The sequence below is a fragment of the Triturus cristatus genome, chromosome 12 (genome assembly GCF_964204655.1).
Source record: "Triturus cristatus chromosome 12, aTriCri1.1, whole genome shotgun sequence".
NCBI classification, from domain to species: domain Eukaryota; kingdom Metazoa; phylum Chordata; class Amphibia; order Caudata; family Salamandridae; genus Triturus; species Triturus cristatus.
The window spans coordinates 479,744,770-479,816,858 of record NC_140595.1 but is presented as its reverse complement, the minus strand read 5'-3'; positions in this window follow the sequence as shown (position 1 = coordinate 479,816,858).

The window sequence follows — 72,089 nt, the reverse complement described above, 5'->3', positions numbered from 1 at the left end:
CATCTTTTTGTATCCCAGTACAGGAAAGAGACACTTCAATCACTATGACCGAAGCGTTGGAGGTCAGCTCATGCATGACATCATCTTATATAGACCTGCCCTGTAGTCAATTGCCTGCAGAAAATAGCAAAGATCCTTATAGTAGAACCACTACTTTGACTCCTCCCGCTGTTACAGAGAAAAAGTTGGATGCACGTAAATTCTGTTCCAGAAATAAGAAAAAAAATATATTAACCAAATCGAGTAAAAATAACCATGCAAACCATGATTTGGTGACCCCATTTAAAATTTACCCGAACTTATGCCAGGGATACCTTGTTGGGTTGCTAACATGGTTTCGGACTTGCAAACGTCCTTAGAGAGGATAATAACCACACAACTCAAGCCCCTGGTGTCAAAACTCGATAAACTCATCTCGGCGGTGAATACTAGAAGTGGAGGAAAAACTGAGGTAGCTAACCCCCAAAGAAGTACGGGGTCCCTCGTTATGGAAGTTCAATCATGTAATGCCCCCTGTAACTTAATAGTTGGAAGTAATAATTTCCCAACACAGAATGCTGATATGGGATTAATCGCAGACATCCAAAGATCAACTTCCACTTCACTCCAAGCCTTACCTAATACAGGTTCCCAGAGTAAGAGTAGCCATCCTACAGTAAATTTACCGAGCACAGCCGATAAAGTTCCAACCAAGACGAAGGAAGGCGGCCAGGGGCCTAAAATCAATTCACCTACAAAAAGTAACATGATGCTAAGAACTAGCTCCCAACAGTTGCCAACAATAAACGTACCCCCCGAAGCCCAACCATTTGTTGTTGCACTTGTGGGTGTACCTCCCCTAAGTGAGGGGAAAAGAGAAAGGGAGGACGAGCTGAAAAATAAGTGTATTCAATGGCTCACGGTAAATAGACCCTTACCAGGAAATATTTCAGGTGAAATCCTTTTGGCTAGAAGAGTGGGTTGGATCGGGAGGAATCCAAAGACTGTAGCTGGGGATGTGATAATTCTAAATTTTAGGGATGTCAGTGCCGTGCAACATATATGTAGCACCGATACTTATAGGCAAAACACCCAAATATCTACATTACACCTCTCATATTTTTATCCCACTCCTAGCCTGGAACCATACCAGCCTAGAGTTAGGCCTGCAAATAGGGGGCACAACCCTTTACCTTACACCCCAGAAAATAGAGGGTTATATAGGGAAAGTAGGCATATTCGCCCTTTCTTCTTCCCGTTACAACCACACTGGAACAGATTCAGTGTATTGGAGGAGGTAGATTGACTCAGTACAGATGAAGAGCTAAACCAGCATACCAATAATGAGGCCCCTAGCGGGGCAAGGCCCCTAGTGGGGGAAACCCCACCAATAGACCCTATAGCCAACTTACCATCTGACCATATGCCTAAGGGAAGGACAAACAATGTAATTACTTGGGCCTCTGAGGGATCTGATGATTCGTCACAATGCTGTATAAAACTGGTCTCATGGAACATAGCCGGCCTAAAAAATAAACTGTCTACCCCAGAATGGGCTACATTTATGGCAAAATTCGATATCTGCCTAATGCAAGAGACCTGGGCACTGGAAAATACTGCCAGCCCGACCTTTGCCACCTATGACATCTTGGCATCATCCATAGGCAAAGGCCGTCCTTCTGGTGGACTTTCAATATGGACAGCCACGCACTTGGGAATCCAGGCCATACAAATACCAACAAAATCCCTGGATTTCCAGTGTGTTTTACTAAAACCTCCAAGTAATCCCCCAGTGGCATTAATAAATGTTTACTCGAGACCAATCAAAAACGGCAAAGAATCAACTGTAATCAGTGATCTGGCCTTATTTATTACAGGGCTTGACCCTTCTATTGCTATAGTTATTGGTGGGGACTTTAACTGCCAGTTTGAACCGTTGGGTGAAGTTGAACTGGGTGACCAGGACGAAGTAGATGAGCTATGGCACATCCCAGCCCCTGATACTGTCCCTGTAAGAGCCTGGACACCTCTGGCGTTACAAATAAAATCCTTCTCCCTTGCAATGTCCCTTCGGGCATGCAACGGGAGAATGGATTCTGACCGCCCAGCAATTGGAACATTTAATCGGACTAACAGGCTGTCCATTATCGATTATGTAATGGTAGAGGTTAAAAACTGGGACAAGCTGAAAGACTTTAGAATAGAGAAAAGACAGGACAGTGACCATAACGCACTGATCCTAACTCTGACGCCAGGGTCTTTTGGGTTAAAAAACAGCGAGACCAAGTTAATTTTGGCAACACCCCCCCTTATACTAACTAATAATAGATGGAGGGTGAAATGGCCCTACCTGGCAAAGTCACCCTTACAGCTCGCAAATATCTATCAAATAGTCATACCCTTTATAGCCCAAATGGCTGACGGAAATGGGTACACACAAGTATTGAACACGCACAAACAGTTAGTCACGGCACTGGGCGATGTTTTTCACCCTGTATCTAGAGCCAAGATGCACGTACTAAAAAATTACCCCTGGTATACCAGTGCTTGCAGGAAATTAAAAAAGGACCTCCTAATAGCAATTAAGCTAAAAAATAAACTGAATATTAGAGCTCTCAGGAAGGCATATAAGGAGAAATTATATAGGTGCAGGATGGAATGGGAAGAGGAGATGTGGGAAAAACTGAGGGAAGCCCTAATGCTAAAGGACGCTAAACTTTTCTGGGCACTAGTGAATTGCACTAAGAGAGATAGCGGGGAATCCTTTTTGCCAAATATTGCTCCCTCAGTGTGGGAAGCACATTTCGCCACACTGTATAGTCTTCCCCCGGAGGCAACTCAATTAGATGGCCGTCTCCGTGCCACATTGGACCTGGAACCCCTGTGTGAGTCCAGAATAAGGGGTTCTATGGACTGTGGGGACCAGATAGACCACCCAGGCACTAGGGTACGGCTGGCTTCCGAAAGTGTTGATAGGATCACAATTAAGGAAGTAGAGTATGCCATTGCCAGGCAGCCCCCCAATAAAGCACCTGGTTTAGATAAAGTGCCAGGTGATCTTTTTCGCTCCCAACCCAAAATCTGGGCACCCTACCTAGCTGTACTGTTTAATGCAGTTTTGCTGGGAACTAATATCCCAGATACCTGGGCCGGGGCCGAAATTGTTCCGATTTTTAAAAAAGGTTGCCCCTTAGCTCCCTCAAACTATAGGCCGATAAGCCTCCTGGATACTACACAGAAACTTATGGGCCGGATCATTCTGGACAGAATACTAGGGTGGGCAGAAGAGAATAAAATAATAACTACCCTCCAGGCTGGGTTTAGAGCTGGGATCTCGACTCTAGACCAGCTCTTTAGGTTACAGGTCCTGTTTTGGAAAACTGTAAGCTTGGAGGGCGGTAGCCTATACCTGGTTTTCGTAGATTTACGGGCCGCTTTCGACCTTGTGCCCAGGGAAAATCTATGGAGGGTCCTGGAAGATCTAAAACTCCCACCATACTTACTTGAAGTTCTGAAGTGTTTCCACAAAGGGAACTACGCCCAGGTATGGTGCGGGAAGAACGGAGAACTATCGGGCCGCTTCCCAGTCACCAGAGGAGTACGCCAGGGTTGTGCCCTGGCTCCCACGCTTTTTAGCCTCTACATAAATGGCTTGGTGGGCGAGCTGGATGCTGTCAAAAATAGCGATGTCCCTCGGTTGTCATCTGGACGGGTGCCTGCTTTGATGTTCGCGGATGACACTTTACTGCTGTCGCGAACATCCACAGGTATCCAGAGGGTACTGGACGTTTTGTAACATTCTGAGCCTCGAGGGGACTCGAGATCAACTTAGAGAAGACGAAGTATATGCCGAAGCGCACCCGTCCCTGTCCACTTTTGAATGGCATCCCGCTTGAAAGGGTCAGAACCTTTGTATATCTGGGTGTTACCCTGACTGAAGATTTCAGCTGGGGCCCCCAGGTAGTCAAATCTGCCCTGAGGCTCGCACAGATAACGGGTGGTATTAACAAGTTCCATAGGAAAACACAATTTAAACCAGTTTCCCCAGGCCTTGAAATGTATAGGGCTCAAGCTAGACCTGCCGCTATATATGGCGCAGAACTTTGGGGTCATACTCGTGTATCGACCCTCTCTAAGGTCGAACACACATTTACTAGAAACCTGCTAGGGCTTCCCCAGAGTACGCTGCTTACACCTTTGAGACTAGACCTAGATTTAGAGCCTATCTCTGAACTCTTATCGAGCCAACCTCTCCTGTATTGGAGAAGGTTATGGACAGTGCCCGAGCTCGATGACTATAGAGCTGAATTTTCAGCAATCTGGGATCAACTGAAGAGTAAAAATATACCTTGGCTATCTCACATCAAAGCTGTAGTATATCAGATAGGCCTGCCCCAATTATGGGAGACCCCTGGGGAAAGTTGCATAGCGGTTCAGAGAACGGAATTGCTAGCCCTATTTAGACAGCATAACCTAGCTCTGCTATATCGCTCACAGTCCATGGGCAGGTTGACTATGGAATTCTTACAAGTAAAATTGACACCCAGCAGGGAGGAGTTTTTGGATTTGATTCAGCCCCCTATGGCAAAAAAACTATATATCCAGCTAAGGTATGGCTGCCTCCCAATTGGGGAATTGACCTGCAAATGGGTGGGGAGAGGTGAGGGGGTTTGTCCTGGTTGTAATGAAGCTAAAGAAGATTTAGCCCATATCTTATTTTTTTGTCCCGCCTACAAGGAAATGCGTAGATCTTGGCTTGCGCCATTGTGCAGAAATCTGGGTCTAAAGCAATGTGCCCAAGCCTGTAGGATTTTACGTTATGACACTTCACCCCCTATTGTGTTCTCTGTTTCTCGTTTTTTATATGGTATGTGGCGAAGAAGGTCTGCCTTGACTAATTAACTAAATATCTGATTGTTTTTAATAATGATGTGCCAAAATTCTACATCACCTCATCTTGGATAACTTTTATTTAATACTTTTTATTCTGCGTTCATAATTATTTATGTTTTATCTTGTATGTATATATTTTATCTGTGCTTTTATGGTCACCGACCGAAATAAAGCTATCAAAGAAAGAAAGTAAAGACATATGTGTGATACTAACGTATAGATTTTAAAATGAACAAAATGCATATTTTAAAAGTGCAATATAGTAACTAGAAGGACAGAAAGGTAGTTCTACTCATGAGAAAGAAAGTTCAAAGTAAAGAAAGCTCATGTGTATTTACATTTCTAAACAACAAAGTTGCACACTCGAAGGTTACTGTCTGAAATGCTGTGGTATCTTGCATGAGAAAATTAGGAGTGAACCTGTTCCCAGGAAGAACGCTGAAACGTGATTGGACTAGAGGGGGAGAAAATGCAACATGGACTGCAACATTTCTTTTTGACCGTTTATAATAGAATGTGTTCCTAAAGCAGGTTAACAAATGCCATTGTACATCATTCTACCACATTCAATTTCAGCAGTTGCTGCTGCGCATTTTCTCTTACTTATTCTTATTTTTTTTTAGACTGTAATGAGTTTCGTGAACATCTCTTTATGGGAAGCTCTTCTCTGATTTATTATTGACTTTGGATATTCAGAGCTTTATGCTTGATCTCACTGTCTTTCGAACTTGAACGCTTTTTGGGTTCTACCGACACCTTTTTCATCCCAGTCTCAGATTAGGGATTTTCGGCAACTATGGAACACGCTAATGCATTATATTTTGATTGACTTAACCATTATTTTCTTTATCAATTCTGTAAAAGATTGGTTTTTTGAACTAATATGATTAAAAATGAATCGCATTATTGACAGAACTTAGGTAGAGATTGTTTTTAATATTTATATGATGATTAGTTCTGATTCTCAGATTCGGCGTCCAAGGTCCATTGGCCTTTTTGGATGAAATACAGCGGGGATCAGCCCTGTGTGTGATGGTAAACCGTGTTTTATTTAAACTGGTTCCCGCTGCAGCTAACGTAATTAATGCAATGGCTGGCAGATACCACCTGAGTCCCCTATATCAATTTACCTTTCTGTCTGGCTGCTGTTTTACAACCGCTCATCGTTATTATGTTCTCTGAAACCAGTGCTCTTCTTGAAGAGTCCAATTAGTATGTGTGATTGGATGTTCTGTCACATTTATAGCCCTCAGATGCCATTTTCAAATGTTAACGACATTTGAATTGTTAGTGGTGGATTTGTTTCGATGAGACATGTCTCCAGGGCTTTTCTGAACTTTAGTACTTTTCCACATCACTAGTGGAAAGTTCTCCCCTAGGACTGCTTCAATGCTAACATGCATTTTTTCCTTGCTATCTGAGATGAATGCTAAGTTTTAGTAATAAGTTGAATGCAGACTGAAAGACATGCGAATGCTTAGAATGATAGCAGCTCTCTGGCAACATAATTTGCCACCAATCTCATTTGCCACATGTGGTTTTTTCTCTTGTAATTAATTATTATGCACTATATTCGTAATATTCAGGACATAATATTTATGTTGGAAATAAATCTGACAGCAATATGCTGGTACCTAAACCACATTTCCCCATAAGCAACTCTCTCAGTTGGCCTCCTGGTGTGGTGCTACTTCCTTCTCTCCCAGAAAATTCAATAAAGATAAGAAAATGCCTCAATTAATTCCATATAATTTCCATTTGTCTGAATTCCACTGTTCCTTGTCGTAGTTCTGAGAAATTCTGGTCTGTAATGAGAAAGACAAGGGAAGAGAGAGCACCTCAATTACTTACTGGTAACCTTCATTACTCTGAACTTGAGTATTGCAGAACTTATTTTTAGGTCGAGCATTCGAGACCTCTTGTATATACTTTAGTATATACCTATATGTGTATGTACTTTGTGGGCTCTGGAGATCCGCCATAGGACTTGTCTGCTTCCGCTTAGGGACTTTTTTTCTGTTCAACTGCCTCTATTTAACTGTCTTGATATAAAATGACCAGTAGAGGTCAGTAAAATACCAGAATTGCTTTCTGCTGATGGACTTTCTTTATTTAATTTTTCTGACAACTACCTCTATTTAACTTCCTTGATAGAAAACGACCAGCAGAGGTCAGTAAAATACCAGAATCACTACAGCATTCTCTAGATTCCAATCCATAGAAATTGTCTTTCACGGGCACCCATAGACAATCAAATCTTGTATTTTCAGTGATATGACCACATAAGGCCCGGTTTTTATATGAAAACAGAGCTTTGGACTATACCATTTCCCGCTGAAAGGCAATATTTCTCTCCATGTGTTCCGATACCTTGCGTGTCACGCAGTTTGGTGCTTATTTTTCCTCCATGTTAAAGAACAGTAGATGTTTTAGCACCAAGGCTAATGTGCTGCATAGCTAAATACATAGAATGTCCCAAAGGCGAGACCGATTGCATTGCAAATGCTTGTTTACTCTGTGACTATTTTAAGGTAGTTAGACAAGAAAGACAGATGTGAAAGAAACGGTGAAGGGTAACCCTGAATAGCAAATAAACTGACTAGCAAGAAGAAATAGGACGGAGGCCCCTAAAAGAAGTAAACGCTGGTGGGCACCAAGACTGGAACAGAAAGTGGAAAGAGAATACAAAGTGTTCATGGATATTCTCTAGTAGAAGGGAGCACAGATTTGGAAGTCCTCTTCTCCTGCCTACATTCTGCCCCAAAAAGAAAAATATACTAATATGAGATAACATTGATGTTTAGTGACAATGATGTATTTATTAAACATAGACCGACTGAGACCTGGTCAGCGGGCACAGAAGTAGTGCATATTTACAGGAAGCCCCTCCCATGCCACTTCAAGACGCTATTGGCAAACTCTTGACAGACTCACCCTTCAGGAGAGGTGAGGTCTTCTGACGACATGTTTCTCATATTATGAAAGCAATGTTTCTAGACGTTATTCAAGCTCTAATGGAAAGAGAGCGTTGGAAATGTTTGTTTGCAAATAACACTGTGGCGCTGGTCTTCTGGCACAGATTGTAGGGGGCTCTGCCGTGCTCTGAGTCCTGAACCATCATCATTCGCTTCCTCGTGCCCAGACAGCCATTTGTAGTTGGCCAGGCAACCTAGTAACAGACCTTTAAAGACCATGTCATCATCAACCCACACAGGTCAATTGCAGAACATTTTAGGACAAAAAGCAGTACAACTTAAGGCAATGATTACGCACGAGTGACTCTATGTCAGTAACAGTGTGGTACTCATGTCAGCTGATAATAGCAACAATGGAAAACATAGCCATTTATAGAGCGCATAGCTGCTTCGAAAGAGACATCTGGGCGCTAGCGGTAGTGGTCCGAGAACAACACAGCATATCATACCAGACTTAAATGGCCACCAGGGAGGAGTTCAAGAGCAAGAATGAAGCTAACTTCGTTGTAATTGATTAGTTTGTACACGCTCGGAGGGAGGCACAATACTCCATATGTGCTTTAAATGCAGGACACACATTCCTGCTGTAGACTGATTAAGCAAATTTACAGATAAATCCTGCAGCCCCTGTCAAGACACAATTCCTCAGATCATCGGTGCCTTTTGCTGTGTAAGAGCACTTCCAAGTACTCGTTTCTATATTCAACTTCTAATTTCGAGAATAAATCATGCCGGGGAGTAGTTGACTCACATATTCTCTTGATTCCTATACATCATAGTCATGCAGTCGCCAAAATTCAACAAGCATTTGTCAAAGCCAAAAGGTCTGTCCATTTTTATGTCAAAGATTTTCATTGTTTAGGGAATTTATATGTACCTGTGTGGTGATGAGTAAGCGAATGTGAGAATGGTTGGAGGGATGAGTGAGGGCTTGAATGCATGAATGAATGAGTGAATGGTTAGGTAAGCGTATGTGTGAATGGTTGGATAATGGTTCAGGTTCAGAAACAAGTTTATTTAGATATTTGTCCATAAATCCTTCTAAAGAACAAAGCACACTTAACAATTAAAACATTTAAAACAGTTAAAAACATTTAAAAGGACCACCCTCCTGATTACCCTACCCCCCCAACTCACTATGTTTCATGATTAAAATTTTGTTTTGCAGATCGTAAAAACCGAGCAATTCCAATTCCATGCCACATCGAGTTGCCGCATTTCGGACAATAACTCCACAGCTTTATTCCTATGGAGAGCATCATATTTAAAAAAAACAGAGGTCTGAAAAACTTGATTCTATTTGCAAAATAAAAGGCACAGTCCATAAGAATATGCATAAGGGTACATTTAACTTTCAGAGGGCAGGGGCAGAGACCACTATTATTCTGTACCCTGATCCTGTGTGGGTGGGATGAGTAGATTGGATTGCATCCCACCCTAGCCCTTCAAATTTAATTCCTCAATCCTGGGTCTGGTAGCCGTGATAGAAAGGGAAAAACAGTATCCTGGCCCAATGTAGCAATCGAGAAGCTAATGGATAATCTCTTCTTAAGATACAACGGGTCGTTAGATTCTGACGCCATAGAAGCTGATTCCCTCAGTGCTCGTTTGCTTGGAAATGGGTGCCAAGATGTAACTGTACTACTATTTATATGAAGGTTCCTTTGTGCAATTAATCTGGATAATGAGTGCATCGGATGTATGTATTGAAGAATGTGTAAGTGAGTGAATACATGAGTTCATGCACACAGGTTAAAGCAGTTTTAAAGGCTAAAGCCTCAGACGGGTGACAATAACAAAGACCAGTAACAAAAACATAATGTTTATTGAAGTATTATACCAAGACGGAGCACTATCTAGTTGCCCAGTCAAGTATAACAATACAGGAATGTGTTTCTAAGTTGTGAGTAGGAAGCCACAGAAAATTGGAAATTATCAAATAAACACTAGCAATTCATGACTACATCCAAAATTGTTCCCACTCACTCATCAGTGAGTTCGCAGATGTTCACATGCTGGTGAAAGGAAGTGAATAGAATGCCTGGTATTCGGCCAATAACCCACAAAACACAAAATAAATTACTTTTATGTTCTTTGAATATGTGCAAAGTGCCACAATATTTTTTTATTTTTAAAATACAACATTTTAATTTTTTTTAAATGAAGCAAAAGGCAACTAAAAGACAGCAAACCGCAAATAAAATGTTCATTTAGGCACTGTAGGAATTCCGCCTTTTCTGCACGGTTACCCCAGCTTTTTCATCCTTTGCAACATTTCTGCTGGCTTTGTAACTGTACACTTTACCCCTTCTAACCAGGAGTACAGTGCCTATGCTTCTCCTTTAAACATTTGTAAACATGTTCTACGTATTCCAGATTGGCACATTGAACTTGCCTGTGTAGAAAGTGCACCCTGGGCCTGGAAGTTAAATCCCACTGGTGGCTTGCAGCATCTAGTGTTCTGTCCACTACAGTGGCAGTTCAAACATGGCTACAGGCCTACTCTGTGTAGCCTGACTACTGTAATGCAAAACCTATGGATTAATTTGTTAAAATAATAATTATTGACAGGTGAAAATCTCTTTTTTAAAATTAATAACTCATCCCTTTATAGGCCTTATAATCCATAAGTTAGGGTGCACAGTATTTGAAAGTTCGACATGTAGAAAACTAATATTATCATGTCCCTACAGTGAAAAAGCCTAAAAAACTATTTTTATTGTGACAGGCCCAGCTGCCCTAAGTAGAAAACCATAGTGCAGATTAAAATACTACTACTGCTAACTCTAAAAATGAAGCATCTAGAAAAATAATGAAAACAATATTATTAATAGTTATTAAAAACTCAATTCATTAATGAAGGCTGATTTTTAATTAAGAAATAAATACAAAGTTACCTTTTTGCTGCCTGAAGTTTCTGTGAGCTAATTTGCAATAACTCTTCACTTGCTCCCAGCTTGTACTTAGCCAGAGAATAGGTGTGAAATCATTGTGAAATGCCTCCCAGGAGCAAACATAAGACTGACCTCAATGGGCAGAGATGAGTCTTCTTAACTTGACACAATATTCAGAGTGGGGGCTGTGGGAATCCTATGACATCACACTGTCAAATCCTGCTTGACAGGTCTGTTTAGCCAAATATAACACATGGTGCACATTTTAACGGGAGAGAACATGATGCCAAAGCAGGTCTTGTGTATTACCTGTCTGGCTGAGGCCTGGTCGCTGCAAGGCTTCTGTCTTTGGATTTGATGTGGGTACAGTACCTGCTTCAAGCTGGATTTTAGTGTTAGATGTGGGAGGACACTGGTGATTCCCCCAAGACACCCCAGCCATAGGGGCCCAAATGCAGTACTGTCATCTTGAAAATGCCCTGCCACATGACATTACAGGCTTGTTTGCAGTAAGACAAACAGGCCCTACTGAAAACTTGGGTAAGATTGGCCCAGGAACTTTTACTCCACTGGTTCGGCAATGTCCAGGAGTCACTCCCACCCACTACTTGTGCCAGAAGTAAAAGTGGCACCTCTAGGCACCCAAATCAGAATACTTACTGTACCTGTGGAGGACAAAAGAGGACCCAACCTACTATCTGTGATCTGAGAGGAGCCCTAAAGGACTCGAACTGCTCGCTCATGTACCCAGGACATAGATGTGGACTACAGGAGCCATAAAGGTGACCTTCTGTTCAAGCTACAAGGATACAACAAGCTACAAGAGGCTTTTTCTTAAAAGTATCCAGTTTGCCATTGGTAAATGGACCTTGACTGGACCCTGCTGTTGGCCTCTGCCTGCCACCCTGTGAGTCTCTAAGTGCCTCCCTGGGGCCATGTGGGCTTTAGAAGTGTACTCATGCGGTTGTTTGGGATTTAAAGCACAAAGTCAGAGGGTAAAATCTTTGACCAGGACAAACCTGGTTAGTGTATCTGACTCACACTCCATTGTGGTAAACCTCAAATTGCGCCTAGGTCCCAGTCTACTGTGGCCACTTGGTGCTTGGTGCTTTTTGGCTCTATTTCTATTTAATAGCTTAAACATTATTCTCTCTGGTTCCTCTTATAGAATTTGTGTCATTTTGGTTTTATTTTGTAACTTTATATTTTTTAATTCTGTTTGGTACTTTTATTATTTTGCATTTTGACTTTCTTACTGTTTGGTACTGCATAAATAATTTACACATTACCCTGAGTTAAGCCTGTTTGTTCTGTGCCATTGCTTCCAGGGGGATGAGATCAGGCTAATTTAGCGACTTAATGATTTCCCCCTGACAAGGGTTATGATTACTCCTTGAAGTGGTAGTCGTCCATCTCAAATAATAAACACATTTCTTATAGATACAAATACATGAATTATTTACTGAATGCAGTTTGTTTTCACAGAACACCATCTGATTTTCGGTGCCTTATTATATCAAGAATTCTTGCAAAACAGAAGCAATCGGAACCAAGGCTTCTCAAACAACCACATGCCCATCTTCCAATGACATCAGAATGGGATGCCATTCAGCAAACACTAGTTCATTAACAACAAATATACTATAAAAAAAGAGAAGACTGATTCTAGAGGAAGTTTGGAAACCTAAGTTCTCCCTATGCCAAACAGAAAGACTTCAAATAAGAGTGAGAAGAGGAGACACCAGTCACCACTAAAAAGAGAAAAAACGAAAATCATATGATGCAAGTGTATCTTTCTCAAGTAAAGTAAAAGCAAGCTTTATTCGACCAAAGGCCATAAAAGCACACATGAAATAGTAATAGATAGGTTAAAAAAATTCATCTAATACAAAGTCATATACAATATCCAATTTTAATGTAACAATTCTATAATAAAATGTTTAAAAGATTCAAATCAGATACACTAAATCATATCTAAAACTTCAGAAAATAGCCCTTAAAATTCATAACTCCTCCTGATGTGAGACACTGATTTAAAAAAATGTAAAACTGCAAAACAGATTTCAGGTGAGCCTTAAGAGTGCAAAATAAATAGACCATCCTTGTGCTATCACACATTGGCCTTGTGTAGCAATAGCACCAGAACGTGATGTCTTGGCTCTTGTTACAAAGGGCAAAACAGAAATAGATGGCTGCTACTTTGGGTTGAGAGGTTATCACACCTGCAATTATATATATCCTGATGCCATGACCCCGGAAAAGGGAAAGGAAATTTAAAGTACAGAGTCTAAACAAGGTCAGCCAGTGACGATATGTATGAGATATGAACCACCTCAGGTAAGGCTCTAGACCCCAAGTTGTTGAGACTAGGGCATAATTAGCAATTGATTGCTTAGCCTGGGCAATGACCAGACGTTTGTGCACACAATGCTCCAAAAACAGTTCTTAAACATGTGCCCATCTCTAAAGAGTAAGGGCTGTTGCTCAGAATGTTTGAAGGTTCCATTATTGTCTCCTACTTGCATGGACATACCAGTAGTATTCCTGCAAAGGAAATGAAAATGAAAAACAAACCTTTGCCACTTCATTAAAAACATCTGCACCGGCGACTATATATCACAAGCATCCTGCAAATGAGCATGGCTATATACCCAAAGTGCGAAATGAAACCTGAAATCAAGTGGTCGCAAACAGTCTTTGAAAGATAATTTTGCCAGAAAGTAATATTAAAGTATTAACGTGCTTTGAACGTCCAAAGTATGATGTGTGTCCCAGTCTTGTTTACATTGGAATTGAGGAAGCAGATAAACTGCTGCATCCTTCTAGCTGACAAATACAACTGACTTCGACACCTTTGGGAGAAAAATCACAAACGTGCACAAATTGTACTAAATATATGTTGGAGAATTATGAGAAACAGATCATGAAAAGATTTAGGGGCAGATTTACAAGCCCCTTGCGACACTTTTATGCCGCCGTAGCGTTACTTTTGTGATGCAGCAGCAGCGTAAACAATGCGCCACAATGTGACGCATTAACAACCTGACGCATCTAGTTAGATGCGTCACGTTGTAAAGCCCTGCGCTACATTATACCTGCTTCAGGTATAATGTATGCAGGGTTGGCGTTCCGTCGCAAGGGAGCCCGTAAAAGTGACGCAGTGAAATCTACAAGATTTCACTGAGTCACTCTTACGTCCCACTTCGTCAAATCCTTACGCCTGCCAGAAAGCAGGCATAAGGAGTGACACAGCATATTAGGTATAGGGCACCCCAGGGCAGTGCTGGAGCTGCATCACACTTGCGACAACTCCAGAACTGCGTCACCCTTACGGCGCCTGATGCATCACAAAACTGTCTCTCCTTGCGCCATGGGGCGCCGCATTGTAAATGCAGCGCATCCATGGTGGCGCAAGGGGTTGTTTGAGTCATGCAAAATGACTGGTGCATCCCTGCTGATATGCAGGGATGCGCCAGTTATTGTAAATCTGCCCCTTAGTTACTGCATCGTAAAAGGATGCAGAAGAATGTAGATTAGATAAAACTAGGGCGGCTAGGGCGGTTGACCTCGAGGCTGGGGAACTGGGTTTGAGTCTCGGCAACGACACTCAACATCCTGCGATTCTGGACAAATCACTTCATCTTCCCGTGCCTATCAAAAATGAACGTGCCCATCTGTAACGAAACTGGTGCTCATGTAAAGTGCTCTGATACCCTATGTCTCGGGTCTAGTTCGCACTGTATAAACTCTGAAAAAAACATTTTTTACAAACTATAACAACACGAGACCAAACAATACATAACCCTCAAAGGCAAGAAAACCCACCCATGTCCAAACAAACACAAATGGACTCTACACATTGAATTAAAATCGTATTAAAGCCATTTAGCCACCTGCATCAAGGGGTAATCGGCACACCAGATACTCTTATGATGTCATGTGCAGTATGAGTTACAAAAGCACTAGGCATTTCATTAAGCATTCCTCACTGTATTAGTTATAAAGCTTCAAAAGATGTATAACTCATGTCATCAGAAGGGAGAAAAAACAAAAGATCTCAAATCAAAGACTGAAAAAAGCCAGTAGACAATCGTTTAAAGTGTATTTCCATCTTTTCCATAATACAGTTCATGTCATAATGCAAATAAATCAAGAAGGGGAAAAACAGGTATTGAATCAATGTTCTAAGGCATCACACAGATTACACTGGATGCCCAAACAAGCATCCTATAAATTAATATATTTGGTACATTAATAATGATGAGTACATACTATTTTTATTATACATAATCACCATATCATAGGCAAATTCCTTAACTTTATGTTCCACCATGAGCAATTTCTCATATATATGTGCGGTCCTCATTTTATTTCAATCCTGCGCCCTTTATGGTTCAGCCAAGCCTGCCCCCATAGCTGACACCAGGAGGAATTATATAAATCCTATGTGAAATGTAGGGTAAGTGAAGTGCTTCTACACTATTAACACAAGTTAGCAAAGAAATGTGAAATACACAAGGAAAAGTAAAGGAGAAAAAAAGTAATTGAAACACGCATAAAAAGGGGCTCCAATACTCAAGCTATGCCCTAAATGGCAATATGAATCACATCAAAACGGACCACAGACGTATGCAGGTTACTATGCCACTCATGATCCAGCAATTATCAAGTATACTCATGTTCGGAAGCCAATAAAAGAACCGGAAACAGTGGACAAAACCTGTGAGCATCGGCTTAATCTATCTATTTTACAAGCACTAGCTCCAAGCTTCAATCATAAACTGCGTTACAATGTGTCCAAAGAGAAGACTAAAAACAGAAGCCATAATTTGCATATGCACTTTAGTGAGAGCGTGCAATGCCGTCATCTGCTAGCGTGACAATGTGTCTAAAGAAAAAATACTGAAAAGAGGAACAAACAAATGCATGCTTATCCTAGTGAGGGCGTAAAGTGCCGTCATCTGCAAGTATCACAACAATGTATCCAAAAGTATCTAAGAAGAGAAACATCGAGTGCTCGCCCACCTTGGTGAGAACATACCAAACCGCCATTGACTATCATCCCAACAATGTGTCAAAGGGTATCTGATTGTCATGAAGGGGGAGGGATGTTTCAGTGTATCGCATCAACCGCTGCCACGTATTTCAAAATACATCGGGCATATTAACAAGGAGATGCGATAATTATCGGAAATCGCGCTTAGCGCGATTTACTCTATCACTGGATTACATCGCCGTGTTAGCGACATATTAACAACGTTTTGCTAACAGGCGATGTAATTCCAGCGATAGAGGGCGATTCCCAGGAATAGCGCGTGAAATCGAGCAATGATTTCACAGCGCTATTGTACAGCTTGCTAATAGGCAGGTGTGGACTCAGCCTGACAATCCACCTCCCATTGTCAAGATGGCTAACTCAGGTTTTATTCAGGCGTTAAATACCAGCGATAATCGTGGTTAGCGCGACTTTAACTAACTCGTCGCGGGTCTGCTGCATGGCTTGCTAATATCACGAAGCCGTGTTAGCGAGCATTCCCATGTTGTTTAGCTCAGGAACGCCTACTTTGCATGTCATTAGCGATATTGATCGCTGACATGCAAAGTCGCAAGGAAACACACGCTAACGATTGTTAGCGTGTCCTTGATGATATTGAGATAAAAAAAATCCGCTTTTTCGGCGCAATGTGCCAAAAAAGCGGCAATATATCTCTTGATAATATGCCCCATCGTGTCTCCTAACAACTGTAAATTTCAGGAAACACATGCTAGATAAATATAATATTAAGATTTGAAAATAATTATATTTTCACAAAAAACACAGCATAACCGGCAGTAAACAGGCACTGGGTTAAGGTTAAGAATACATACATATAAACCCAAACTGAGCTGTAAAAATTGCCCACACTGCTCCCAAAAGGCATGTTTGGACCTACTAACACTTCCAAGCCCCGTAATGAACTGCCATTAAGAAACTGGCAGCAGCATACACTGCGTCCGTACCATTACCCACAGTTGTAAAAACTTTGCACAATCATTATGCGCTCATGGTGCATATTTCATAAATTTAAGTCCAACATATGAGTTGGCCATGGTTTTAGAAGGCACATTCAATGCTGACTCATTCCTATTGTAGTCTATGTCCAATGCCGCACACTGTCCGCAACTCACACCAGTAAAATCCAAACAGGAAAGAAGTCAACCCACCAGACTAGCGCCCTTTCAATGGATCTTAATCAACAAAAAAAACATTCACACCTGTTATACCTAAAAATTGTATCCACCTACAACCCGGCAATTAGACAGGCCATTTTAACGCGGTACCTTAACACCTGCCAGGACCTGTTGAGACTCATTAAGCGAGGAGAGAAAGAAAAGGAAAAAATGCACCAATATCTACTCTTAAGGAGTCAGACTCACCTTACTTCCCTCAACCCCATTTCTAGGTAAATTGATTCAAGTTTTCCGAAGATTATATAAAATAATTATTAATACAAATCACACTCCTCTCAGTATTAGCCTGAGGTGCAAATCACACACTCCAGTGGCCAGGCCTGGCACCGGCCGTGCAGTGTGCCGGGACTATGCAAGCCTCACTAGAAAGAGATATTTCAAACCCAGTCGGTGATGTTTTTATAGATCCCAAAAATGCACAGACGAAGTGTGTATCAAACATATATATATATTCTAAGGGCATGATTAGGATACCGGGTGGTCGGACCACAGGCTGCTATTGCGACAGTCAGTAAACCGCCCCATGAGCATACGGTGGTACGACTGGCGGATTTGGATTTGACCACTGGGCTGGCGGTCAGAAAGTCATTGGAACCTTGATGGGGGCATGCTGCGGCCATGTAAAAGGGCTGCAGCACATGATGCCTCTGTGCAGCACCTCCTGCATGTCTGTGCACCATGTGCCATGCACCATATTGTGCATGGCACATGGTGCACAAAGGTAAGTGGGCACTACATGTGTCCCTAGGAAAACTTTACATTGGCCGACAGCTGTGGGTCCCACTGCCAGGGTCATAATAAGGTGGTCAGACCGAAGGGCTGTCGGTGGTCAGACCACCACCGACAGGCCACCGACATCCTAATCAGGCCCATGGTGACAGTACATCAGTCATGCTCCTCTAGTAGTAAGGCCTAGTCCCGATCATACATTGCAATGGTACTATAAAAAATCTGCTAAACAAAGATGTCCAGACTAAATTTCCGATTTCATGTCCATATCAAAGTGTCCATGGCTGTTCAGAGTGCATAAATTCATAGGCCAAACCATCATGAGCAATCACTAAATACAAAAGAGAAAAAATAAAGAAAACAACAAGGGAGAAAATAAATCATGTGGAAATCCCGGTTTGCTTTCCGCAAACATATTTAAAAGAGTATATGCACACCAAACCTTTCAAGGCTCCTCGCGACAAATCAAGTTGCATTGACCGCTAAGCTGGGCTATTTGAAAATATTACTATTTTCAAAACTTATTGTTATATTTTTCTTCTGTGTGTTTACTGAAATTGAACATTGTTGGGAGACACAGTGCATTTTGAAAATGCAGCTGTGGTTGCTTTGATACATTGTTGCGATTTGTACAGAAGACAGGCATTTTACGCTCTCACTAAGGTATGTATGCATTTGTTGGTTCCTGTTTCCAATATTTTTCTTTAACACTTTGCATGCTAGCAGATGACTGCATTCCACGCTGTCATGTAGTTCCTACAAATCTATATAGGATCTGCGCATTTAGATAACATAAACTAAGGGATTGGTGTCCAGACTGATTCCAGATACCCCCAAAAGATATGCTAGTCTATAGACCAACCTGCTCACAGTGCCATTATAAGCTCCACAACCTTACTAGGGAGCGAATAGTTTCTGGCAACTATCGAACATGACAACCCTGACCCCTGAGGGATTGTGTAAACAGTACAGTACATTTTGCTCAGTCACTCGTATTCACTCGGTCTCAGAATGATATGCAGAATACATGGTGGGGACGTTTGCAAGAAGCATTTATTGAACCAGCGTCATTCTTGTATAAAATGCATGTGCTGCAACAACCATCAGACAGAAACAGATGTATACGGTTATAAGCGCCAACAGAGTAAAGAAAAGGTAGAATTCTAACATGGTGCTAAAACAATGAACATAGGCAGGCATATGGATACATGCTAATAATCGTGAGTACTCCTAAGATGCAAACCCTAACTAGATGAACCTAAGTGTACCTAGCATGTATGTAGGTGTAAAAGGCAAGAATCCACATCGGAAAGAGCCAACCCCATTACCTGATGGGAGAGAATGAAGGACCCAGTCTTGCTCTCAAAATGGACACCCGGCAAGGGATGTCAGACCACTGCATGCTAGAATGTTTGCAGGCAGGGACTTAAGTGTCTTGCATCAGTTTGTCAGCATGAAAGCTTGTTCTCCTCTGGTTTGCCCAGTGAAGATGTGGGACTTATATAACTGAAAGGTACTCTCAGGGGTTCTACCTAGATGCGTCATGATACAGTGTGTTTTTCAGCCAAGTATGATGATAATGGTGACTTTTGTATAGAGTTATTATGCAGAAGATGGTAATCCTGCTGTGATACTAGGAATCCTCATGCATAATAAATGAGGCTAGTTTTCAACGAAACCCATATGACATTTATTCGGCACCTGACTAGGTAAAAGGTCAGCACCAGAGCCGTTAAGTAGAGCAAGGTAGGACAAATGTAGGACAAAGGTTGTGCAACTACCTAGGCCTACATTGGGGCTCATAACACCCATTCCTCATTTGACTGGATGACAAAATTAACAAGTGCTAAAATATGCCTGTTTAAAAATCAGAAATCACAAGCCAAAATATGAGTTTAAAACATGATATGTGTTAAAAAAAATATGCAAATATTAAAGAGGCTCTACAAGTCCTCTAAATCGTCAATCTACTGTTAGACCAACTGAGCATGATGAAAGCCATCGTGCTCAGTGAGAGCAAGAAAGAAAAATTAAACAAAAATTCCAATTTGGGTTGTTTAGAAAAAGGCTGAATTCTTCCCATCACAAGGAGAGCCAAATGTTTATGTGTCCTGTGTGGGAGACGCAACATCAGTGCTGCTTGCATTCGCAGAGGACGGTCCCTGTAACACCTCTTCGATCAGGTCAGTAGAGCAAAGGTGATCTTCTCCAATTCCCACAGCCGTGGCTGAGGAAGTACTCGAAGCCTGTGATAGAGCCAGTGCCCATCCCAACAGGAGCTAAAGCATCCCGTGGTGGCTCTAAGAATGCCGACATCAACATTGGAATATGCTGAGGACACTGCAATATGTGGGCCCTTTAAGGGTTCCAGTAGTACATCTACGTCCACGTTGCAAAAGATGGATGTGTTAGACATATGTCCAATATGCATTCATATCTGCAGAATAGACAGCGAAGCACAAGCAAGACACAGTCAACTCAGACCGATCTGAACAATAGGAACCAATGCTCGCTTAGTTCCTGAAGCCGAGGTGTGCCCAGGAGGAGTACCATGTGTTCATGACACCATCACACAAGGAGTGCTTTTTCAATCTCTTTGGAAACTGGGACATCCAGTGTGTAGCAGAAAAATTAAAACTAGGATACCCACTACAAGTAGTAGGACCAGAGGAAGCCCTCCAAAAATGCTTCCAAATACAGAGTGTATTAATGTTGGAATAACTCCGAAGATCGCCTGAAAAGTACTTAATAGTCCAGAACCTATGCTCTTCAATAGATGTACCATCCCACATGTTAAAGATACGATGTACCATTTCTCCGAAATGGAGCAGGAAGTTCGTTCGGACTAAAGCCTGTGTCTCAGCCGAAGACCTTGCAACCTGGATATCAAAAGTCTCTTGGTCTGAGGTTAAGGCCACATCATTCTGTAAAAGTATGGCTTTTAGTCTGCTCAGAGAATCAAACTGTATAAGGGAAACATTCAATGAAGGCCACAGTGGCGCCTCCCTGACTACGTGGATCGGTGGAAACAATACTTGCATACAACAAGTAACCCTGGAACTTACTGTGACAAGATATGTGACGCCTGGAAGCATCCCACAAGTACCTTGATCATTCAGCATTAAATAACTCCCATTCGAAATTGGAATGTCGTGACTAGCATCCCACAAGAACCTTGATCATTCAGCATCAAATAACTCCCATTCGAAATTGGAATGTTGTGACTAGCATCCCACAAGAACCTTGATCATTCAGCATCAAATAACTCCCTTTCGAAATTGGAATGTCGTGACTGGCAGTGTGATATGGTCATAGATTAAACATTCTGTGGAGGGTGACTCAGCCATGGTGAAAGGTAATTGGTCCAATTTTTGAAATTGCAGCATTGTATATATCGCATCTCTCCGTGCCATTGTTGTCTTTCTTTGTGTTAGATTATATGCCGAAAGCAGTGACGTACTGTTGATATACCACCAGGGCACGTGACCAGAGCACAACGAGTGTAGCGTTCAGCTATATAATAGAATGGACCGCAATTGCGATTGCCCATGCTGAAGAATAGACAAATGCTGTTCTGTTATATCTAATGCAGAAGACACAATGTTGACCACTGAATAAATCCTGGTTGTCAGTGTGGTTATACCATTGTCGACCACTGCCAAAGCCTTTTCTAGATTAATCCTGTCAATCTCACGCAGTCTCTCTGCAGCTTCCTGTTGAGAGATTTTCCATACCTCATGTTACCACCCCGTGTATTCTCGTTGTACATAACACTGGTCAGGCCTAGGGATACTAAACCCTTCGGTGGTACCCTTAAATCTTGACTGACACCTATTTGTGTCGATAGGCCAAACCAACCATCCCTTCCAATTGCGGTCTGAGGAATTGTATGAACCATCATGTATAATGTCATCTAGTGTATCCTTACTATGTTGTATATACTTGTGCCACCCCTCAAAGTGTGTTGGTGAGGGAATCCGAGATGTGTTCAAGTCCTTAATCTTGGCTAGTCCAAGACAAGAAGTCTGTTGCACTGTGTTGTTCAGGAAAATAATTTCCTGAGGTATGAGCCATGCTCTAAATATAGCCTCAGTTCCCTGAACTTATTTATTTATTAATTTTATTTATAAATATTTTTATAGCACGAACAAGACCTGTGAGGGTATCAGACCACTTTAAAAAGGGGGGGGGGGGGTGCATAGTTACATCAGTACAAGACAAAAGTACAGTGCATTTACAGAAATATAAACATAGGCGAGTATTAAATGTAGGAGCGCGATTTCGATAGGAGCTCAGACGGAGGTAGTCGAGATGTTATGTTATGTTATGTTATGTTATGTTATGTTAGGAACATTTGTAGTGCGCACAGCTGCCCCAGCTAAGGGGCGTCCTGGCGCATGACAAGGTAAAACACAACTAACACTGAGCATGGAAACAAAGAAAAGGGCGCAGCTAGTAAGAGGGATAAAATTAAAACAGGAAGGTTTTTATGGCTTTACGGAACAAAAGAAGGTCTTCCATCGAGCGAATCTCAATCGGAAGAGAGTTCCAAAGCACTGCTGCTTTTACCCGGAAGGACCGGCCACCAGCTCGGCTGAGCTTAAACCTCGAGACCACAGCGAGCGCTTGGCCCAGTGATCTCAAAGAGCGGGTCGGAACATAGCAAGACAAGAGATTCGAGAGGATCTGGGGGGCTGATCCCTTCAAGATCTTAAAAGCCAGACATAAAACTTTAAAATGAATTCTTGTCTTAACCAGCAGCCAATGCAAAGATCGAAGGGTACTAGAGACAGAGCAGGACCTGGGCAAGCCAACTATGGCTCTAGCTGCGGCATTTTGGACACGTTGAAGGCGGGTGATTTCTGCCTGGTTTGCCCCTACCAGGAGAGAGCTGGCATAATCCAGACAAGATATTACTGTTGCCTGAACCACCAGCTGCCTGGTAGGGGGGTAAAAAAACTTCAGGACAGGTCTTAAGCCCCGAAGGACCCCAAAACAGCAGGCCGCGGTTTTCTTAGTGTGCCCGACAAAGCTAAGAGTGGGATCCAACCACACTCCCAAATTTCTCAACTCCGTTACCGGAATTGGAGACGGCCCAAGCTCCGGAGGCCACCATCTGTCCCCCGAGAGTTCCTTCCCCTTCCCGACAACCATGACCTCGGTCTTCTTGGCGTTGAGCTGGAGACAGTTGGCATTCATCCAGCTCGCCACCGCCCTCAGTCCGCTCTGGAACCTAGGGGCATCCTGCTCAGCATCCCCGCTGATAATAACCGCTAGCTGAGTGTCGCCGGCATATGAGACCATAATTATGCCCCACTGCTTGACGACATCAGCCAGCGGTCTCACGTAAAGGTTGAATAACGTGGGACTCAGCGAGGATCCCTGCGGCACCCCCAGGCCCAGAGGATGGAATTTGGACTGGTACGGTGGTATGGCAACGCAGAAGGAACGGTCGTCGAGAAAGGAACGGAACCACTGTAGGGCGAGCCCAACAATGCCTATCTCCTCCAGGCGATGCAGAAGGATGCATTGTGAAACAGTATCGAAGGCGGCGCTCAGGTCTAATAATACTAGCGCCGCCGTCTGTCCCACATCCAGCACCATATGCAGGTGTTCGGCCATGGCGAGAAGGGCTGTCTCCGTGCTGTGCCCAGCACGGAACCCGTTCTGGGTAGCATCCAGAATGTTGGCTCGGGTAAGATGGTCAGAAAGAACCTGGTTGACGTGGGCCTCCACAACTTTTGTCGGCCAAGGGAGCAAGGAAATGGGCCGGTAGCTCTCCGGTTTTAAAGGTTCCAATGAGGGTTTCTTCAGGATAGGAGAGACCACTGCCCGCTTCCATTTAGCTGGAACCGTGCCCGTAGCCAGCGAGATGTTGATCAGGGAGCATACCATGGAGCGTCCCACAAAAGACTGGTCCCTGAAGAGGGCAGGTCTTAACGGATCCAAAGGTGATCCAGATTTGATCAATAAAATAGTAGTTTAACAGGTAAGTTCGATTGATATATAGTATAGTGACGACTTTCAGTCTAACCATTTAGACATTAGGAATGATTTCACCTCTGATTTGAAGGAGGCAGTAGAGTGAATCAGACAAATTTCCTTTGGGAGAGAATTCCCGATTTCCGTTGCGATGCCTGAGAAAGCTCTGTTGCATGTTTTCTTCTTGTAGAAAATCTGTGGTTTCAGTAGCATGAAGCAGCTGCTACACGATGTCCTGCATCCGCATTCCACCTTATGTGCTACGTTTCTTGGGGTGTTGAAATTTATGGCTTTATCAGTCATGCACGCAATTTTTAGATGAACTCATGTTTCGTATGGGAGCTAGTTTAGGGATTTCAGGTCAGAGGAGATGTGATAGTTTCTTTTTGATCCAGTGATGAGTCTGGCCGCAGCGTTAAGGGAAGGCCCGTAAAGGAGCCAGTCTGTATCTGGGAAGGCCACTGAGCATGGCGCTTCCGTATTCAAGCCTCAGGATGACTATGACTTGAACCACTGATTTCAGATCATCCTGGGGGAGGAAGGGTTTTAGTTTCCTTAAAATGCTCATTTGGTAATTAGCTCCTTTGGTGGCATTGCTGAGGGAGTGCTGCATGTTCAGATGTTTGTCTAGAATAATTCCCAGTGATCTCGCAGTCTACAAGGTGTGGAGAACAATTGAGAGCGGTTACATATTTCATCCACTGGTCGATCTTAAGATTGTGTTTGGGTGGAATAATGAGGTGGAATTCCGTTTTGATGGAATTAAGTGGATGGTTGAGCATGAGCCAGTTTTGAGTATTCAGTAGAATAATGTTGAGGGTATTGAGGTCATCAGGAGAGGAGATTTTCAGGTACAGTTGTGTGTCATCTGCATACATGTGGTAGTAATTGTTGGAAGATGACAGGGAGTCTGCTAAAGGTTCCATGAATAACTTAAAAGGAATGGGGGAGAGGGCGGATCCCTGTGGGACTCCCTAGGTGACTGTCGAGGGTTTTGACAGAGAGTGGTTGACCTTGATTCTTTGGTTCTGTTAAGGAGGAATGATGTAAACCATTGGAGGAGAGATCCAGATAGACCCATCCTACTTTCAAGTAGTCTTAGAAGGTTGATGTATTTCACAGTGTCAAATGCTGAGGAAAAGTCAAGGAGGATGAGAAGACACGCTTCATTCTGATCCAACATTTATAGGACATCATCCACTACATGAGTGAGTGCTGTTTCTGTGCTGAGATCTTGGCAGAAACCAGACTGGTGTTGGTCTAGGAGCTGGTACTGATCTATGTGATTGCAGAGTTGGATCTGTACACATGTCTCGATAAGCTTCACCACAGTAGGAATGTTGATGATTGGACAGAAATTGTTTAAATCTGTGCAGTCTGCCATTGTTGTTTTTATGATGGGGGTTATCTGATTTACTTTTAGACAATCAGGGATGATGCCTTGGAGGAGAGAGGCATTTACTTTCTTAGTCCATAGCGGGAGGATACACATTTTGATCTCTTTAAAGATGGATGGAGGTGATGGGTCGATGAAGTAATTTGATGGTTTCAGCAGTGTGAGCAAGCATTAGAAGTCATTTTCATTGAGGGGGTAAAAGTGAGCCAGGAGGCATTATTTTTATGGGAGAGCTCAGGGTAACCGATCGGGATAGCGGACTGTGATGGATGGTTAATGGTGGGGAAGTTAGAAGGTATCACATCCCTCATTGTCTGTAATTCTTTTCACTAACGGTAGTTTTATCCCTGAAGAAGGAAGCAAATTCTTCGCAATTAGGAGGTTTATTGGAACCGGTATTGGGAGGGAAGGGATGGTTGTTGGATTGTTGCTTGACAATTTCAAAAAGTTTTTGGGGTCAGTTTCTGGGTGGTCTAGTTGTGATCTAAAGAAAATGACTTTGGAGTTTCTGATTCTTTGGTTGTAAATGTTTCTCCTTGATCTTTGCCTTTCCAAGTTATCAATAGAAGGTGATGATATCCAGGCTTTTTCTGCTATTCTCAGATTTTGTCTTTCGTTGTTGAGATTTTCGTTGAACTATGGTTTAGAGATTTTGGTGGATACATTTTTTAGTTTTAGTGGAGCAATCAAGACAAGGATGTTCAGGATGGAGTAATTATAATGTTCTGTTAAGTCATGGACGTCCACCATGTCAACCTGGCGGGGCAGGTAGTTGTGGGTAAGGGTCAATAGGTCATCCAGGTTGACATTCTGTAGATTTCGCTTCCAGTGTTTTTATTTTCACAATGGTATTGATGAGGAAGGTAATACGGTAATGGTGTGTCCAATTGCAAGGTAGAATGGACTCCAGTGTAGTGGCGCCCTGTTTTGTGATGATTAGGTCTAGGGTCTCACCTTTTTTGTGGGTAGGGCGATCGCAGATTTGGGTCAACTTGAGGTCTGATAGGAAGACTTTGAAGGGGATGGCTAATTGGTCATTCAGGTCATTCCAGTGAAGATTGACGTCTCCAAGGAAGATCTCAGTAGTTTGTTGGTCAGCGTTGTTTGAGATTACTTCCATGATTTGTTCTATGAACACTAGGTTGTTTCCAGGGGGATGGTAAATTAGATTTGGTTCCTAGTAAATGGGTCTCCTGCAGCAACAGATCAGCAAGCTGAAAGTATTTGGCATAGCTCAGAACGGCGGTGCACTTGATGCGGTCCAGCATGCCATTCACATTCCAAGACATCAGTTTGAAAGAATGCATCGCAGTCATGGTTGTGGTTGCATATTGGAGACAGACTCTAACCAGGCAGGAGGTGGGAGGGGCATCAGCCACACTGGGACTAAGGACGGGCTCCTTGTGGGATGCGGTGCAAGTGCAGAAATTCATATAGGTGAACCTAACACGACAAATCAAAGCACAGTCCAATCAACCATTCCCCAGGACCACCCAAATCCTCCACCCTATACTTTTCCCTACAAAGCATCTGTCACCCAAACGTGGCCTCAATAGAGGGAATTGTAAAGAACAGAAAGAAAAGGAACAGGTAAGATTCATAGACAATCTACTGCGACCTCCTCCAAGAAGGATATAATGCCGGAGATAGACAACGCAAGCATGTTATAGAGTGACAGTGACTATCAGGATCTGGCTCTGGGCACAATCACTGCCCCCACTCCCCCATCAGCAGCAAGCATTCAAGTAGGTTTGACTGTGGGATTTACCCGTCTCCGGTCAGGACCCCTCAGAGCATCGGGTAGCTGTCCATCACCCTCCACCACTCCCGAAACAGGGGGTTCTGACTCCTGAGCCAGAGGAACCCAGCCAGCTGGCTGCCTCCTTGGGTCCGAGGACTGTAGGAACGGGTACACTTCTTTCTGTGTGGCTCCAGGAACTGCCCTGCAGCACTTCTGTGCGTACCGCCACCAGAGTTTACATGGTCCAGTGGCAGCTGCAAATCTCTTTCCGTAATCTACTCTCAGGCCTGATCACGGGTTTCAAAGAAATAGGACATAGAGTTGAAGAGGACCTTCAGTTTCACAGGGAAGAGGAGCATATATTTGAGATTGAATGCTCAGAGCTTTTGCTTAAATTCAGTGAAGGAGCAATGGAGTTGTTGAACTGAACTGGTATCGTCGGGGAAGAGCATTATAAATGTGCTATGCTACCGAAGGTCAGGGTGTCCACGGGCCTCTCTGAGGATAGCATACCTGTCTCAGAGGTTTAGTATTTTGGTGAACAATGAACACTCTGTCGGCCCAGGAGGAGGAAGCTTGTCCAAGGACCTGTGGGCTCGCTCTACCACAAACCATGGTGAGAGCTCAGACTCTGGAACCCATGAGCGAAAGCAAGTCTTCAGGAACTTTGTGACATCCAGGAACTTTGTGACATCTTGCATCTTGGACCCCTCTGGGATGCCCACCACTCGCAAGTTACTGTGGCAGGAGAGATTTTCTGCATCCTCAGTCCTCTCCTCTAGGGCCGCCACTGAAAATAGCAGACCAGCAACCTGTAGCTGCAGGACTTTCACCTCACCCTCCAACATGGAGACCCAGTGGTCAGTTTCAGTGACTCAAGTGGCAACGTTCCTAAGATCTTGGCAGAGGAGCGCAACATCCATCTGAACTTCACTTTAAGTATTAAAATTTGACTCACTCCCAGTCACCCCCAATCTTTCTAGTACAGCCTCAATCTACTTGTCATACCCCAGTACACAGACACTTGAGTGCATAATATCAGTACAACAAATCCCTTCTTCCTCAGCACATAGATATCGGACATTCACAGCTACCCAGAATTGTAATAATAATAAGCGTAGATGGGCATCCAGGATGCTGATATGTACAGGAACACCCTCCGATTTTCTGATGATTCCAACATATAATTTGCTATCACCCAGTCTTGACTCCCTTCTGCTGGCCATATTTAATTCACCTTTCGAAAGGTGGGAGGCCTCAGCCATCTTAAATTTCTCCATTTGTAGGGCCCCTGTGATGTTACCTAATCTATTTGTGGCCTGCACCACCCACCTTAACTCACTCCTTCCAATTTCAGAAGCACAGAAAACTGATACCTTCTGTACTTCTGATGACCAGAGTTTATCCTTAAATTGCAGGGTTGCTTCATAGGCAAGGAAACTTCAGGCCTGCAGATTCCCTTCCAGTCTTATTGCTGGGCCCATCGCACATTTTGGGAGACCTAACAGTTTTATCAACACTTGTACATACACTTCTCGCAACTTCCCTCCATACTTAGGACAATACCTCAGTCCCGTAGAGACATTGTGTGAAGACCATTGCATTGTAGGCTGTTAGAAGTGGACACTAAGAGGACCACCAAAGGTATTCTTAAAATGAATTAGGCCCCCTATAGTTGCAGCTGCCCACGTCTCAACCAATTCTTTATGAAGGGCCCAGTTCAGCTTTTTTGTAAATGTCATACCGAAATATTTGTAAGAGCCTACCACCTGCACTGTCCTTTTACCCAGGGTCCACTTAAACGATTTGGAGTTTTTCCCAAAATTGATTATTTTTGGTTTTTCCAAGTTCTCCTTTAGAGTTCGTAGTAACTGTTACATCTATTCAGTTTCCTCTGTATGCCTACTTGGGCCAAGTCTAAAATTGTGAAATCGTCTGCATAAAAGAGGCATGGCACATGTCTGTCTTCAATTTTTCCACAAAAATGACTGGGTAGCAGCCAGCACACCCAGAAGATTGGCTAATAAAAAGGAGAACAACATAAGGGCCAATACGCAGTCATGCCTTAACCCATTTCCTAAGGATATTCTTTCGGACAGGGCTCCGTCCAAATCAAGCTCCACTTGAGAACAATTCTGAGAGTGTAGCTCCTGCAAGGTTGACAATACATTTAGAGGAATATACAGCTGTTGTAATTTAGCCCAAAGCATTCTGCGATCTACCAAATCAAAAGCGGAGCAAAAATCAACAAAACAACAGATCGCACTCCCTGTTTCCTTTGCCTTTTGCCCCAGGGCCCACAAGCTGAAGCATTGATCAGTTGTTGAATGTCCACGCTTGAAACCCCCTTGTTCCATTAAGACAATTTCATTGCACTCAATCCAATTCTTTAATGAGTCCAATTCTTTAATGATGAATCCAATTCTTTAATGTTCAATCCATTTATTTAATGCCTGAAATAGTTGGCCTGAGACATATTTAGAGGGATACTTAAGTGGGTGGTACAATCAGTGCTGCATGCCAACTAGTAGCACTTAATTAACAGGCCCTGGGTACATGTAGTGCACTTTACTAGGGGCTTATAAGTAAATTAAATATGCCAATTGTGGATAAGCCAATGTTACCATGTTTTAAGTCAAGAGCATTTGTACTTTAGCATTGGTTAGCAGTGGTAAAGTGCCCAGAGTCCTAAAGACAACAAAAACAAATTCAGTAAAACAGGGAGGAGGAAGGCAAAAGGTTTGGGGTTATCCTGCAGAAAGGGCCATTTCCAACTCAATCCCCATCCAGCCTAAAGCCAGGGTAGACTAATCAATACCTTGATGGACTTCCCTGCTTAGGCGATAGAACGTGGCCAATTGTCCACTACTGCAGGGGCACTTGTCAGTTCTATGCCTCACTGAACTCAGTTAGATACCATTGTCTATACTCTCCTGTGCCACTGAACTGTACTCGCCCAATAAGTAGGCTTCAAGTTAAATCCTCAAACTCCCATGCACAAATACAAAGTTCCTGCTAGGAGGCCTTGCTACTTATGACCTCCCTGTTTAGAGATAGAAACAGGACATGCCTCATGTGTCTGATGTATCAAAAAGCGTTGGCCATATTCGAATGGGGTGTCTAGGAGAGGAATACCTTCCTCAGCATCGGAGTGTCCTCTGTGCTTGCCCAACAAGTCGGCTTATATCTTCTCAAACTCATGTGTCCAATTACAAACTCTCTGCTAGGAGACCTTGCAACTTAAGAGCTCATGGTTTGGAGATAGAAACAGGAGTTCCTCTTGTGAATGAAGTATCAAAAAGTGTAAACCATATTGGAATGGAGTGTCTCGGGAGAAATACCTTTCTCAGCATTCGATTGTCCTCTGCTCTGTACTCACTAAAAAAAATGAAAAAACTACCTATTTGACCGTGTTGATAACCCAGGGTAAATGGATGTCAGACATACTGATATGAATGCGTCTGCTCTACAAGGGAACATGTGTATCCATAAACCCATTTTGCAGGGCCAAACAGAAAATAAATAATCCCAGGATTAAACATGAGCACATAGAAGAATCATATAAAACAACTCTATACAGTGCAGTCATTAAGACCTTTCAGTATCTCAGTTTGCAGTTTTCTGATCCATTAAAGCTCACCTCATAGCAGTAATTTACTATTGTCTGTCCCATATTTCACTGACACTACCTCCAGTACTGTATATTTCAATTGGGTGACGTATTGTGCTGTATTAAAATGTACCGTTACAGTAAATGAACGATTCTTAGTTCTGATACTACTCTTCTGTTCAATTAACCTGGTTTTGATTTTCCTTTCTGTTTTTTATATGTAAGCTAGCCCACACAGGCATTTCAACAGGTACACAACATTCTTGGTAGGAAATTAGTGCTACAAAGAAAACTTCAATGGATCAGGAAGCTGCAAACGAAGATACCGAAAGGTTTTGATGCTCACATTGAATACCATTGTTTTCTCTGATTTGTTATTATGGGCTCGTGTTTAATCGTGGGATTATTTGTTTTCTGTTTGGCCGTACACAATTGTTTTATGGGTATACATTTTCCTTTGTAGAACAGACGTATTCATATTGGTATGTCTGGAATCCATTTACCTAAGGTTATCAACATGGTCAAATAGGCCGTTTTTTCATTTTTTTTTTAGTACAGAGCAGAGCACACTCTAATACTGAAAAACGCATTTATCCCACAGGACACTCCATTACAATATGGCCAACTCTTTTTGATACATCATTCACAAGAGGAAGTCCTATTTCAATCTCCAAACAGGGAGCTCATAAGTAGCAAGGTCTCCTAGCAGGGATTTTGTATTTGGTCATGGGAGTTTGAGGAGATAGCCTGAAGCCTACTTGTTGGGCGAGTACAGAGGACACTCCAATGCTGAGAAACTTATTTTTCCCCTAGACTCTCCATTCCAACATGGCTGACACTTTTTAGTACATCAGACGCATGAGACAAGTCCTGTTTCTAACTCTAAACAGGAAGCTCATAAGTGGCAAGGTCTACTAGCAGGAACTTTGTATTTGGACACATGAGTATAAGGAGATATCTTGAAGCATACTTGTTGGGCTAGTACAGAGGCCACTCAGAAACTAAACACTAATAAAATGAATGATTCATGGAGTCATGAAAAACGGGAACTGTTTGGTTATTAAGACTGATTGAATGAAACTATGATAATATTGATTAATATGATTAAGGGTGGAGACTCCACGCAGTACCTGAAGTAGTGCTTAGGGAGCACGTGTAGTTTTCTATATGTGAAGATGGTTAACTTGCCAGGTCGATATGGCTGTCTAATCAGTGCACACAGGCTCTGCAATGGCAGGCCTGAGACATATATAAAGGGCTACTCAAGTGGGTGGCACAATCAGTGATGGAGGCCTAGTAGTAGCATTTAATTCACAGACCTGGGTAGCTGTAGTGCACTTTACTAGGGACTTATAGGTAAATTAAATATGTCAGTTGTAGATAAGCCAATGTTACCATGTTTTAAGTAGTGAGCACGTGCACTTTAGATCTGGTGATGAGCTCTCTGTTTGGAGATAGAAACAGGACTTGCCTCATGTGGCTGATGTATCAAAAAGAGTTGGCCATATCGGAATGGGGTGTCTAGGAGAGGAATACGTTTCTCAGCGTTGGAGTGTCCTCTGTTCACCCAACAAGTAGGGTTATATCTCCTCAAACTCAAATGTCCAATTACAAACTCCCTGCTAGGAGACCTTGCAACTTAAGAGCTCACAGTTTGGAGATAGAAACTGGACTTTCTCTTGTGAATGATGTATCAAAAAGAGTCATCCATTTTGGAATGGAGTGTCTCGGGAGAAATACCTTTCTCAGCATTGGTGTGTCCTCTGGTCTGTACGCACAAAGAAAATGACAAAAACGACCTATTTGACCGTGTTGATAACCCTAGGTAAATGGATTACAGACCTACTGATATGAGTGCATCTGCTCTACAAGGGAACATGTGTATACATAATTCGCATTTTGCAGCGCCAAACCGAAAAACAAATAATCCCAGGATTAAACATGAGCACATAGAACAAATCGGAGCCTGGGTACATGTAGTGCACTTTACTAAGGACTTAAGGGTAAATTAAATATGCCAGTTGTGGATAAGCCAATGCTACCATGTTTTAAGTAGAGAGCACATGCACTTTAGCATTGGTTAACCAAGAGTCCTAAAGCCAGCAAAAACAAAGTCAGCAAAAATGTGAGGAGGAAGTAAAAAGTCTGGGAATAACCCTGCAGAACAGTATGGCAATCACAAGCAGGGATCTCAAACAATTACCCTGATGCACAAGGAGACGTACGATCTGGATGCACAGCGAGAAAACTCTTTGTGTGTCAAAGCCATTGCTCTTTTGTTTCTTAAAAGCAAGCTGCCAGTTTGAGAGTTTGATTTTGAAAAACAGAGTCCAATATTATTTCTGAAGCCATTTGTGTATGTGCATATCTGACAGACAGAAGGCTACCTGATTATCTTAAATGTTTATTAATTCTCACAAAGCTGCTTAAGTTTAATATATTCTTAAAATATGTATTGTACTTAAAAGATTCTTTTACGACCTGTTTTAAAATGTATTTCTATGAATTGTGTTTTTATGTGTAAATGTGCTTTTATGATATCACAGGTCGAAATAAAGCTTTGTTGATTGATTGATTGGTATGTGCATATCTGAATAATAAAGGTTGCTGCAAATAACTCGCTAACACTAAACATCCTCCTAGACATAATTTGGAAGGCTACAATACTACTTTCCAAATTATAGATGGATAGCATAGATAACAGTGTCTCTGAAACTGCTGCACCTTTGGATACTTGACAATAAGGTAAACAAATCTAAACAATTGCAAAATAGTTTTATTTTAAAACCATGTCCACAATAGTCAACAATTCCTTGGCATTGAAGGCTGCATTTTCGTTGTCAGCAAACTGGACTTGTGGATAATTTTATTCAAATGCACTACAGAGGTGGTCAGAGTTTTAGTTCCACACTCACGGGGTGGACCAGTCTTTGCTAGTGCTTAGTTCTTTAATTTGTCCTTTGAAGCTTAGGCTAGATCACTTCAGACCATTTGTTCTCCTTTTCTTGCTTTCATAGGAGACTCGAGAAAGGATAACGTCAGTTCTCTAGTTAGGTGCTGCTCCCGCTGCACACACTGCACAAGTGCATCACCGTTTTGTACATCATATGCAATCATGAATACAATGCATGCAGGAAGGAATAATGATTGAGCCCCACAGCTTATGGGAGAACGAAGATATAATATCATAACATTTTACAGCACAGCACAACAAAAACGTTCAGGACTCTTTACTCAGATAGGCCTAAGGCTAGAACTCAGCCAATGCAGTCACCTTTTCCACCATCTTTTAAATTACATTTTCCGTTTGATTTCCATTTAGACATGGGATGCTACATTTTCTGCCTGCCACATCCTTCTTCATCTCCTTTTTAAATTAATTTCTCTGCTTTCCATATGTGAGTTATGAAAGGTGCAGGTGTATAAGGGATATAGAATATGTATATCATTTGTCAAAGTACAAGGATTGCTGTGCACTGCCTGATCCTCTTCTATCCACTGTTTATATGAGTGGATGATGTCAGCTGTTCTGGGACCACATGTTGCCGCAGAATGATCTTAAGCTTCGTATCCAATAGGGTGTCAGAAAACTTTCTAATGTCATCTGGCAATTGATAAAGTGCCCCGTTCACCAGAAATAACATAACATAACAGGTATCTTTGTAAAGCGCATGTTCACCCAGAAAGGAAGGTAGAGCTGAATAACAAACGTTTATTGTTACCGAACTCAATGGTACTCATGTTATCGACCTCAGAAGGATGAGAGGCTGAGTGGACCTGTGGGGATGTGAACTTGTGACCATGAGGTCGAATACAGGCCCCTACAGTGGATGCATTAGTCCACTAAGCCACCAGACCATGCATGATGCCAAAGATGATGCCATTTGTGATGCCATCTGCAATGGATATATGATGGAACAGCGCATTCCGTTACAACGCATTCCGTTACAACACATTAATTATAACGTGAATAACCTTTACCACACATTTTATTCCAATGATTATGCCTTTACCAAGAATGCCTTTTAAACGAATTTCATTGTTAAAGGCATATGTGTGGTAAAGGTTTTCCCTGACCTCAGCCCTGAGTCCTAAACCGGACCCTAGCATGAACCCCCACCACCTGGCCCCGTGCCCTTTTAAAAGACACACAGAACCTGCCCTGAGCCCTAAAACCAGACCCCTGGATCAACCTTCACCAGCCCCAAGCCCTTTTTAAAAAAAAACGGCCCCTGCCCTAAGCCCTAAAACTGGACCCCTTGCGTAACCTCCCCTGGCCCCCAGCCCTTCTAAAAAATACTCGGCCCCTGCCCGGAGTCCTAAAACCCAACTCCTGGCACGACCTCCCCAGGCCCCCTGCTCTTTTAAAGAATACGCAGTCCCTGCCCTGAACCCTAAAACTGGACCAAGGGACAACCCCCTTCCCCCATAGCCTCCAGCCCTTTTAAAAAACACATTACCCCTGTCCTGAGCCCTAAAATTGGACCCCGACACAACCACCCTCTGGCTCCCAGACCTTTAAAGAATGACACCCCCAGTCCAAAGCCCAAAAGCAGTACCTCACGCCCCACTTCCCCTTACCTCACGATGACAAGGCAGCTCTTTAAGCCTGAGGCGCAGCGCAGGTCATTAAGAGGAAGCGGAGGGGTTTCCTCTAACAACGCTGATTGCCACACATATGCCTTCACCACCGTTACCACACATATGCCCTTACCAACAGTACCATGCATATACGTTTACCATTCATACCTTTAAAACGTAATTCATGGTTCAGGCATATGTGCTGTACAAATATGCGTAGTAAAGGCTGTGCGTGGTAATGGTACACGTGTTGCAACACACTCATGGTAAAGGCTATGCCTGGTAACAGCCACGTTGTAATGGCTGTTTCCCATCTGTGATATTATGCATAATGTCATGAGCTGTGAATTTGGAGGCAGTTATGCTTGCATAAGTAACACTAATGGGCAAATTTGAGTGTTTATCAGTTTTCAAAACATTATCACTTAAGTTTTAAGTTTTTATGAGGCATTATGTGATTGCTATTTTATAGCAAAAGCTATTTTCTGATAAAAACATCTATGGGAACCTCATCTGGCCCTGGTGCCTTTTCAGCTGGGAACTTTAAGATAGCTCTTTCTACTGTGCACACTTCTATAGTTACCTGGGGCTAATATGTTATCAGGAGATGGAGCGGCTATAACCACTGTCGCTTGGGTATACGATCCTGGCCAAAAATGTTAGAAATATGACAAATCCACTCCTCAGCAGGAATATCACATTCTATTCTGGGCTGATTCTTGTCTGACATAAAAACGTCAGCTTAGGACTTCCCAAAAAAGCCCTTGAGTCCTTGAGTTCTGAGGTGGTTTGCAAATCATTCCTAGCCTGCCTCCTTATCTCATGTTTCCTCTTATCTAGAGTGGCCTTATAATCAATCTTTGCTTGTCTAAACGTCCTCAATATTATGAAGTGACATGTTGTATACCTTTTTGAACTGTTTCAAGGCAGCCGTATAGCTGTGTTGAACCATTCATACGGGTGGAGATCCTTTGGAGTTTTTCAACATATTAGCTGCCGACTTACAAAGACCATCAAATCTCCCCAGGACATCACGTGCCTTTGTCTCCTCAGATAAACAACACATAACTTCAACTTATTTATAGTAATTATGTTTTCCAGAAATGTGGCATGATCTACATTTTTCCGTTTAAATGAATGCCTTTGTTTTTGGTAAGCTTTAGATCAAGGGAATGGCTAGGCTGCGTTTTGACCCGAGAACGTTTTAGGCTGACAGGGGTTATGATCACTGATACTGGAGAAGAAAATACATTAATTCTGAATATATTGGGCTATATGCAGTGATAGCAGAATAAAATATATTTTGGAGCCTTTGCCTATAAAGGTTGGTGGATAGACATCACCTTTCTTGAAAAAATCAGAAGGAAAGAGTAAGTTTTGTTTAACAATAATCTGATTCAGCATGGCCATGTATGGTGTGTGTGTGCGCTATATTTTTTCACCTACAGACATGATCTCCCTTAAGGGGACTATTAGGAATGTTAAAATCACCCATCCAGATAATACCCTCCCTATCTGGGTGTCTCTAGAAATAATCCATTATAAAATGATCCAATTCAGCAATTAGGTCAATAGGGTGATTAATAAAATAATAAAAATAAAAATGACTTAGCAGCACATCCAAAGAGGCAGGAAATAACAGTCAAAGAATTTGACAACAGTGGGTACACAGCAGCTTTTCAGCTTTTAAATGGCTAATTCTCATAGAAATAGGGATCCCTAAACCCCCTTTCGATCCGCCTGATGCAGCGGGCGTAGCTGCTACAAAAAGTGTTGAAACTGTTAACATAGAATCAATTTATCAATCAATCAGGGGTTTGTATAGCGTGGCTACTCACCCGTGAGGGCCTCAAGACGCTGAGGGTGGGGGCTGCTGATCCATCTGGGTGTGGAGGTTCAGTCAAAGAGCCAGGGCTTAAGTCTGATGTTGGTGAGGTTCTCCAGTAGGGATGCGGCATTCCAGTCACTGGGGTTGTCCAAGTGGAAGTTGAGGTCTCCGAGTAGGATGTAATCAGTGTATGTGAGAGCCTGGGGTGCAATGAGGTCTACGAGTGCATCGGTGAAGGTTGAGCATGGGCCGGGGGACCTGTAGATGAGGGTGCTGTGGAGAGAGTTGTTGGAGTTGGTCAGGATCTGGAAGTGTCGGTGTTCCATGGTTGTCAATGGATCATTTGAATGCGTGATCAGGCAGAGGGTGTTCTTTTGGACGATGGCAATGCCTCCTTCCGGTCAGTCAGCGCAGTCCTTGCAGGTGATTTTGTAGCCGTTTGGGATGGCGATGTCCGGTCCAGAACAGGGGTTTGTCCAGGTTTCTGTCAAGCAGGCGATGTCTGGAGCGGCGCCGTTGAGGAGGTTCCAGATTTCTGTGGTGTGTTTGTGAAGGGATCGCACATTGAGGAGGATGCAATTGAATCGGTCAGGTGCCCAGTTGGTCGGCTGGGCATCGAGAGGAGCTGGCATGTTGGGGTGGGTGAAGGTGTGGCTGCAGTTCCGCAGGCAAAGGGTCCCTGGGTCTCATTTGACGAAGCGAGGTGGCAGGCGGCATTGCGCCATGAGTTGAGGACAAGGAGTGTGCTGGCGTTGTAGCGTTGTTAGCCTTTGGCGCACCCTCAGCTTGATTTTGGTGCACCCATTGCACGACCGCCATTAAGTGGTGCTGTGGGGGGCTGAACAGCTGAAAGGTGGGTAAACGGAGGAAGGGTCAGTGGATGGGGTCGGGCTGTGGGGGATCGCAGCGGCTGGGGTGGAGGGCGGCGAAAGAAAGAGAAAAAAGGCAAAGGGAAGGCAAAGGAAAAAAAACTGAATAAAGGCAGGGACAGAATCAAAAACAGCAGACAAAAAGACAAAAACAGGGGTAAAAAGCAGAAAACAGAGACAGAAGGGCAACCCTAGCAGCAGAGCAGAGATGCTCTGCCACTAGACCATCAGGGTTGAGGTGCAGGCAGGAGCCTGCAGGTGAAGGAGGGCTTTGAACTGCTGACCAGCAGGTCAGCAGCTGCAACGGGGACAGCACATCTACCTGGCATAGCTGCGCCATGAAGGGAGCATGTCCACTAAAGGTTAGAAAGCTTCAAGGGCCAAGGTCTCTTGACAACATACAATATTATCGATATTGATCATTTGCAATAGGCCTCATTGTCTATCTTCTTGCTGAACCCCTATATATCTTTTATGACAGGAATTGAAAGCAACCAGGCCTAATGACACCATTTTGGGCAATAGTTAAATTCTGAGCCTCTCCCCTGCAAATCTTCAAACCAGTAACAGAGGGTAGTATTAAGAGGGAGAAGTCTAGAGGGATTCAGAGGCGTGGCCAGTCATTAGATGTCTGACATACAAGAAAGCACTGCCTATCAATTTTCATGAACAAAATAGGGGTAATAGTAGTAGTAGTAGTAGTTCAATCCACTTTAATCGATTAATTAAAATCATAAAAGTACACACAACATTTACATTCATATACACATACAAAATAGAATAAATAACACTATTAATTTCATCATAAAACCAATCCTAAAAAATATTTAATTGCTCAAGAAGCTAAAGTGCATAAACAGGCATGGTCACATGAAGAATAACAGTCCGTGAGTTCATGCCATTTTCTAGTCAAGCGACAAAGTTCTACTGACTATAGTCCTACCCCTCACCCTGACTGCAGCCACAAGAAAAGACGCTATACAAAAAGTTTCCCAATTATTGGTTAACATTTGTAAATAGAGTAAGGCAGGTTTGGCCGGAAGAAAGCCCTTCTGTCTAAGTTAGGGAACCAAGAACTTCTTACGAATCACAGAATAGTGTTTACAAAATAATACAAAATGTAAAGTATCTTGGATAGAGTAATTATCACAGGAGCATAATCCAGCATCCTCGGGTTTAGACCAAGTCGGATAATCCCCCAAAATAAAATGTATTAAATTGAATCGGAATCTAGTCAGGAGCCAACGATGAAATGGTTTGGTGACTATAAGCAGGTAGGGTTCTATTGTCAGAGTAGTTGTTATTAGGGAATGAACCCTTACTGATGGTTTTTGTATTTCATTCCCTTCCCTTTCCATCATCTTTAATTTTATAAAATTACTTTTCACCCATTTCAAATCATCCTTCCTGATGTTTTCCGGATGGTCATATAACTCCTGACGTCCCAATTTGGTGAACATAGCTTTAACGTAAACCAACCACTTGATCTTACTAACTCTATCCAATTTGACACAATCCCCAAGTATCTCTTGGTTGAGAGTTAAATCTGAATTAAGCCACACTCTGAGCCAGCAGAGTAACGGCGCCAAACTCAGGGTGTCAGATAAAAATCCCAAACCTAGTTCCTGATGCAGAGAAAAATTAGGGGTAGATTGTGGTAATGAAAGCAGTTTCCGCAGAAAACTATTTTCCGCAACCTGTAGATCTAGTTGGGGTTTATAGCCCCAAATAGCGGAACCATATCCTGCTATGGCAATAAACTCTTAGAGGTGTATATTTTTATGATGGCCTCCATTGGTCTTGCCCCCAATCGTTTAACAAAACCTAGTACAGCAGAAGTTGATCTAATTACTGCGTTCTTTTTTAATTTTTGTTGTGGGGCCCAAGTACTCCTTTCATCGAAAACTACCCCTAGGTAAAAGAGGGGACAGACAACACTAATCCGCCATTACAGTAAAATGTTCTTGGTTTTATAGCTCTCCGGCCAGTTGTCAAAACATGAGATTTACCAATATTTACAATTAAGTTCAAGGACAGTATAAACTCACCGAAAGCATCTAGTAGATGCTGTAGGCCTACCGCCGTCCTAGCCAATAAGACAGCGTTGTCCGCGTATAGGAGAACTGGAATTAAAGTATCTCCTACACGCGGAATATCCAAACTTGCTTTAACCAGAGTTTTGTCCAAGGCATTAATGTATAGGGTAAATAACAGGGGTGCCATAATGCACCCCTGTCTAACCCCTCTCCTAGATTTAAAAGGTTTGGAACATCTGCCATCCTGGGACAACCTGATTGAGGCAGTAAGATCGCGATGGAGATCTACTAAAAAGTAGACCAAAGACGGATCCAAACCCATCTCTAATAGAATTGTCCACAGCTTTGACCTGTTAACCAGGTCAAAAGCTGAGGACAAGTCCATAAATGCTAAGTTTAACGTACCCTCCTTAGCCATAGTATATTTCCCTATTAGCATAAAAAGGTTCAGGCATTGATCCATGGTGCCTCGACCTTTACGGAATCCATATTGTAAGTTACTTATAATTTTGTTATCATCAGCCCAATCTGTGATCTTGCCTAGAATTACTTTGCCAAGTATTTTAACAGCCGAACCAATCAGGGAAATGGGTCTGTAGCACCTTGGTTCACTCCGTTGACCCTTTTTAAAGACCGGGATAATTGTTGAATGGCACCAAGATGGAGGAGGCCCAATCAAAGCCACTGCGTTAAAAACATTGACCAAAATCTTAGCCCAGAAACTGGGATTATGCTTATAAACATCCGCTGGGACGTGATCTGGGCCTGGTGCTTTATTGCTCGATGTGTCATTTATGGCCTTTTCTATATCATCAATAACAAATATAAGAGGGGGTAACCCTTGCTGCAAAAAATTATTGGGCTTTTGATTATTGGGGTCATTAGATCCATAGATCCCTTCAAAGTGATTCAACCATTGGGCTTCTGTAACATTATTTTCCTGGCAGCTGTTGTCCAAACCTGTAAAAAGAGGAGTATTTACAATTGACCAAAACTTGGCACTATCTTTTAAGACGTTAACAGATAGCAAAGCATCCCAAGTATCTGCTTTAATTTCTGATTTTCGCTTTTGGATCGCAAGTTTATATAGTTTCCTACGACTCGCTATCAGAGGCCTATCTTGCGGAGAGGTTTTCAATGCTAAAATTAAAGCACTATGTGCTTGCGAGCAATTTTTATCAAACCATTTTTCTTTTAATTGGACATATCCGTTAGATTTAGTAGTCAGATCTATAGCAATCTGCGAACAGATACCCACAAAAGCTTCCAATGTAACGTCCTCCGAAATTAAGGGGTCGTTACATAGTGATATAAGATCCCTGGTGTTCGTACATAAATCGTTAAAGAATAGAGCGGGTATCACTTTAGTCCACTTAAGCCTCCTGTCTTGATCCCGAGTTACCAAGTTATTAGGGCCAAGTGTTCCGCTTCTCACTTCTAAAAACCCGCAATTGCTAGCCAATTCCAACAAAACAGGGTTATGATCGCTAAAAGGAGATGATATGGCATTATAAAAAATAAACTTTTCAAGTAAATTATGAGACAGAAAAATATAATCAATAATTGTCTCACTATTCTTGAATGTATGATAGCGATCAGAGGAGTTAGAAAAAGAGGGTTCAAAGAGATCAATTTCAGACAAAAAACTCTCCAGGGCAGCACCTCGAGGTGAGTGCTCAAAATGCGGGGTCTCTGTAATAGTGTAAACCAAATTATCAGATATGTGACAAAAATGATCACATAAGTGTATATTAAAATCCCCTAAAAGCAAAATAAGACAATTAGTGGGTTGAACTCTCCTATATTCAAGTAAAAAATCATTCAATTTTTCCAAGTGCTGATTAGTATCTATACTATCACTTGAATTATAGAAGTTAATCAATAACAATTTAAAATTATTAGGGCGGCTTACTTCTAGAACCAATATATTAGTTGAATTAACCGCTAATCTTGATAATGAACCTTTGAGGTTAAGGGACAAAAGGAACATCAGTCCACCCTTCGCTCTACCAGCCTTAGATGGACATGCCGGTAGGGAGAAAGATCTATATCCATCTATCCAAAAACCGTCCCCCTTGTCCCATGTTTCCTGTAGGGCGATTATATCATATTGCTTTATGGTATTCAGCCATAGAGGATCGTCTTTCTTAGAATTAAGTCCGGCAATGTTCCAGGTAATAATTTTACAGTTTCGAGTGGGATCTTCCATGCTCTCGACTGGGTCTTGGACCGTAGGAATCAAATCTACTCTGGACACCCCTATCCCTGATGGTCAATCATTTTGATCCAACTGGGAAAGGGGAAAAAAGCTGTTAGAGGACAAAAGCCCTTTATCCCTGGGAGTGGGCAATAGAGAGGGATATTGTGCTGGTGATATTACTACCTTGCTCTCTACCTTTAGAAGGTCTAATGACTCCATCTTGAGAAACAAACCTATCCACTTGGGGAGGAATAAGAGAATCATACAATCTCCTAGGGGGTGGATAGAAAAACCCCAGGGGCACAGCTCTAATATCCCCACCAAGATGATCCGTTACGTTCCAGAGCATTCTTCCGGGTGTATTTTGATCATTGAAGTTAACTATGATGCAATCCCCAGTAACACGTTTAGGGCCATGGCCCACCCAGCCAATTCGCCTTGCCATAATAATATTAGCAGAAATCCCCGCAGGACCAGAAGAATGACGCTCACACCAATGCTTAGTTTTTCTCAATAGGGCGGCTGTAGATTCAACATCATCAGCTGATAGAGGAGGAACCCCAACTAAAACTACCACCAGAGGAGTGGCTTCTGGTGGTAGGTTAATGATACATGTGTTGGGAGAGAAAGTTTTCCCCAACTGCTCTACATTCTTATTACATACCTCCTTCTTACTACCCACGGCTTGATTATCGCAATTCTTATCCCCAGCCAAAAGTAATCCATCACCAGTTTTCCGTACATTAGAGACTAAATGACTAGTTACCGCCTCTGGATTTAAATTAGCCGTAGATAAAGAATGATTCCTTTGTAGGGGCCTATCTACCAAATCAGCCTTAGAACATGTTTTCAACACTGGGTTTAACCACCCACTATTCAATAAAAGACAATTAGCATCGGATTTAAATGAGTCAATCATGGAATCCAGGCGGTCACATTTTCTCTGTAGGTCCGCCACACACGTATTCATAGTGTCAATGACATCCTTAGCAACATTAGTCAGTATGGCCTCAAACCGCGACGAGAAAATCTCTTCCACCAGATTCCGTAATGCCAATTGTATATTGTCATCCAGGCCGGAAATGGGTTTTGCTATGTTTGATTTAGGCCCCCTTTGTTTTTTACCGTTTTTTTTAAGTGAAGCCCGAGGTCCCTGTGACTTAAAAACCTGACATTTGGACCCATTTACCGGTTCAATAGTAGGCACGTCCAAGATTAGGTCCCGCTCCCCCATGTCAGTTCCAACAGTCCCCGAGGGAGCAGAGGCAGTTTTTAGACCATTAATTACAATCACCTCGGGGTCCAGTGGTATAGATGGCGTTTGAACATGTAATAAGTCCTCACCCTCTCTAGCGGTTATGCCCAGCTCCCTTTCCGCAACCTCAATTTCGTTATTCAACACTCCCACTGCTGTAGTCAGGTAGGAAATAATAGAGGAGGATTTACGAGGAACTTTAGCATTAGAGCCCCCCTGTACCTGAGTTCCAGCCAGCTTCCTCTTGCCCATATTGCAGTTGTCAGGGACGTGGCCCAGCCCAGTCTCCTTCTGGCTCCGACGGGCGCGGACGGGCCCGCCCTTGGCCCGGGCTTGGCCCGGGCGCTGCCCGCGCGCATCCCGCTCTGCGGGAGGCGTGCGGTGGAGATGTAGGCAGGTGACGCCTACCACTGACGTCACCTGCGAGCGCCAAACAGGGAAGCCTGGGAAGTGTGGTTCCTTGATAGGGCCGCTGCCCTCACGGCGGACCTGGAGGTCTGTGTCCGGGTAATTGCTCCCTGCTTAGGAGCCCTTCTGAGGCAAATACGAAGCTGCCGTTGCCCTCACGGCGCTGGGAAGATGTCAGGTCTCAGCCCTCTGTCAAGCGCGTCCCGCGCTGCGGGAGGCGTGCGGTGGAGATGTAGGCAGGTGACGCCTACCACTGACGTCACCTGCGAGCGCCAAACAGGGAAGCCTGGGAAGTGTGGTTCCTTGATAGAGCCGTTGCCCTCACGGCGGACCTGGAGGTCTGTGTCCGGGTAATTGCTCCCTGCTTAGGAGCCCTTCTGAGGCAAATACGAAGCTGCCGTTGCCCGCACGGCGCTGGGAAGATGTCAGGTCTCAGCCCTCTGTCAAGGCTGAGGGACCAGGTTAAAATCCAATCCAGGCATCCTAACTGGTAGGGAAGATGGTCGATAAAAGAAGTCTAATAGAAGAGCTTGGATCTTACCTGGGCCATTCACTAAATGGTCATATCTACGTAGTAATCGACTCACCAAACATGGATTTATAAAGTTCTCCACTACACAATCACTCCTTAAAGTTTTAGGAGAATTACCAAGCATGCAAACCCTCCTAACAGTAAGGATCTAATCAGTTAGATTGAAAAACCTACCTGAATTTAACTTACTCCAGTGAACAACTTTATTTTTCAAACCCTGGCAATCTTCGTGCACACCGGAGCGAAGAGGTGGTACACCTTCTAATATGGTAACAGAAGGCATACACTCAGTGTAGTTGCAAATGATCCACACATTCCTGAGTCGCATTTTACCCTTTAGACTGGCAGACTGAGAGATTTACAGGACTAGGCTCTTGAACGGGTTTCCAAGGTTTTGAATGTAGAGACATGTGAGGAACGGCTGATGCAATAACTGATTGGTAGGAATAAAACACAAATTGACATTGACAAGAGAGGATGAGCCATTGACGTGTGTAGCTTGATGTAACTGAGAATGAGGAGGAAGTTGACAAGCATTTTGGCAAAAGTCTTCAAGGGCTTGAACTCTGTCTCCAAGAGTCTTGATCTGCGTAGAAACATCCAGTTGAAGATCCTTCACCAGTCTCCAGGTTGTCCATAGAGGTTTACATACATCATATAGTTCCGCCCAATGTCAGACTTAATCAAGTCAACCCTATTTTACGTTAAGGCGTCAGGCTTTAGAGGTGGTCTGTTGGCGTTAACAGTGACCTTCTGGATATGTTGGTTGCCCCTCTGGAACATGTCCTTGCAGAACAGGGGAGTAAGCCCCTGCAGTGCAAGGGAGAGAACTCTTCAGATGGCAGCTCAACCTTTCAGCCTCAATGCAAAAAATATACGTGAGATATGGGAGACTTAAGGGTCCCTCATCACATTGTGCAGGGAGCCTTTGTCGTTTTGCGTTACTATCCTGTCAAAGACAACTTCCACTTTGGAAATGGCTACAAAATTACAAGTGCAAACGGTAAGGTGTTCTTTCAGCCACTAAAGCAGCTGACAAGCATTTATACATATCATTCTGCGTCACAAAGACAGTGCAAATACGTCTATCCTGCCTTCTTTGCCTTCCAACTTGCAGACCACCTTAGGGCCACTTCCGGGGTGTCCAGGACTGGGGTGGCACTTTTATTTTTACAGATTAACCACTGGGCTCTGTAGGGAGATGTCTGTTGGTCCATGGACCGCTGCATGCCTCCCCATATGTCAGGCTAGTAAAGGAACAATTTGTTTGCAGCAAATTGTAGCCACTCATTAATAGAATGCATCAAGCCGCATGAACATAGAAGAGATGGTGTTTCTTAGCCGCTGGCTGGTCCTAAAAAGAACCACAACTCTCTGATTAGCATGTTTGCGAACCTTGGTACCCACAGTGTCCCAAAATGTTGACAGAATGTAATCGATGAGGACCGCACGGATAGCAGTTTTATCTCTACCATTTAGCCTGTCATTGCTGGCCCCAGATTCTAACAGAGCCGACAATCTGTAGCCTCTGCACAGGAACAAAAATAGTGATTTATTTTAGATTAATGTCCTTATTAGTCCATGCAGTAAAATGACGCATGTAAACATGTCCATGATAGGATGTCACTGGAGGGCTGAAAAATCGCTTGGATTCCAAAACTAATAGCAGGCATCATCTTTTTGTCGAAATTACCTGCCAGAATAGGCCAACTGTAAAAAAAATATTAAGGAAGCTGGACCATAAACTTGTCTTTTCATGCAGTAAAAATGTAATTTCTTTTTGCTATTTAAAAAAATATGTATGCTATAAAGTAGTGCTCAGACAAATTGACAAACATGAATAAAATCTTCATAATTTAAGAAACAAACCACACTCCCGGCTACCACATCATTTCCTACAGAACATTACAAGTTGTGTGATTTATTTAGCAAGCCAGCATCACGGAAAGAAAATGAATGGGGCATTACTTTGCTATTGCGAAAATGGACATTCTATTTGACATTTGGTAATGAATGACCTAGTGTGTGCTGAAAACCTTAACCAAATTAATACTTCTCAGTCTTCAAGAGGTAGAAAAACAGAGGAAATGTGTTAAAGCCCATGTTACTGGAAGGATACATGGCACCTGACCTGGGTGGGCTTAGAACATTGTCAAATGCGCTAGTCTGCATAGATGCAATTAATGACGTCACTTGCAATGCCATCTTTGATATCAGACATGAAGTCATGAGTAGCACATTGGAAGAAGTTCTGTTTGTGCAATTAACCAAAGCTAGTGCAGTTTGTGGATGCTGGCTGTAAGGCCCTTTAATTGGAAGTTTTCATAGCGAATTTATATGATATTTTTTAAGTCACATGAAATGCTCTGATATTAGAAATGAACTATAACTTCTCCTTACCAAAGCGGTTTTTCAATGAATTATTTTGTTTTTTTATGATGTCCTTTAACCAATGGAAATGGTCATTGGCCACTGTGCAAGGCAAAGGGGATGGCACATAACTTTTCCCCTTTTCAATTTGTATAACAAGGATATTCAGTGGTTGCTGACTGCCCTTGTCATTTCTTTAACCATTCTCAAAGTATGAGTGATCCATGAGAGACAGCTTCTGCTGTTTCAAAGACAGATAGAAGAAAGCAGGTAGCACTCCCATGGACGACCAGGGGCGGTTCCTCCGCTATGGCGGAGTACTGTTGCCCCACTACTGAAAAGCAGCAGATAAAACATACAATGATAATAACACAATTTTATTATCATTTTTTTTTTCACTGACTCAGTCGAGTTGGCAGAGTCCGCCGAGTCTAGGTCATTGCGGAGCCATCCAACATGAGCAGCAGCCACGGAGAAGGAGAGGTGGGCACTGTGAGTGTGCATGTCCGTTTGGCCGGCCATCTTAGGATGGCCAAACTGACATGGGTGCCTACATGTCTCCAACCCGAGCTGTCTTGCACAGCCGGTTGGATACAAGCACAGGCTCCCAGGTCCTAACTGAGTGCTGTACCAGCCCGCTCAGACCTATCCCAACACTTCTCTCATGATGAGTAATAGCATGAGAACAGCGTCAGGATTGGGTGGGGAGTCTGATAGCCTGTGCACATGGTAACTACAGTGCCGGGAGCACAGGAGCACCGAGGCGCAGAAGCAGAGGATCACCTAGGCGGCGGCGGGAAGCAGAAGGTAAGTGTACTGTGAACGACTGCACGTTATTATATCTCTGACATGGGTTGTGTTTCAGAATCCAGGGGATATAAATATCATCTGACACAAACATTGTCTCCTTTAATTTATTATTTATTTATTTATTTATTTCGGAGTTTTATATAGCGCTAGCCAGACCCGAAGGTATCGGAGCACTTTACAACATTTGTTGAATAACATTTGAGTAAACAAAAGAGTGGAATATACATACAGTGTTCAAAGATAGGTCATTACTCGGTATAAGTCATATATAAATCGAATGTAGAATAGCAGTGAAGGTGATAATAGTGGGGGAGAGTAATGTGCGGGGTAAGAGTAAGATGCTGTAAGGAGTTGGTCTTATCGTAGTGACTGGATCTTCAGTTAATGTCGGATCGGTAAATTGTAGGACCTTTGTCCTTTTGGGGGAGCTCGCTTGAGGAAGAGCACTTTGAGCTGGCATTTGAATTCTTTGAAGGAAGGGTTAGTCCTGATATGTACAGGGATGGCATTCCAAATTCTGGGTGCATTTCCAGAGAAAGATCGAGATAAGGTCTTTTGTTTACGGGTTTTCGGGTGGATGAGTAGCATAGTGTTGATGCGCCTGAGATTTCTTGTACCGCTTTGTTGAGTTTGGCGGCTAGATAGGAGGGTTTGCCAGTGTGGAAAGCTTTATGGGTGAGACAGGCAGTCCTGAAGTTGGCATGCAATTCTATTGGGAGCCAGTTGAGCTCTTTGAGAACAGGGGAGATGTGATCATATTTTTTTACCCCGTCACCATTCTGGCTGCTGCATTTTATTTAGATCTAAGAGGAGCAAGGTGCAGCTTAGCCGTGCCTGTGAGGGTGGCGTTTCCGTAGTCTAGTCTGGATAGCACTAGGGATTATGTGACTTGCTTCAGGTCATTTGGAGGGATGAAGTGTTTGATTTTGTTTAGTAGTTTTATGTTGAAGAAGGCACATCTTGCTGTGTTTTTGATGTGCTTGATCATGTCAAGGTTGGGGTCTAAAGTTATTCCCAGTGACTGCATGGAGTCTGCCGGGATGAGGGAGCAGTTGAGAGCATCAATAGACTTTATCCATTCCGTGATTCGGGGGATCTGTTCTTTGTTAGCTATGAGGATGATTTCCGTTTTGTCCTGGTTAAGTTTCAGACAGTTTTGGGACAGCCAGTTTTGGACTTTTATTAGGGTGTCATTGAGTCTTTGCATGTCCGCTATGGAAGAGGTTTCGAGGTAGATCTGGGTGTCATCGGCGTAGAGGTGGAAGGGTATGTTGGCTTTTTTGAGGATGATGGTGAGTGGCTCCATGTAGATGTTGAACAGTGTGGGTGAGAGAACTGAAGCTTGGGGGACGCCTCTGGTTATAGGGTGTAGGTTGGACGTGAAGTCTCTGATTTTTATTCTTTGGGAGCGGTTTCGCAGGAAGGAGGTGAACCATTGTAAGACCACCCCATCCGCTCCTACCCTTTCTCTGAGTACGTTGATGAGTAGATTGTGGTCAACCGTATCAAAGGCCGTTGAAAGGTCGAGGAGTATGAGTAGACAACAGCAATCCATGTCCAGTGATTTATGGATGTCGTCAATACCATTTAGGATGGCAGTCTCTGTGCTGCATCCTTTTCTGAAGCCCGATTGGTGGGGGTCGAGGAGAACGTTGATGTCCATGTGATGGGTGAGTTGACGTAGAACACATTTTTCTAGTAGTTTTGCTAGGAATGGGAGATTGGAGACAGGCCTGTAGTTGTTGAGATCACTTGGGTCAGCACCTGCTTTCTTCAGTAAAGGTTTTACCTGGCCGATTTTCAGGCAGTCAGGCATGATTCCTGTTTCCAGGGAGCTGTTAATAATCTCCGACCAGCATGGGACTAGGTAGAGTTTGAGATTTTTAGCCAGTTGGGCAGGGAGGGGGTCCTCAGTGTGAGAAGAAGGCTTGGATCCAGTAGTCAGTTCAATAATTTCGGATTCATTGATGGGTTTGAATGTTATCCAGTTTTTTGTGGATTGTCTGAGTGGGATCATGTCACCTTTGTAGGGTAGTGGGTCTTCATTGGGAGGACGGAGGTGGTCTTCGAGTGAGAGCTCGATCTTTGTTATTTTTTCATTGAAGAAATTGGCAAATTTGTTACAAAGATCTTTGGAGGCCAGAATTGCAGAAGGTGGTGGTTTGGATGTTTGTTGTCTAATGATGTTGAATAGTTCTTAGGGGCGATTTTTTGCATTTTTGAGTGCACCACAGAAGAAGGTGGATTTTTCATTTATGATGTGCTTTTTATAGTTCCTACGTTCCTTTTTGAGTTGCTCAAGGTGGGTTGTTAAAGGGTTATTGCGCAAAATTCTTTCTGCAGCTCTTAGTTGCCTTCTTTCCATGTTAAGGTCAGTGTTGAACCACGATCTTGATGTTAGGGACTTGTTTTTTTTCCGTTTCAAGGGGGCTACTTGGTCCAGCATGGCGGTCATAGCCGCGTTGTATTATGAGGTAAGTTCTGCTGTGGACCTGTCGCCTGCGGTGGAGGGGGTAGTGTATTTAGCCTTTCTTCTAGTTCTTCGAGGGGGATTTGTCTCAGGTTCCTCATCCAGTGAAAGTGGTCGTTTGAGCTATGTGGTCGATGGGTCTTATGAATGATATGAAAGAGAATGAGATGGTGGTCTGACCAGTCAACAGGGAGGGTACAGTCGATGGTGATAGCATCTTCGTGAGCTATGATGGCATCCAGGATTGAGCCTTTATTGTGAGTTTGTTCGGTGCAGTGTTGGGTCAAATTGTTATTGTGAAGGAGTTCATTTAGAGTTTGTATCAGAGGGTTGTTTGTCTCGTTCCAGGGAAGATTTAGGTCTCCTAGAATTATATAATTTGTGTCTGATAGTGAGCAGTTAGTGATCAGGTCTGCCAGGTGTTCTCCGAATGTGGGAGTGTTGCCTGGTGGATGGTAGCGGAGGTGACAGTGAAACATTTTGTTGCCTGATGTCTTAATGGTGGCGGTAAGGTATTCAAATGTATTGTATTTGAAGGAGTCCGTTTCTGTTATAGAGATGTTCCTTTTATGTATGATTGCTGTCCCCCCACCTCGCTGTTTTTTTCTGTCCTTGTTGATGATTGAGAACCCCGGGGATACTAGCATATCAAAGATAGGGGGTGAGGATTAGTTCAACCAGGTTTCTGTGATGAACCTGATGTCTATGTCATGTGTTAGGATGGTTTCTGCCAGTTCAGTTACATGTTTGATCGCAGAAAGAGTTGCGGCCATGCAGTTTTAAGCCATGTGCTAAGTAAGCTCAAAGGGGTGTTAGACTGACCTGTGATCTGTTTGTTCTGTTCTGTGCGTGCATTATTGTTCTATTGAGGGCTAGGTGTTGGGGGATGGACGGTGCGATCAGAGAAGGATGTTAATTTTCAGGGGAAATTAGTAGATGTCTACTTTGAGTTCTTCCAACTAGGTTGGACTCAAAAGTGTTCTGTATTGTGTGACGGGCTCTTTCTGGACCGTGTACTGATCGTACCAGGTTGTTACTTGTGGTCGAGACGTCCGGATTTTTATGAGGTTAGTTGAGCCGCTATAATTGTAACCTTGTTGATCGGCGGCTTAGTGAGGGGTATTGAGAAATACCTGCTAGCAGGACCGCCGTACTATAAATTTCTTAAGACCTATGCTGTCTTGGTTGATTTTCTAGAATTTAGGTCCTGGTTTATCTATTGACGTCACAGTGACCTGACCTGGAGCCTGGGGTGTTCGATGGCTGTGTTAGGGTGATTAACTAGGCTGCCCCTCTCTGGAGATTTTTTTTTTTCCCACTGTGTGCCTGAACTGGACTCGGGGGCCTCCATTTTGTAGTTAGGCATCCGGGATGATAGTGTTGGAGCTCGAGGTAATAGTTATATTGATTGACTCACTGCCTATAGGAGTATGCTGGGATTTAGAAGTAGCTGCTCCTTGCATTCAATGGGTCCTGCTTCGGATTTACTGCTCCGCCGCAAGATGTGATCATCTTGCCGGCCCGAGTGGGCGGCATTTTGGGGTCAGGCTTTTAGGAAGTTGAATTTGTGTGGCACAGAGTTAAGACTTTGCGTTTATTTGTACTGTGATTGTAGATGTTTCTTATTTATTTGTTTCTACATATGCATGTCTTGTGGCCGCTGTTGGCGCTAGGTACATCCGGACTGTGGAAGACTTTATTGACGGTGTACCTGGCCATGTGTGGCCGCCATTTTGAAGTCAGGTCACACTTGTAGCTAATGGATTTGAGGCATAACCAGCATTTGGCTGTGTTAGTTGGTTATAGCGGTCAAGGTGGTCACTGCTTGTGCTGGTTGTGAGTCTTGACTTTGGTGTACAGTCAACAATTGGGAGGAGTAAATTGGTTTATGTATTTTGTTGGACTTGTAGTGCTACGCCGCCATCTTAAGGTCAGGCATCCCGAAGCGATTCAACTGAGCTTTCTCCCCATCCTCAATCAGGTCGCGTGCCGTGTGTGCAAGCCCCTCCCTGGGGAACCAGAGAATTGATCTCGCTCCACTAGTCTCCCCAGCACTCATTGGTGGCAGTGTGACTCACCCGTCAAGGGCGGTAGACCGGCAAACCGCACACGGCAGGGTTCCGAGCCTCGGTCCCCAGATCCGGATTCCTCCGGGGGGCGTTCTGATCATAAGCAGGTGGCCCTCTTCCCAGAGCAGGATTCCACCGAGGGTCATTCCGTTGCAGGCAAGGTTTCTTCCTAGACGCCAGATGCTCTCTCCAGGGGTCCCGCGGTGCTCGACTCAGGGTCGGGCTCGATGTCGACGATGTTGTGATATGCTGTTGGTTCGGGATCGCCGACTGTGTGATTCGCTGGTCAGTCCGCCATGGTGCTTCTTTGCCACCAAGGGAGACTGAGGTGCGGCTCTCCGGGCACTACAGTCCTGTGTTTTGCACACACCGTTCGGGTCAAGACAGTTTTCTAGTTACTGGCTGCTGGATTCCGACTTCCTGGATTCCGTACGGCCGGTACGTCCCGTTTGTAGTGTGATCAAATATGATGTTCCTGTGTGTGGGGGGACGAGGATTTTCACAAAACCGTGATCCTGGCGTCCGGAGCTTCGTATCAGAGCTTCTTCCCCACCGCCATCTTAGATTGCTCATAAACTTCTTTTACGAACATATTAACTTGCTAGATGTAGATTTTCTATTATTAACTCCAATGGGGCAATATTTCTGTAAAGTTCACTTAGGACATATTCTGGTACCACACCCTTTCATGATGGGACATTATTTACCACTGCGACCACAGGCCTCGCAATACCAGCAGATTTTGAAAGTAAATGCAGCGATGGAGCTTTCCTGTCTCTAGTAGGCATACATTTCTGCATTCACAGCAATTCACACAGACTTGTAGAATGATTACCCCATTCATGAACATTGTAGAGGGAGAATTTCTGATAATTTTTGTTACCTAGATAAATCACAGATGCTGTGCAATCAAAGCCCTGCAATGTGGGCCGGGTAGTATTGCATTTTCCCTGAGGTGTCTACAAATCTTCTTACAGCTCGACATCACTTATAATTTCATGATCATATGTATGAGGCCTTAGAATGAGTAATCTGTCGAATATTAAAATTCTATGTTTTGCAGTCCTTTCCTTTCTTCACACCTGCATTTCCCTCCAAGATAATTTCATCAGGGCACACCTACCAAAAATGTCTGGCAAAATCCAGTTAAGTGGATTTTGGTGTAAAAACCCTCGGGTAATTTCCCATTTTAGTTAGAATTGCTGGATTCACTAAATACCTCTCCCTGTGGCAATGGTGGGTACTAGGTGATGTAGATATTTTCACCAATTCAGGGTCACACATAACCAGCACCAAAATCAAATCGTTTTTCAAAGAAATCCAAATCGATTCGATTTGAGCAAAGTTAATCATGCTCCCCGTAGGAGCTGAGCATTAACAAAGCTTTCTCTAGTTTTAGCAGAAATAGGGGTATATCAACAACAACCGGCGATAATTATCGCTCAGCGCTCTTAGCGTGAGGATAATTATCGCCGGCTAGCGTGAATTTTTATCGCTGAGATAGCGTGCTATTAGCAACGCTTATCTCAATAGCGATAAAAATCTACACGCTAACAGGCTAACGTGAGATTATCGCTGGAAACCCAGCGATAATCACACGTTACCTTGTTGATAGGGACAGGCAAACTTAGCCATGATATCCTCCTTCCATAGGATATCATGGCTAAGTCTGAAAATTAGCAGACGTAAAAAAGCAGCGTTAACCGCAGTTAGCGCTGCTTTTTTTGTCTCTAACAGGGTTAGCGACATTCTTGATAATAGGAGAAATGTCGCTTAGCAACATTTCTCCTATTATTTTACTCTGGAACGCCCCCTTTGCATCTCATTAGAGATGCAAGGGGAAGCGTAGAGTAAAAGGGTGCTAACATGCAAATTTGCGTGTTAGCACCCTGTTGTTGATAGGGTGCTAGTTTTATCTCTGCCTTTTTGGCTTTTAAAGCCAAAAAAGCTGAGATAAAGCCCTTGTTGATATGTCCCATCAGCTTGTAGCTGTTGGTACCTTCCCATGCAAATGTGAACATGGTAACACAAAAACAGGTGTATAAATTGGTTATTCGGGTTAGGAACCAATTCTATGAGGCATAACATGAACATCAGTTGTAAGTAGCAGCATCTGCCAGCTCAAATAAAATGGTGATACTCCAAATAAATTCTATGAGTTGCAATTCATTTTTTTAATGACTTTTGAGAGGACAAGTTCTTGTGCTTTTTCCAAAATGCTTAAACTACTGATAATAGCCCAAAGTGCTCACTAAGGAGTCTTGTTTAGAAGAACGCAGACTTAAGCAGTCACCTCCTGAACTTCAGGCGCTACATTAAGCTTTTAGAGAGAAGGGACTCAGGTGACTATTATGGTAAAGGCTTGAACTCTGAGAAATGCAGATTACTGATAAAGAACAATGGGTACATTCAATAGCACCAGAGGTGTCAGCTGTTATGCTTTCCTACAGATCATGGCCTGGCCAAGGTATAAGAACTAGTAGAAGACAAGCGACATATAAGAAATTGAGTTACTGGTTGAGGGGGGGAAACCCTACTCAAGTAGCAGTCACAATTTTTCTCAAGATGAAGTCACAAGCTATCCCTAAATTAACCTGTGCTCGACTCGCGGGTAGCTTGGCACAGAGCAGGCAGGCTTTACTCAGTGGCAATGTGTAAAGTATTTGTGCATCACTTCAAATAATAATGCAGTGATAATACACTACAAAAGGGGCCCACAACCGAGTTAGAAATATAGAGTACTTTCTAATAAATAAAACAAAACCAAAACAACAAAAATCCAAATACCAGAACTGGAGATATTAGATTTGAAAGATTTTTGTGAAAATAGCTCCAAAAGGCGAAAAGGGCCAACTGTGGATGTCTGGTCATGCCGGACCGGTACAAAGTCTCAGGTTTATGCTGACCACCATGGAGACCGGCCCAACTACAGGGACCCAATTAGGCTTGCTGAACTGACTACCTTAAATCCTGGTTTGTGAGGATCTGTGGCAAAGATGTGTCACGCAGTCGAAGTGATGCTTCGTTCTGAGATACTGCGAGGCTCCAGTATGAGGTCCTGCTGCATCATCAGAGAAAATCGCGTCGACAAGCATTATGGATGCGAGGTCCGGAATAGAGGATGAGTCGTGCAGTCGGGGCAATGTGTCAGTTCAGAGGATGCTGTGAGGCTGAGATGTAGAGTTCAGTGTCATTATTGAGCAGCCATCAGTGAGGTATATGAAGGCCTGCGTTGAGGATGCGTTGCAAAGCCGCGAGTCTGATGCAGTGATGGGCTGTGATGTGATGCGGGTCTTGCAGTGGTTCCGATTCACACATCAGCGGCGATATGTCAGTTCTGCTTGGGGTTGAGCCTAGTAGGCAGAGGAGATGTGTCAGTTCAGCTTGATCCACAGAGGCTGGCAGACCACTGTAGGTCCACTTCCAAGGCATCCAGAACTGGCGTGGCACCATTTGACATGGTAGACTCACAAATGGCAGAGGTCAGGTACTGGATAAAGGTTGTTGGAGCCTTCTGTCCCTGAGGCTATATTCAGGAGACCAGCCAACTAGCCCTTATAGTCACTCTGGGGTTCTGGGTTCAAGAGATGTAGGTCCACTCCTTTTTACCAAGGCTAAAGTGCAGCAGACCAGCCCAGTAGTGTAACAACAAAGCAAGGCAGTAGTCCAGCAGGGTAGCAGTCTTCAGCAGCTCTGTAGTCCTTCTTCCTGGCTGGGTATACACCGGTCCAAAGGTGTAATGAAGTGGTGGTTTCTGAGGTCCCATATTTATACCTAGTTGTCCCTTTGAAGTGGGGAAGAAGCTTCTAGAGGTTCCCCTTTGAATTTTCTAGACATCTTTCCTTCCCTGTCCTGACTCCAGAATAACAACAGGGGTATGCATCCCTTTGTGTAGGGACAGGGCACATCCTATTCAAGTGTAAGTAGGTCTGTGCTTAGCACCACCCTCCCATCCTGCCAGTGATGGCCCATGCAGGCAAACCTGTCCTCTCTATTGTTTATGGCTGTTTAGGAGGATAACACAAAGCTCAACTGTCAGCTACAGCCAGGCATGTGACCCAGGTAGAGGCTACAGGCACTAAAGGGCTAAGGCAGGAAAATGCCAACTTTTAAGACACTTAACATGAATTGGTGACCTGCTCCCATTTGGGAATTGCAGTGTATTAAATGTAATAAGGTAACTTGAATGTTAATCTATGGGAGAGATAAGCCTTGAAGTAGTGAAAAACCAATTTAAGAGTTTTTCACTACCAGGACAGGTAAAACTTAAAATTATGTGTCCCACATTTTAAATACACTGCACCCTGCCCTGTGGGCTACCCATGGCCTGCCCTAGGGGTGACTTATATGCATTTAAAAGGAAGATCTGGGCCTGGCAAAAGGTTTACTTTGCCCAGTTGAAATGGCAGTTTAATGACTGCTCATACAGGCTTCAATGGCAAGCCTGAGACATGTTTAAAGGGCTAATTAAGTGGGTGGCACAATCAGTGCTGAAGGCCCACTAGTAGCATTTAATTTACAGATCCTGGGCACATGTAGTGCCACATTAGTAGGGATTTACAAGAAAACTAAATATGCCAAGTGGGAATAAGCCAATGTTACCATGTTTTAAGTAGTAAGCACATGCACTTTAGTACAGGTTAGCCGTGGTAAAGTGTGCAAAGTCCTGAGGGCAGCAAAAACAAGATCAGCAAAAATGGAGGAGGAAGCCAAAAAGTCTGGGGGAAGTCCACCCTAAGGCTGACAGGTCTAACACAACATCTGCCAAATGAGGTTGATACAAATGATGTTTGTCCTTGCAGAATGTTAAAATGGACCTAGCAATAATTTCAGAGCTTCCCGGTTCAAACAGGACACACTGACAAAGATACTCTGTTTTCTAGATGGATTAAGGAACAATCAAAGTTGGACAACAAAGGCAATCACCAAGGAAAGTCCAACTCTAGACATAAATTGAGCTCCAGATGCCTACACCACAACGAACAGCCAGGGAATCCGAGGCACTGGAAAGCCAACATCATCCTCGCAATCCAACACAGAGAACTATCCAGAGGCCTCACAGCTCCAGTGAAATGTTAAACTAAGGAGATCACAATTATGTGAAACTTCCAAATGCCACTATTCAGTATTAAATATAATGAACACTGAAGGCAGACAGCGGTTACTGGCAACACTGTGCATCTGAAAAATACTTCTTTTCTGAGAGAGCTTTCAATTGCCCATACAGTGTTATAACAACTGAAGAATACAGTTGAACTATAAAGATTTTGAATAACTTTGTAGTCAAACAAGGAAGGATCTTAGCCTAAATCATGGCTTCACATCTGAATCTGGAGACCTTTGCAAATCACTGATTTCAGGGAACCCAGTGAGTCCACTCTAAGGAGAAACATATGTGCTGTCCCAAAATAACGCAAAGTTTTTGTTAAGCGAGTATAAGTCCTAATTAATGAGATATGTCATATTTTATAAAAATGTTTGCTTTCTCTCTCTCATACTTTATCACATAACTTTCACATGCGGAGATTAGTTCATGCAGAAAATGTTTTGCGGGAACTATGAAATGTAATGTGTGCTTTGGCAGCATGTGCTGCATGAGCAACAATCCTCTTGTTGATTTAGGACTAATAAGGGAAATACATTTTGGCAGATAACTCGGGGGACTTTTGTATGTGAGCGCATACCACACATACAGTTGTCATATGAATGATGACCAACCGTATTTCAGGAAATACATGTAATTTTCAGGAAAATTCTGCATATTTCACATAGGTAAAGTAGTGAAATGTTGCCCAACCCTAGAATTGCCCCTGCCTGATCAAAAGGAGCCTGATACTGAACGTAAAGAATAGCACATCTGACCACTGCTGGTTGATTTCGATACCCTGTAAAAGGGTTTCATTTAAACTTACCATCATAAAGAGAAAGGCCCTTAGGATATCATAGCTCCTTCCATACATGGAAAATTATCTAGAGACATTGCACACCTTTGCCATCCAGTGTGACCAGGACCAATGTTAGACAGGAGAGGGAAAGAAGCAACTATACAATGAGTGGACATTATCCTCATCGCCTATCTGAGCCAGAGAGAATATCCCAATCAATCTGAGCCAGAACCTTTCCCTCCCAAACCTTGAGGTCAACTCCCCAAAAAACACAAACCCTGTGTTTTTCAAGTCTGTTTGTTATATTGTCTTTGGCACAACATAAACATATGCCTATTTGATTCCTAAAATCAGTTTGTGGGGAGCCTATATAAATCTCCTTAATCCCTGACCAAATTCCTGAGGAGTATGAGAATTAACCTTGAAAACCCACTCACAATGATGTTGATAAACATATTTTTAAAAATAGAAAACAGCAGTTAGCACAAGAGTAGCCTGGGAATCCACTAGTCACCTTAATAGAAAATTGTAGGGCACACATCAGACAGAGAAGAGTGACAAAATATCTGTGGACTCTCTACATTTAACTGGTTGTTGCCTACATGCATGTGCAATGACTCTATTCATCAGGCCACACAGCAGCAGCTTTATATGCCTCCTGCTCATAATAATACTGAATCTAAAGCTAAAAGCTTGGATTGTTCATCCCCACAGCCCTTTGGGGATATGATAAGGTGAGTTGATTTGCATGAAATCATACCGCCAAGGTGGAATCAAATAGTTAGGTTCTGTGTGTTCCGCACCATCCTCAGATCTAAACCCACCATCTTATCATTTAAAAAAAAACATCTCAAGACGCAACTCTTCAACCCACATCTAACTTAAGAAGCTCTAGCTGTTTCCATTAACTGTCTGTAATCTTCTAAATTCCTTTCATCATTTTGATTTTCCCCCTTCATCCCCATGCCCTTCCCTCTGACTTTGTTATTCTCTCAATACCTCCTATTGTCTACATTCCAGATGTGGTAGCTATTGTGTAATGTGGTACCTTCTGCATACTTCCTTCCACCCCTGCTCTACCTCTCTGTACCTCTCTGTACCTCTTTACCATGCCTTTTTCCAACCTGGATGTTATTCTAACGTTTCCCTGCTGTTCATGTTGTAGCCTGTTCGTGTTAACTTGAATTAGTCTCACTCCTTCTGTTGGGCATACTCCTCACCCTGCCTCTGGTTCCCCCCTCTATTTCTTGACTGACCTTTTTCTCGACTCTTCTTACCCTGGATGTTAGTTTAGCTTATCCTTTCTGCACCTTCCTTGAGCCAATTCATATTTTACTTGTATGCACCTCACCAATCTGCCCCACCCACTTCCTCTCTGTTCCTTGCTCCCTCTCCTCTCGAGTCCCACCATGGAAGTTTATCTAGCATTTCCTTTTCGATTCTTCCTTGAGCCTGTTCATTTGTCCTGCTGGACTATTTCCCTATACCCCATGGTCCCTTCTCCTGCTTCCTTGCACCTTGTGGCGAGGGAAAAGAAACACTTGCACCACACAGGCTTATAGGGTGGTAAGATTTAATAAAGACACAACCTGGCATCAGTCCACACGAGGGTGTCAGAAGCAGCTGGAAACCCAGGAATGTCATCCGCTTTACACTCTAAGAAGAGAACACCACCACCACGATACATCGTAACACATCTTCATCTCTTCCTTTGAAAACAAAAGAAAACACCAAATGCATAGGAAAACAATGGACGCTATCACAACATACACACCACATTCACACAGCATAGTCATTTCATTTCATAAAACTTTATTGGTTTTACAATGTAAAAACCATAAAAGTCACAATAAATATACACATCCCATAAAGATATACAGAAAAAAGTTTAGAGTTCACAACCTTGAAACAAGAAGAATCACGGGGAAAATATGACAGGTGCGGTAAGCAAGTTTCATTGCATCAAAAAGGAGAACACACTGGAAACATACTTTAAAACTATGAGAACCTCTTCCCCCTAGAGTGACTAATATTCCAAGCAGGCCCTGGTTCTTACCTGCGATTTCAGGTAACCTACAATAAAAATTATACAGTCTGGTTTCAACAACTGCAAATACAAAAGTGCTGGGCGAACCTGGTTAAAATCAAGCCTCTTGAGAAGGGGGAGTATAAAATGTCTCCGGGGTACTTCATAGAATTTGCAGAGGAACATGAAGTGTAGCAGATCCTGTGGAGACAGGTTGTTGCAGCCACAGGGTGCGAACACCTGACCTCAGCTACTCCCTTTCGGGACTCCAATTAAAAGATGAAAGAAATCAAGACGAAACCTAGACAATAAAAATCGCTCATATGTGGTCAATGTTCCCAAGAGGTATGGCTCTGTCAGTGGATGGGTTTTTAGGGTCAAAAATGTATGGACGCTTGATTTACATAGTTCCTGTTCATCCCTTTCAAATTTCCTTGTGAAAATGAATGCTTTTTTGACCAATTCAACATCCTTTTTTGTTATGGTTGAGGGTTTTAGAAAAAGTTCTGGGCGACCCAACTCAGAGAGGCGACCTTTAACATACTTCAGCCAGGGAATGCTGGACATATGTTCCAAGGACATACAGTCCATTAGGATCTGCTGAGTAAGTTTTAGTTCTTTGATTGGCCAGCACTTAAGCCAAAACACTAAAGGGCTCAAAGCAATAGTATCACACAGAAAAGGGGCCCCCAGTTCTTCGTGGGCTATCAGATTCGATAAGCCAGTTGGCATTCTCAGCAGACGCTTTAGAAAGTTGTTCTCTGCCACCTGTAACGCGTCTGCGGTGGTATACCCCCACACTTCACTACCATAACATGCAGTTGACACGCCCCTTGCCTGGTACATTTTCAGCATTGCTGCAATTGGGCGCTTGCCCATCTTAGCAGCAAAGCTGAAAATAGCGGAACTTATTTGCGTGAGCTCCAACCTTTTCCTTGTGATAAGGGGCCTCCACCTCAGGCGATCATCTAACACGACCCCCAGATACGAAAAAACTGACGTTATGTGGACCTTCGCAGAGCCCACATGGAAAGAAAACTTTTTAGTTGGACGGTCCCTTACCTGCATGATATAGGATTTTGCATTATAGATCTCTAGATCTCGAGACCCCATAAAGTTCAGGAAAGCATCTAATAGGGATTGAAGTCCTCTAGCGTTTCTCGCTATCAAGACGGCATCATCCACATATAGGAGTACGGGGAGACCCCGGCGACCCACATGCGGAAAATCAGCCCCCGTAGATACCAGGGCTCCCTCGAGATCGTTAATATATAGGTTGAACAGGAAGGGGGCCAAAATACAGCCCTGCCTCAACCCTCTTTCAATGTTAAATTCCCTAGAAACCCGGAGATCCTGTGCATATCTAATGTTTGCCTTAGTGTCCCGATGCAGATCCATTAGAAAGTCCATGATATGGGCCTCTGTCCCTATGACCCTCATGGACTGCCACAGTTTGACTCGGTTTACACAGTCAAACGCGGACGATAGGTCCATGAAGGCCATGTAGATCGCACCTGGGTGGGCCATCATGTACTTACCAAGAATCAAGTACAGGTTTAGACATTGGGCCACCGTGGATCTCCCCGTATGAAACCCATATTGGGTATCGGCGATGATATTGCGCTCCTCTGCCCACAAAGATAATCTTTGCAGTAATACCCCTCCCACCACCTTGGTTACAGAGTCGATGAGAGAGATTGGCCGATAACAGTGCAAACTGTTTCGGTCCCCCTTTTTGAACACTGGCACAATGGTAGATACGGCCCATGATTCGGGGCTACCGTCCCTGGCCGCTGCATTCAATACAGCCACCAGGATCGGGGCCCAGAAGGAAGGATCTGGTTTATAGAGGTTCGGTGGAATTCTATCCGGCCCTGGAACCTTATTACTAGTTAAGCCCGCAATTCCCGACTACCTCTGATATCTCAAAAACCAAATGGTCAGTATTTCTTGTCCGAGGAGACTAATCATGGTAACCCATAGAACCCTTAAACATTGATTGGAAGTGGGCCACCCATTCCTCTTTCGTGATGTTGGAGCTTAGGGTATTACTTGTATCATCAGAGAACAAGGGCCTGTTGATGATACCCCAGAACTGTGTACTGTTCCTTATTGTGCTGAACTCTAGTAACTCCTTCCATGTCTCCTCCTTCAATGCTCTCTTGCGGGTGGCCAGGGCCTGCTTATATCCTGTACGACAGGCCCGTATGTGTGGAGGGTTTCTCGGAACTACTTTCAGGGCCTCCTTTAACTTGCATGCTGCATGAGAACAGGAGGAATCAAACCATCTTGGGTTTGAGTTGAATACCTTACAGGTTGGAGCCCTCAAAAGTTCCCCTACTTCACATGAGATGGAACTGAATGCACTGAGAACATTCCTTGGCAGACTCTCCGGTTGGGCACAAAGGGCAAGTTCGGCTACACATGATGCTCTCACCTCGCTGTAGAAAGCATCTGGATCAATCTGGGACCATTTAAGACTGTGCCCACCGTCTGTGGGTCTCATAATTCCTTTTACCCTGCCCCTGGGTTTGCTGGATAGAAATACACCACAGAAATATACACAGAGAGGATTATGATTGCTGTAACCTGTATCCTTGATGGTAAACCTCCGAAAGAGGGACTGAGATGGAGAAGAGACTAGAATGTGGTCTATAAAAGACCCAGTACCTCTTCCTTTGAAGGTGGGAGTAAGAGTCTTACTATTTGGGGCAAAGTGGGACATCAACGTCAGCAGGTCAAATTCGTTGACTAGATTTTTTAATTAATCCCCCGTGGTGAATGTTCAAAATGAAACCCCCTCATTCTGTGGCATCCCATGTCAGACATATTCGTGGTCTTTGGGTCGCCACAGGGGTGGATGTTAAAATCTCCCAACACCATCATGGAGTGTAAGCTGAGATCGCATAACTTCCTTAGGTAGTGACTCAGCTGGATAATATTACCTTCCCCCTTTTTGCTGTTAGGTGGGTTAAAAATTTATTCAGGGTCATTTTATTATTCCCCTTCTTGAGTGTGATGGCCTGTAGGCCATGGCCAAAAGGGGGGCAAGTTTGTCCCTGGCAATCAACAGTCAGGGAGATATAGATAACCAATCCTCCTTTGGCTCTACCACTGATTGAAGGGGAGGCAGGGACAAAGTAACTTTTAAAGCCCTCCAAAAACAGGTTGCAATCCACTGACCAGGCCTCCTGAAGGCAAATTACTAAGAATTGCCTAATAAACTGTTGCCATAAAGGGTCCTGAAATTTGTCTGCCAAGCCTGCTATGTTCCAGGATATAACATTACTGTCCACCTCGGAGGGCATCGCACCTATTTGTGGTGATGGGAGGGGAACCGTTTGCAATATCTCTGTCTCGGTCATCGGGGTTAAGTGGGCCTTCTGTCGATACATTGGCTCTGCTACGGTCTTGTCAGGGGTGTCCACTGTCCAGTCAATCGCATTCCTCCAACCCTGATAACATAGAGAATCTATTAGCTAGTACTAGGGTCGGAGGCGTGGCAGGAGCAGAGTGGGGCCCCCATGGATGACTTGTCATGTACGATGGTTGTGAGGACCAATGGTTGTTGCCTACAGGGTTTTTGTCGAGCCATCTAGCTTGTATGGGTTCCCTATCCTTGTTCCCCGTTATGTACCCATGAGGTTCGACTCTATAAAAGAAACCCAATGGAAGTGCCTATTTTGTAGACCCATGCGTTGACTGACCAGCATGAACAACACCTGACAGGATTCTTTCGACTACGGAGGCCCTGGTAAAGTTAACTATGACACAGTCGCCCCCTCTAAACTTTTTGGAACTGCCCACCCATGCCACTCGACGTACCATGATAATGCAACGTTCCACCCCGGGACCCACGGGGTATTAGCTGTTAGCCAGTGGAGCACCTTGTTCTTTAGGTTATTATAGTCCTCTTTCGTATCTGAGCGAAGAGGCGGCACGTTCCCCAAGACCACTACATAAGGTGTGGATTCTGGGGGAAGTTGATGGTAATATGACAAAACTCCCCTGGTAACGCCACAGAGCCATCTGACTGGCCTGCGATAGTTTTAAGATCCCGCCTATATGAGGGAGCAGCCAGAGACCTGCTAGGGGTCTGGCTGCCCCTTTGGCCATCTATCTCCCCATGGGTTAACTGCACCACTTGTCGCTGTGTGAACAGCTGCGCTTCATATGATTTAGTGGGATTTTTAGGTGTGCCTGGACCAGATTTGGCTACTGCTTGTGACCCTGCTATTTAAACAAATGTCAGATTGGGTCCCCCTGCAAAACTTTTCTCAATTGCCGTCAACCTATCCAAAATGGGGCTCAATTTGGTGTCCAACAAGATGGTCATTATATCTTGAAATGCCTTGGTAACCGTTGTGTCTAGGTCTATGGCTGTCGTTTTGGACACCAAGGATTTATTGGAAGATTTAGGGACCGGGGTCAGTTTTAGTCTTTTTGCTTTACACCCAATGGTTTGAAGTTTACGTTTTGTACTCCCCTGGCCAGTAGGTTGACTAGGCTGGAAGAGCGGATGAGTAGTCATAGAATTCGAAACATTGGTATTGTCCTTCCCTTGAGATGGAACAGTACTACCTCTTCTATCAATTATAATGACTGGGGAGCGAGGTCTGTGCGGGGTCGGAGACGGCACTAGTGGAGGAGCTTCATTTACAGATGGTAGACCTTCCATGGCAGAAGATACTGCAGGCAATCCCTGGCAGACAGATGACGATTCAACCAGGGACATACTGGATCTGGGTGCAGATGGATACAAATGGTTAAAAGGTGATCTAGAAAGACGTCTATTTTCAAGCTCAATCTCTTTGTCGATAACAGCGCCTGCTCTCTGCAAGAAAGAGTCCATTGTGATGACAGTAGAGGAAGAGCTATCCACTGGTTTGGCACTAGCGGTCCCCGTCTGAACCTTTCTTCTCCCCATAGTTTTGGGTGACTTTGATAATACCAGGACTAGATTAAAACAGATACGAGCATAAATGTATAGATAAAATAAAATTAAACAGCATGTAAACAGGTAGAACAAGGGATACTCTTACTCGTTTTTGGATCTTGGTGTATGTCCAGCGCTTAGTCCAGGGAAAACTTCCCCCCAACACAAGGTTTAAGTGCCAATGCCTATTATAAATGTCCCAACAGTGTTCATATGGTAGGTGTTGGTGCAAGCCTACCTCCTTTCGCAGGTACAGGGACTCGATGACCAGCTGTCCAAGTAGCGGGTGCAAACAGCCAGGCTTGAATGACTGAAACCAAGCAGGATAGGCCGGCCCGGCCTCTGCCGTTCTAAGATGGGTGCTGACGGGCCCGCCCACGCGCATCCAGCGCTGCGGGAGCCCCTGGGCATGTTTGAGCATGCCTCCTGGCGCTCCGGTGGTGTCAACATGTGCGCGACGGCGCGATTTGCCGCAAAGGAGCCTGGGGAGTGTAGTACTCCCACTCGCTACACTCCCGGTCCCAGATTCACTCTGGCAGCGATGGGGAAAAGGCTGGCCTGCTTCCCGGCTTGAAAGAGGGCTGAGTTAAGGTTCAAAGGGCGTGTTTTCAGTCGTTTTCTGGAGAGGTGGGTAGGTTGTGTTCTGAGATATCTTTGTAGCTGAGGTCAGGCTCTATCTCCCCCTCTTGCCACTATGACTGAAGCATTTTTAAAAGCAACATAGTCATCCAAGGAAGGCGTATGACATTCCAGGGTTGCCAGTTGCTTCTGAAACCCTGGTGTGGACTGACGCCAGGTTGTGTCTTCATTACATTTCACCACCCTACAACTACAAGACTCCACCCATCTCTTAACTTGGTCATCAAGGCCTGGCCACCAAAATTAATTATTGAGTCTTCTGCTAGTTAATCCCTGCCCCAAATGGCCTTCATGCACCAAGTCAAATAACTTACATCCTTACCCTATGGGAAGAATGAAACGTTCTCCTCTTATTATGACACTGGGACCGCACACCTATAACTCATCCAATACCTTAAAATATGGCTGCACAGATAATGATTGAGCACTTTCCTTTTTCGCTCCATGTTGAATCAAGCAAAACACCTCTTTGAGAACCTCGTCCACCTCCATTTTATCCTCCCATTGATCCAAGGTGAATGCACCAAAACCACTAACCACTGCATCCTGTACAGAGGCTACCACCCCTTCCGACTGAAAATTGATGACTGCCTCACTGTCTACAGATTCCCAAGGCAAAGCCAAGCAAGACAAACAGTCTGCTTAAACATTACTCCAACCCTGTAAACTCCACCACTTACGAATATTCCTGCAGGCGTGCTGCCAACCTAGCTGGGCTGGCTGATCCCTTTTCCGCACCACTTGATGAGAAAAACCCCACAAATACACCCTGAAATATTCAGCCCCCCAAGCAGCAGCCAGCACCTCACGTTTTTATAACTGAATAATTCCTCTCAGCCTGAGTAAGTGTACGTGAGGAAAACACAACCATCCTCTCTTTTTTCCCATGAACCTGTGAAAGTACCACCCCTAAACCTGTAGCACTGGCATCAACAGTGAGAAAACACTTTAACTTGTTATCAAACAAAGCTAAGAGCCCTGCATCACAAATAGCAACTTTAATGCTATCGAAACACAATTGTGGTTCTCTTTCCCACAGAAATTTCTCTCTTTTTTACAACAATCTTCTCAACACTTCTGTCTTGTCTGCAAAATTGTCGACGAACTTGGCATAGTACTCAACCAATCCTAGAAAGGACCGTAGCTGGTCTTTCTCAGTGCGCGCAAACACACCATTAAAAGCATCCAACAGAGATCTCCTGGGCTTCACTCCACTACTGGATATAGTATATCCTAGATATTCCACCTGTTTGCACAAAAACTCACATTTCTCCTTATTTAAAGTGAGACCAAACTCCTCCAATTTCTTTAACACCAACCTCAAAGTTGTGTCATGTTCCTCCACAGTCTTCCCCATCACCAAAATGTCATCCTGAAAACAAACAACCTCTCTCACCCCTTCAAAAACTTTGGCCATCATACGTTGGAAGACAATCGCAGCCGACGCCAAATTAAATGGCATTGTAATGAACGTCGCCAAAGCCTCACAATCATCATGTAGTCTGATCTGATGATAGGCACTCCTTAGATCCAATTTGGAGAAGTACCTTCCATCCTTCACCATACTTAACAATTCATTAATGTTAGGAAGAGGAAAAACATGAGTGACAATGTCCTGATTTAGAGACCTGAGGTCCACACAGGATCTCAAATGGCCGTTGAACTTCTGAGTGATCACGACCGGAGAACTCCATGGTGAAACATCCACTGGCTCAGCCCCCTTCTTGAGTAAAATCTTGTGTACATATCCGTTTATACACCCAAAGGATTGCCAAAACACTCCCTCAGTACCTACAAAAACATCCTTCTTCAACCACCATGATTTGGTTCTGCGCGCTGGGATCGGCGTCAGTCCAAACCAGGCTGTCAGAAGCAACTGGTAACCCTGGAATGTCATCCGCCTTGCACTCTAACAAGAGAACACCAGCACCACGATGACCAAATAACACACTTCCATCCGGACAATGGTCCCTGGTTTCTTGACCTCTCCAAACCTCCCTCATGTTACACCTTCTAGTTCTTCTACCCTTTACCTTCTGCATGTTTTTGGTTTGTTCAATCAGTTTCTCCTTTACATTCTCTCCAGTTTGTTCTGTCTCTGTCCCGCCCGAGTTCCTCCTTTCACTTTGGTACTTCTCTTTCCAGTTTTGCTCAGACCATGCTCATCTCATACTGTTCTATAGTCTAGGTAAGCCATTACTTTCATTGTTCTTGTTATATTGTAAAGTGCCATTATAATTCATAGGATTTGTGTGCCATATAACATCTTTTAATAAAAAAATGCATATGTATTCAGCCATGTCTAGTCAGTAATGTCAATTTACACATTCATGACTCAATTGTGGGATGTTCTTGTCTCTATCCTCCGCAGCTATCATATCACACCCCGCTCCTCTTGAGGAGCCAAATTCCTTGATGATCTTGCAATCAGACTTTCCAAAAAAATAATGCAACAGACAAGCAAACTGTCATCCCGCTGTCACTATTAAAGACACGTAAATTTTTTAGGGAGAAACTATATGAATGCACTCAAGCAAAACATTTAGAAACTGATGTTTTTCCAGTGACCAAAATTTTCCATATTGCTAAGTTGTATTTGCACCTTTTTGAATTTCACATTTTCTTTAGTTTAAGGTAAATTATTACATTCCTCTATGTCACCAATTGGGGAAAATGGATCTGTCAACCGTCCCCCAAACCTTTTGCCTACACCCCTCCTGTTTGCTGAAATTCATCGTTGTTGGTTTTAGGACTCTGTGCACATTATCACTGCTGACCAGTGCTAAAGTACTAGTAGTCACTCTTTAAAGGATGGCAAAATTGGCCTACACCTAATTGGCACATTTAATTTACTTGTAAGTCCCTAGTAAAGTGTTACAACATGTAACTAGGTCCTGTAAATTAAAAGCCACTTGTGAGCCTGCAGCACTTATTGTGCCACCCTGACATTGCAGCCTGTGTCCAGTTTTAGACTGCCAACTCGACCTGGCAAAATAAACCTCTTGGAAGACATAAAACTACTTTTTTATGCATAGAAGTCCCTTCTAAAGTAGGCCCTAACAGCACACAGGGCAGGGTGCATTGCATTTAAAAAGTTTGACATGTACTTTTAAGCTTTAAATGTTCTGGTCGTGAAAAACTCCTAAATCCATTTTTTATTACTGTGAGGCCTACTTCACCCATAGGATAACATTGCGGTAACATACTACAATCAATAGGTGATAATGTTTGTTTGGAATCAGGTAGAAATGTCATGTTTGGTCTCTAAAGAAATGTAATTTTAAATCCTCTTTAATAGTAAAGGCGGATTCTAAGTCAAAATTCTGAAAATGACTCTTTTAGAAAGTTTGCATTTTCTAGTCCTTAATATTTGGTGCTGGCAGCCTGTGTCCTGGGTCATATGAATGTAAAAAGTTGTCCTTTGTGTATTTTTCCCAGACAGTGAAATAAAGGGGAGCTTGGTGTTTTAAAGATGTGCCTTCCTGTCAGGATGTGTAGGGCAGAGCTGTTCCCTGCCCTACTTACATTACAAGGTAGCTGCCTCAACACACACACAAGGAACCTCACACTAGCCCTTTGTCACCCCAGACCCGTTAGAGTCCCGGCAGGAAGGAAGGAAATTCCAGAATCATCTGTGTTTCAGGGGGTGGTAACTCCAGAAGATTCTTCCACTTCAAAGCTGACAGCAGGCAGGGGAGGTAGAGCTTGGAAGCCCAAGATGGCAGACATGAGGCTCTGAGGCTCAGAGCACTGTCACATATATTCTGCAGGAATCCTGTGGCTGGAGACCTGATCTGGAGCCTCTGTCCACTGTGGCTCTCCCCATGGTTACTGGAATGGAGCTGCCTACCAGGAAGAGCTGGTGGATTTCCTCTATGAACCGGCGGAGTGGAGTCTGGGCCCAGCCCCAAGGGACGCTCATACAAACCCGCTGAGGGGAGCTGATCTCCAGAGAGAGCTCCCTCCTGGTTCCGTCCATGACATGGGGGATGGGGTCAATGGACAGAGTGGCCTAGCTGGACTATGGTGCGTGCAAGCCAGGCTGCTTGCGGTAAGCAGCCTGAGCGGCGTGCGGTATGGGGAGAGCACGGATCAGGACCGGCTCTCATCCAGGAGCTGTGGCCCATTTCATCTCCATGTAGGACGGGCGTGGTTGGACCTGACACTGCCCTGCCTCTCTCCATCTAGGCCCCACCTTGCTCATGGGGGCCTGTGGTTGAGTGTACAAGAAGGATAACACCTGACACCCAACATCAAGGGGGTGGCCTTAGCTCCTTTGTAAAGGAGAGGACTGAGGAAAATGCAGAAGTTCTAGGAGACACCGGAGCCCATGGCACTGTTGTATGCAGAGACGGCCTGCTGCATGCATGAGGTATTGGCCGATGGCTGTCTTGGTGGTGCGAGGCCTGGAGGAGTGGTGTTATTCACCTGTTTTCCCCCCTTGAGACCCCTGAGTGTATACTGCTTTCTTTACTTCCTACTTCTTGGTCTGGAGTTGGGGCATTTCCCATGGTTGAGAGCAACTTGTCACTGCCTGGTGGTGGAGGACGGGGTTTCGGCTGATTCTATCAGTGCTGTTAGCCCTCTTGCCCCCGTGATCTTGTATGCATAATAGATGATGGGCAAGGACAAATCTATGACTCCTGTCCAGGGGAGAATCGACTGCTATGCCAGGCCCACCAGGGCCTTGAGGGCGAGGGAGACAAGTGCCACTCGGAGCCCCACCCCACTAAGAGCACGGGGGAGGCCACCACATGTGCTCTTATTTTACAAGCGATCAGAGACAATAAACTGGTGCTCGAGGACAAGATTAGAGTTGGTGGCTAAGGTCTCACTACTCTACCAGGATATGCTAAACTTTACATACCACGCAACAGAGGTCAAACCTCGAGTCTCAACAGTGGAGGATGAGGTGACTTCTCTTTGCAAGGTGGTCCGGCAGTTGCAGCACCTGACAGCGGGTCTGGAGAGATGGGTGGAGGATGTGGAGTGCTATTCATGGAGGAATAATCTCTGACTGGTGAAGGCCCCGGAGGGGGCTGAGAGTGCCAGACCTGAACGATTATTTACCATCTGGCTGCGATTGTGGCTCCCTGAGAGGGGCCTGCAATCATGCTTTGAGCAAGAAAGGGCTCATAGATACCTGGCAGTTTGCCCTCCACCGAGGGCCCCGTGCCTTGTAATTATGCAGATTCTTTATTACACTGATAGAGACTTCATCCTGCTGTCTGCTAGACAAACAAAAGAACTGCTGTGTGACTGTGCCAAAGTATATCTGTTCCCTGACTATACTACAAGAGTCTTATACCAATGCAGGTCCTTTGTGGAGGTTAAGTAGAAACTTAGAGCAATCCCCTACATGTTGCTATATCCTGCTAATTTGAAGGTTCTGTTCACAGGGAAATCACTCTTCTTTTATACTCCAGAAGTGGCCTGGAACAGGGTTGAGGAGCGTGGTCCCCTCAGCAGCAGGCACCCCCCCCCCCCCCCCCGGAGGGCCCATCGAGGGGCGAGACTGGGGGGTGAACTCAACTTGGGGCCCTGGCCCCGAAGGAGAGGAGGAATCAGTGCCTGGGGCTTGGGCCCCACCTGTATGATGTAGCGGGGGACTCCTCCTCTTCAAAGGCCAGTGCTGAGAATAGTCCCGCTCGACAGTCAACATGAGGGATTACTGGATAGCCTGCCACTTGGTGGGGCCGAGGGACTCAGACACTGTGCCACACTACAAAATATACACCCTCCAGGCCATGGTTTGATCCTTCTCAAAATATATGCGAAGTCTTGCCCTCAGAGACGTCTTTCTATAGTTGGTCTATTTTCGTATGTTGTTATGGGTGACAGATGCTTCCTTTTGAGAAGTATGGGGCGGAAGGAGTTGACAATGTTAGTACATTTTTCTGTTTGTTGGATTGCAGCCTTTTCTTACGCATCCAGAACTGCCCCATACTCATCCCACACTACCCCACATTCATGACTAGTTAGGTGCAACGTACTTGATGCAAGGTAGTAACCTGGAATATCAATGGCATTAACAATAATGTTAAGTGGGGAGCGGTGCTGCTCCGTGCCAAATAGTGGACGCCTGCTGTATTACTGTTCCAAGAAATACATCTAGGAATGCGCTGCCCGTTCCTTGGACGACATGGATATCCTACGACCTTTCATGCAGTCTATACTAGACTCAAAGGGGGGGGTTGCAATCTTTCTTCTCTGTAACTTACCCTTTGAGGTGACACAAATACAACATGACCCTCTGGGCTGCTGGATGCTCCTTAGTGGGGAGCTGGAGGGCAAACCATGGACCATTGCTAATATATACATCCCACCCACATTGATCAACACTACTCTTCAAGAGTTACTGGCTGCCCTACATAAACTACAGTTAGGTACATTAATACTGGGTGGGAATTTCAATTCAGTTACAGACCCTGGCCTTGACTCCAAGTGCCCCACATCTGATGCTAAGAGATCCACACTGACTACCTGGTTGCAGGCGACTGGTCTATGTGATATGTGGTTCCTGATGCATCCACAACTCTGCCAATACAAATACTATTCCCATAGACATCATACCCAGTCTTGAGTGGATTACAATTTGGCTCCAGCAAATCTTCTCCATGAGATAAGAGACTATAGCATCCTGCCGGGTTGCCTGTCTGATCACTACCCCTTTGAGCTGAATATTGGCTTTATTTATTTATTGAAAAGATCTGTAATGCGTGCAGCTACCTCAGGGGTTTTCCTG